Source organism: Rutidosis leptorrhynchoides, chromosome 1, assembly GCF_046630445.1.
Source record: "Rutidosis leptorrhynchoides isolate AG116_Rl617_1_P2 chromosome 1, CSIRO_AGI_Rlap_v1, whole genome shotgun sequence".
Taxonomy (NCBI): Eukaryota; Viridiplantae; Streptophyta; class Magnoliopsida; order Asterales; family Asteraceae; genus Rutidosis; species Rutidosis leptorrhynchoides.
This window is the reverse complement of record NC_092333.1, coordinates 154966053-155038141: the sequence shown is the minus strand read 5'-3', so window position 1 is coordinate 155038141 and position 72089 is coordinate 154966053. Positions and strand designations below refer to the sequence as shown.

At 35.5% G+C, this 72089-nt stretch overlaps 4 protein-coding genes across 5 annotated transcripts; 1 reads left to right on the top strand and 3 right to left on the bottom strand.

Moving 5' to 3' along the window:
- The first annotated feature begins 28816 nt into the window (after positions 1-28816).
- On the top strand, positions 28817-31251 carry LOC139866390 (small ribosomal subunit protein uS7). Of its 2 annotated transcripts, none has more exons than XM_071854621.1 (5): positions 28817-28843; positions 28958-29045; positions 29708-29979; positions 30519-30722; positions 30833-31251. In XM_071854621.1, the coding sequence occupies exons 2-5, from the start codon at positions 28959-28961 to the stop codon at positions 30885-30887; spliced, it is 618 nt and encodes a 205-aa protein (XP_071710722.1). In that variant the 5' UTR covers positions 28817-28843; position 28958; the 3' UTR covers positions 30888-31251. The 2 variants fall into 2 exon arrangements, with proteins under 2 accessions (XP_071710722.1, XP_071710732.1); XM_071854631.1 differs by having other exon boundaries at positions 28822-28864.
- Positions 31252-32069: 818 nt separating this feature from the next.
- On the bottom strand, positions 32070-37011 carry LOC139890425 (pentatricopeptide repeat-containing protein At3g13880). Its single transcript, XM_071873307.1, has 5 exons — positions 37003-37011; positions 36909-36911; positions 36720-36788; positions 33639-35311; positions 32070-33140 (listed from the first exon to the last, which is right to left on the bottom strand). The coding sequence occupies exons 1-5, from the start codon at positions 37009-37011 to the stop codon at positions 32417-32419; spliced, it is 2478 nt and encodes an 825-aa protein (XP_071729408.1). The 3' UTR covers positions 32070-32416.
- A 31069-nt stretch (positions 37012-68080) lies between these two features.
- LOC139890421 (uncharacterized) lies at positions 68081-68890 on the bottom strand. Its single transcript, XM_071873304.1, has one exon. The coding sequence runs from the start codon at positions 68888-68890 to the stop codon at positions 68081-68083; it is 810 nt and encodes a 269-aa protein (XP_071729405.1).
- A 20-nt stretch (positions 68891-68910) lies between these two features.
- LOC139890413 (uncharacterized) lies at positions 68911-70439 on the bottom strand. The gene is made up of 2 exons (XM_071873299.1): positions 69519-70439; positions 68911-69294 (listed from the first exon to the last, which is right to left on the bottom strand). The coding sequence occupies exons 1-2, from the start codon at positions 70437-70439 to the stop codon at positions 68911-68913; spliced, it is 1305 nt and encodes a 434-aa protein (XP_071729400.1).
- Positions 70440-72089: the final 1650 nt, after the last annotated feature.

Sequence of the window (72089 nt, the reverse complement as noted above, 5' to 3'; positions counted from 1 at the left end):
AAGCTCGACCGTTGGTTTGAAAACCGAAAAGATTCGCCGGCTAAAAATCCGCGACACGTAGAAACGTATAACTTAAAATATGAATTCAAATATTCAAATAACACATAATAATTAATATATATATCATTACAAAAATAATAATATAGTTCATAGAAATGACGTGGCACGAATAACAGTTAACGGTCGTTAAATAATTAACGGAAAAAGATAACAAAAAAAGTAGGGTCGTGACACTATGGTTTCATAATGAACTGAAATTTATGAAACTAAACATAAAAAGTATAAGTTTATAGTCCGAAATACAGGTTACAAGTCATTTTTTAAAGAGGTAGTCATTTCCGTCGAAAGAATGACATCTTGATGACCATTTTGAAAAACATACTTCCACTTTGTGTTTAACCATGATTTTTGGATATAGTATCATGTTCATATGTAATATCATTTTTCTAGAAAACAAACTTCCAATTCAAAGATTAAGATAGTTTTTATTTTTCTAACCCAAAACAGCCCCCGGTTTCACTACGACGGCGTATGTCCGGTTTTACGGTGTTATTCGTGTTTCCAGGTTTTAAATCATTAAGTTAGCATATCATATAGATATAGAACATGTTATAAATCCATCTATAAGTTTGTTTTTAGCTCATTAGTCATACAAGTTGTTAAATAATGGTTCCACATATTTTTGACTCTAAGATGGCTGCTAAGAATGAATGATTAAAGGTGTATATACCAATAGTAAATACATCTAGAAGCTGTGTATTGTACGGGTACGAATAAGGGTACATACGAGTAGAATTGTTGATGAAAATGAATGAGAATGTAATTGTGAGCGTTTTTGCTAAGTAGAAGTACTTTGATATGTGTCTTGAAGTCTTTCAAAAGTGTACTAATACAAATTAATACACTACATGTATATATATTTTAACTGAGTCATTAAGTCACCGTTAGTCGTTACATGTAAGTGTTGTTTTGAAACCTTTAAGTTAACGATCTTGTTAAATGTAATTAATCCATTGTTATAATACTTAAATAAGATGTTAAATTGTTATTTTATCATAATAACATGGTGTATAAATATATCTTAAGATCATATATATATATATATATATATATATATATATATATATATATATATATATATATATATATATATATATATGTGTGTGTGTGTGTGTGTTAAAATACTATCACAACGATAATCGTTACATATATGTCTCGTTTCGAAATCCTTAAGTTAGTAGTCTTGTTTTTACATATGTAGTTCATTGTTAACACATTTAATGATTTACTTAATTATCATTTTATCATGTTAAATATAGTGTAATAATATCTTAATATGATACATATGTATTTAGTAAGACGTTGTTATAACGATAATCGTTATATATATCATTTTCGAGTTTCTTAAATCAATAATCTCATTTGTTTGTATATAACTCATTGTTAACATATTTATGGAGATACTTACTTATCATAATCTCATGTTAACCACATATATATATATATATATATATATATATATATATATATATATATATATATATCCATTTATATAACATCATGTAGTTTTTACAAGTTTTTAACGTTCGTGAATCGCCAGTCAACTTGGGTGGTCAATTGTCTATATGAAACTCATTTCAAATAATCAAGTCTTAACAAGTTTGATTGCTTATCATGTTGGAAACATTTAATCATGTAAATATCAATCTCATTTAATATATATTAACATGGAAAAGTTCGGGTCACTACAGTACCTACCCGTTAAATAAATTTCGTCCCGAAATTTTAAGCTGTTGAAGGTGTTGACGAATCTTCTGGAAATAGATGCGGGTATTTCTTCTTCATCTGATCTTCACGTTCCCAGGTGAACTCGGGTCCTCTACAAGCATTCCATCGCACCTTAACGATTGGTATTTTATTTTGCTTAAGTCTTTTAACCTCACGATCCATTATTTCGACGGGTTCTTCGATGAATTGAAGTTTTTCATTGATTTGAATTTCATCTAACAGAATAGTGAAATCTTCTTTAGCAAAAAATTTCTTCAAATTCGAGATGTGGAAAGTGTTATGTACAGCCGCGAGTTGTTGTGGTAACTCAAGGTGGTAAGCTACCTATCCGACACGATCAATAATCTTGAATGGTCCAATGTACCTTGGATTTAGTTTTCCCCGTTTACCAAATCGAACAACGCCTTTCCAAGGTGAAACCTTAAGCATGACCATCTCTCCAACTTCAAATTCTATGTCTTTTCTTTTAATGTCCGCGTAACTCTTTTGTCGACTTTGGGCGGTTTTCAACCGTTGTTGAATTTGAATGATCTTCTCGGTAGTTTCTTGAATTATCTCGCGACTCATAATCTGTCTATCCCCTACTTCACTCCAACAAATTGGAGACCTGCACTTTATACCATAGAGTGCTTCAAACGGCGCCATCTCAATACTCGAATGGTTGTTGTAGGAAAACTCTGCTAATGGTAGATGTTGATCTCAACTGTTTCCAAAATCAATAACACATGCTCGTAGCATGTCTTCAAGCGTTTGTATCGTCCTTTCACTATGCCCATCAGTTTGTGGATGATAGGCAGTACTCATGTCTAGACGAGTCCCTAATGCTTGTTGTAAAGTCTGCCAGAATCTTGAAACAAATCTGCCATCCTTATCAGAGATAATAGAGACTGGTATTCCATGTCTGGAGACAACTTCCTTCAAGTATAGTCGTGCTAACTTCTCCATGTTATCATCTTCTCTCATTGGAAGAAAGTGTGCTGACTTGGTGAGACGATCGACTATTACCCAAATAGTATCATAACCACTTGCAGTCCTTGGCAATTTAGTAATGAAATCCATGGTAATGTTTTCCCATTTCCATTCCGGGATTTCAGATTGCTGAAGTAGACCTGATGGTTTCTGATGTTCAGCTTTGACCTTAGAACACATCAAACATTCTCCTACGTATTTAGCAATATCGGCTTTCATATCCGGCCACCAAAAGTGTATCTTGAGATCTTTGTACATCTTTCCCGCTCTGGGATGTATTGAATATCTGGTTTTATGTGCTTCCTTAAGTACCTTTTCTCTCACATCTCCAAACCTTGGTACCCAAATTCTTTCAGCTCTATATCGAGTTCTGTCTTCCCGAATATTAAGGTGTTTCTCCGACCCTTTGGGTATTTCATTTTTCAAATTCCCTTCTTTTACAACTCCCTGTTGCGCCTCCTTTATTTGAGTAGTAAGGTTAGTACGAATAATTATATTCATAGCTTTTACCCGTATAGGTTCTCTGTCATTTCTACTCAAAGCGTCAGCTACCACATTCGCCTTCCCCGGGTGGTAATGAATCTCGAAATCGTAATCATTCAATAACTCAATCCATCTACGCTGCCTCATGTTCAGTTGTTTCTGATTAAATATGTATTGAAGACTTTTGTGGTCGGTATATACAATACTTTTGACCCCATATAAATATTGGCTCCAAGTCTTTAATGCAAAAACAACCGTGCCTAATTCTAAATCATGCGTCGTATAATTCTGCTCGTGAATCTTCAATTGTCTAGACGCATAAACAATTACCTTCGTTCGTTACATTAATACACAACCGAGACCTTGCTTTGAGGCGTCACAATATATCACAAAATCATCATTCCCTTCAGGCAATGATAATATAGGTGCCGTAGTTAACTTTTTCTTCAACAATTGAAACGCTTTCTCTTGCTCATCCTTCCATTCAAATTTCTTTCCTTTATGCGTTAATGCAGTCAAGGGTTTTGCTATTTTGGAAAAATCTTGGATGAACCTTCTGTAGTAACCAGCCAGTCCTAAAAATTGGCGTATATGCTTCGGAGTTTTCGGGGTTTCCCACTTTTCATCGGTTTCAATTTTTGCCGGATCTACTTGAATACCTTCTTTGTTCACTATGTGACCGAGGAATTTAACTTCTTCCAACCAAAATGCTCACTTTAAAAATTTTGCGTACAATTATTCCTTCTTCAATAATTCTAGCACTTTTCTCAAATGTTCTTCGTGCTCTTGATCATTCTTTGAGTAAATGAGTATGTCATCGATGAAAACAATGACAAACTTGTCAAGATATGGCCCACAGACTCGGTTCATGAGGTCCATAAACATAGCTGGTGTGTTAGTCAATCCAAACGGCATAACCATAAACTCGTAATGACTGTAACGCATTCTGAAAGCAGTCTTTGGAATATCATCCTCCTTCACCCGCATTTGATGATACCTGGAACATAAATCGATCTTCGAATAAACCGATGAGCCTTGTAGTTGATCAAATAAGTCATCGATTCTCGGTAGTGGATAACGGTTCTTGATGGTAAGTTTGTTCAACTCTCGGTAGTCGATACACAATCTGAATGTACCATCTTTCTTTTTGACAAACAAAACAGGAGCTCCCCACGGTGATGTGCTTGGTTTAATGAAACCATGTTCTAAAAGTTCTTGTAGTTGGCTTTGGAGTTCCTTCATTTCACTGGGTGCGAGTCTGTATGGAGCACGAGTAATTGGTGCAGCTCCTGGTACAAGGTCTATTTGAAATTCAACGGATCGGTGTGGAGGTAGTCCCGGTAATTCTTTCGGAAATACATCGGGAAATTCTTTTGCGATGGAAACATCATTGATGTTCTTTTCTTCGGAATTGAATTTCTCGACGTGTGCTAGAACAGCATAGCAACCTTTTCTTATTAGCTTTTGCTCCTTCAAATTACTAATAATATTTAGCTTCGTGTTGCTCTTTTCTCTGTACACCATTAAGAGTTTTCCTTCTTCTCGTACAATGCAAATTGTATTTTTGTAACATACGATCTCTGCTCTCTCCTTTTTCAACCAGTTCATGCCAATTATCACATCAAAACTCCCTAACTCTACTGGTATCAAATCAATCTTAAACATTTCGCTAACCAGTTTAATTTCTCGATTCTGGCATATTTTATCTGCCGAAATTAATTTACCGTTTGCTAATTCGAGTAAAAGTTTATTATTCATAGGCGTCAATGGACCACTTAATTTAGCACAAAAATCTCTACTCATATAGCTTCTATCCGCACCCGAATCAAATAAAACATAAACAGGTTTTTCATCGATAAGAAACGTACCCGTAACAAGCTCCAGGTCTTCCTGCGCTTCTTCCGCATTCATGTTAAAAACTCTCCCACGACTTTGCCCATTATTATTTCTCTGGTTTGGGCACGTAGTTTTGTAGTGGCCCTTCTTCCCGCATCCGAAACAAATAATGTGGGCAGTATTTGTTCTTTTAGTCACTGGTCCGAAAGCTTCACACTTCGTTGCAGCATGACCCTTCCTATTACATTTGGTACATAATACTTCACAAAATTTACCCGGATGATATCCTTCACACCTATAGCATGGAATTTTCTGATTGTTGTTGTCATTGTTGTTATTGAGATTGCTATTGGGATTGATGTGGTTGTTATTGTTGTTGGGACGGTTGTTGTAGTTGTTGTTGGGACGTTTGTTGTAATTATTGTTGGGATTTCAATTGTTGTTGTTGCAATTGATGTTGCGGTTATTGGGATAGTTGTTGCGATTGTGGTTGTGGTTGTTGTTGTTGTTGTATTGGTGACCCTTGTCACTGGTTTCTTCCCACTTTCTCTTGACTTGTTTCATGTTGGCTTCTTCGGCTGCTTGCTCTTTAATTCTTCCCTCAATTTAATTTATGAGTTTATGAGCCATTCAACTTGCCTTTTGTATGGAGACGGGCTCGTGTGAACTCACATCTTCTTGAATTCTTTCTGGTAACCCTTTCACAAACGCGTCGATCTTCTCTTCTTCATCTTCGAACGCTCTTGGACACAATAGGCACAACTTTGTGAATCTTCGTTCGTACGTAGTAATGTCGAAACCTTGTGTTCGTAATCCTCTAAGCTCTACCTTGAGCTTATTGACCTCGTTTCTGGGACGGTATTGCTCGTTCATCAAGTGCTTGAATGCTGACCACGGTAGTGCGTAAGCAACATCTTGTCCCACTTGTTCTAGATAGGTATTCCACCATGTTAATGCAGTACATGTGAAGGTATGCATGGCGTACTTCACCTTATCTTTTTCAGTACATTTACTTATGGCAAACACAGATTCGGCCTTCTCGGTCCACCGTTTCAATCCGATTGGTCCTTCGGTTCCATCAAATTTCAAAGGTTTGCAGGGAGTAAATTCTTTGTAGGAGCATCCTACACGATTTCTTGTAGCGTTAGTTGCATTGCTGGATTCAGAGTTATTATTGTTGTTTTGAATTACAGCCTGTACTGCGGCTATGTTGGCAGCAAGAAAAACACGGAAGTCTTCCTCGCTCATGTTCAAGTTCTGACGAGTAGTCGGTGTCATTTCCTTCAAAAATAGCCAAAAGAATTAAGTTAATCATATAGAATATTAAGAGTAGTCAATAGTATTTCGTAGCATAATATGAACTTATATATAAAAGCTTTTTCTTCATATTAGCGTTTTATAAGTTTTAATTCGGGTAGTACCTACCCGTTAAGTTCATACTTAGTAGCTAACATACAATTCAACTACTACAATTCTATATGAAAAACTGATTACAATAATATTTCGCGTTCAAACTATTATACAATATTTTTCAAACTTACAATACCGCTATTATACATATAGCATGAAATATAGCACACAATAACTTTGATACAAGGTAGTTGTGAAGACAGTTCTAGTTAATACGCAAGTCGTTCAACAAAGGCAATAAAGATACGTAATTCATAAGTCCAGAAACAAGTCATGGATTCGGGTTTTACTAGTATTATTTCCCATCCTTGGTCTTGTGGAAAATAACCATTGTGACCGTTAGCTAGGCAGCATGTTGTAATGTCGTCAAAAGGACGAGGGTTTCGTAATGCCCAACAGCCCCGTAACAATCTAAAAAACTTGTTTCTCACCCCAACTACCGAATCCGTCACTTGTGGGAAGGTTTTATTTAAAAGTTGCAACCCGATGTTCTTTTTCTCAATTTGGTGAGAGGCGAACATCACTAACCCATAAACATAACATGCTTCTTTATGTTGCATGTTTGAAGCTCTTTCTAAAGCACGAAGTCCTATGTTGGGATATGTGGAGTCAAAATACGCTCTCAACCCGTAGCGTAAAATTGCATTTGGGTTCCCCGCATTTAATGCTTTAAAGAAAACACGGCGTAACTTAAAGTCTCCCCAATGTGATATACCCCATCTTTTAAAGGAAAGCCTTTTATAAACTAAGGCATGCCTGGAACGTCTTTCAAATGTTCGACAAACTAATTTCGCCATAAATAATTGTGCTGACTAATTCTGACCGACTTTAGACAAGATTTCATCAATCATGTCCCCGGGTAGGTCTTCTAAAATATTCGGTTGTCTATCCTTTACGTCAATTGTGTGTTTTTTTTATACTGTAAAATAGACGAGGATTAGATTCGTAAAAGATAATTAACAAACAATACAAGCAATTTTTACATATAACATGAAAATACAAGCACACTACAATACATATATTACACAACATGATTACAACTCTTTATTCCGACTCACTCGTTTCTTCCTCTTCAACTTGGTTCGTTTCGCTAATTTCCTAGGAATATATGGTGCTTCCCTAATACGAGCCGTTCTTTTCTCAAATGGTCTAGAAAAACCTGGTGGCTTAGATGTTCCCGGGTTATAGTGAAAGTTTAAGAAATACGGGTGCTTACGGTACACCCTATCAGGGTACTTCATGTTAACATAAATTTCATCGGTTTTGGGCTCGGGTTTTTCTATTTTGATGCCTTTTCCCTTATTGTTTTCTTTTGCTTTTTCAAATTTGGTCGGGATAATTTCTATAACATCATCGGAATCCTCATCGAGATCCGATTCATCAGAAAATTGGTAATCTTCCCAATATTTTGCTTCCTCGGTGGAAACACCATTGATCATTATTAATTTTGGTCCATTGGTTGAGAGTTTTCTTTTATTTATCTGTTTTTCAGTGGTTTTTAATATTTCCTCCTCCGAAACCTCTTCTTCTTCCAGTTCCTCTTCTTCCGGTTCTTCTTCTTCCGGTTCCTCTTCTTCCGGTTCCTCTTCGGGAACTTGTGAATCTTCCCAATATATATTCGACTCTTCATTATTATTAGGTGAGTCGATGGGATTTGTACTAGAGGTAGACATCTATCACACAATATCAAACACGTTAAGAGATTAATATATCACATAATATTTACATGTTAATAATATATAGCTTCCAACAAAAAGTGTTAAGCAATCGTTTTTCAAGTAAATACGGTCGAAGTCCAGACTCACTAATGCATCCTAACGAACTCGATAAGACACACTAATGCAAATTTCTGGTTCTCTAAGACCAACGCTCGGATACCAACTGAAATGTCCCGTTCATATCGATTATAAACGTTCCATATTAATTAATTTCGTTGCGAGGTTTTTGACCTCTATATGAGACATTTTTCAAAGACTGCATTCGATTTTAAAACAAACCATAACCTTTATTTTATCGATAAAGGTTTAAAAATATTACGACGATTATCAAATAATGATAATCTAAAATATAGCGTTTTCACACGATTATTACATAATGGTTTACAATAATATTACACATCAATTTAAATCCTCGAATGCAGTTTTTAAACAATATTATACAAGTATGCTGACTCCAACTCTTATCCATAAATTAACATGCAACAGCGGAAGCTCTTAATAATCACCTAAGAATAAACATGCTTTAAACGTCAACAAAAATTTTGGTGAGTTATAGGTTTAACATATATATTTATCAAATCGTAATAATAGACCACAAGATTTTCATTTTCTTTTCTCAATAACATGCAATCTGCATAAAAATCATTCATATGATGAACACCTGGTAACCGACCTTAACAGGATGCATATAGAATATCCCCATCATTCCGGGACTCTTATCGGACATGATAAATCGAAGTACTAAAGCATCCGTAACTCGAATGAGGCTTGTTGGACCCAATAGATCTATCTTTAGGATTCGCGTCAATTGGTGGCAATTATAATAAACACCAATTCTTAGGCTACCAAGCTAAAAAGTGGAACTATAACTCACTTTCACATATTTTCACTTCGTCGGAAAATAAGACTTGGCCACGGGTCGATTCACGAACCTATAACAAATATGTACATATATATCAAAGTATGATTTAAATATATTCACAACATTTTTTATTACGTTTTTATGATTTAAGTTTGTTAAGTTAGCAGTCCTCGTTAGTAACCTACAACTAGTTGTCCACAGTTAGATGTACTGAAATAAATCAATATATATTATCTCGAATCAATCCACGACCCAGTGTATACAAGTATCAGGCTAGATCACAACTCAAAGTATATATATTATTTTTGGAATCAACCTCAACCCTGTATAGCTAACTCAAACATTACTGCATATAGAGTGTCTATGGTTGTTCCGAAATATATATATAGATGGGTCGATACGATATGTCAAAACATTGCATACGTGTCTATGGTATCCCAAGATTACATAATATGTATAATACAATATAAATTAGTTAAGATATGTTTAGTCTAGATTTGTTACAAAATTTTCGTAGCTAAAACTAGCAAATTTATCCAATTTTGTTTTACCCGTCATTTCTTCGTTTCAAATCCATTTTGAGTGATTCAAGTTGCTATAGTTTCATAATGAACTAAAATTTATGAAACTAAACAGAAAAAGTATAAGTTTATAGTCGGAAATATAGGTTACAAGTCATTTTTTAAAGAGGTAGTCATTTTCGTCGAAAGAACGACATCTTGATGACCATTTTGAAAAACATACTTCCACTTTGTGTTTAACCATGATTTTTGAATATAGTATTATGTTCATATGTAATATCATTTTTCCAGAAAACAAACTTCCAATTCAAAGATTAAGATAGTTTTTATTTTTCTAACCCAAAACAGCCCCCGGTTTCACTACGACGACGTATGTCCGGTTTTACGGTGTTCTTCGTGTTTCCAGGTTTTAAATCATTAAGTTAGCATATCATATATATATATATAGAACATGTGTTTAGTTGATTTTAAAAGTCAAGTTAGAAGGATTAACTTTGTTTGCGAACAAGTTTAGAATTAACTAAACTATGTTCTAGTGATTACAAGTTTAAATCTTCGAATAAGATAGCTTTATATGTATGAATCGAATGATGTTATGAACATCATTACTACCTCAAGTTTTGTGGATAAACCTACTGCAAAAGAGAAAAATAGATCTAGCTTCAAAGGATCCTTGGATGGCTTGAAAGTTCTTGAAGTAGAATCATGACACGAAAACAAGTTCAAGTAAGATTTCCACTCGAAATAAGATTGTTATAGTTATAGAAATTGAATCAAAGTTTGAGTATGAGTATTACCTTGAATTAGAAAGATATCTTACTATAAATAATAAAGATTTCTTGAGATTGGATGATCACTTGAAATGGATTTGCAAGATTGGAAGTAAGCTAGCAAGTTTGAAAGATTTCTTGAAGTGTTCTTGAATGGTTGTTTTTATGATGATTAAAGCTTGTAATTGAAGCTAAAAGATGGTGAAAATGCTTGGATATGATCAAGTATGATGTTAGGAGTATTTTGAGAGAGAATTTGGAGTGTAAGTATGAGAAAATGGAATGAAAAAATGGGGTGAAATCATAAAAACGGGATTACTTGTTATAAAGAAAAAAAAGATCCTTAAGTTTGTTTTTAGCTCATTAGTCATACAAGTTGTTAAATAATGGTTCCACATGTTTTTGACTCTAAGATGGCTACTAAGAATGAATGATTAAAGGTGTATATACCAATAGTAAATACATCTAGAAGCTGTGTATTGTACGAGTACGAATACGGGTACATACGAGTAGAATTGTTGATGAAAATGAATGAGAATGTAATTGTGAGCATTTTTGCTAAGTAGAAGTACTTTGATATGTGTCTTGAAGTCTTTCAAAAGTATACTAATACATATTAATACACTACATGTATATATATTTTAACTGAGTCGTTAAGTCACCGTTAGTCGTTACATGTAAGTGTTGTTTTGAAACCTTTAAGTTAACGATCTTGTTAAATGTAATTAATCCATTGTTATAATACTTAAATGAGATGTTAAATTGTTATGTTATCATAATAACATGGTGTATAAATATATCTTAACATCATATATATATGTTAAAATACTATTACAACGATAATCGTTACATATATGTCTCGTTTCGAAATCCTTAAGTTAGTAGTCTTGTTTTTACATATGTAGTTCATTGTTAACACACTTAATGATTTACTTAATTATCATTTTATCATGTTAAATATAGTGTAACAATATCTTAATATGGTACATATGTATTTAGTAAGACGTTGTTATAACGATAATCGTTATATATATCATTTTCGAGTTTCTTAAATCAATAATCTCATTTGTTTGTATATAACTCATTGTTAACATATTTATGGAGATACTTACTTATCATAATCTCATGTTAACCATATATATATATATATATATATATATATATATATATATATATATATATATATATATATATATATATATATATATATATATATATATATATATATATATATATCCACTTATATAACATCATGTAGTTTTTACAAGTTTTTAACGTTCGTGAATCGCCGGTCAACTTGGGTGGTCAATTGTCTATATGAAACTCATTTCAAATAATCAAGTCTTAACAAGTTTGATTGCTTATCATGTTGGAAACATTTAATCATGTAAATATCAATCTCATTTAATATAGATTAACATGGAAAAGTTCGGGTCACTACATGTACAACATCAACGCACTAAATGTTAGGATGTTAGGACCCAACAATATGAGTAATTAAAGAAAATTACTCAACTCACAAAAGATAAACAAATGAACAATGCAAAAAATTAAATCGACACAAGCAAAATAACGTGGTTATATGCAATCGTTGTAGTTGCTTTAGTCCACGGCCAACTAGAAAAATTTATTGATAATTTTCGTGCTCAATGGTACAGGTTACATTAGGGATATATTTAGAGCATAAAATAAACAAGGGAATACGTGATTCAACTTGCTGGACAAGTTGTAACCTCGCATTTGGTGAGAAATGTCACCAAACGTGACCAACATGCTACTTCAGATCCAAAACCTTCGCCCTTAATCCTCACGTGGTGACAATGCTTTCACGTTTGAACCAAGGATTATATGTTTCACCAATCTCACGTATGGCATCATAAATGTCACCAATGGTGACAATATGTCACCAAATGTGACCTTGCTGACCCCACCCTTTATTCCTTGTTTAATTTCTTCTTCATTTACTCCAACAATCTCCCACTTGAAGGAGACATTAAACAAACCCAATCTTCGTCAACCCGTCAAACAAACAATCTAACCAAGAACGTTAAACCACCATCAGACTCCATTTGGGACACACACACTCAACGCATACCTCGGATGAGTAGACTTTCGATACAAGGTCTCAACACTACTTGTTAGAATCGAAATATCAACCCTCTAATTCTCTATTCGGTGTCTTCCCCCATCAATTCATGAGAAGACCAGTTGAGGCAATGCAAAACCTCAACTTGTCCGTCGTAACCACCTTAGTAAGCATATTCGCGGGATTCTTCGAACCAAGGACTTTCTTCAATATTAAAGTACCATCTTTTATATTGTAACATCCCGTGATTTTCCGTTTAATTTATTTTAACACCGTCTTTTTTTTTTATATATAATATCTTTCGTTATTCAAATTTGTATCTTTCGTTAACTAACGTTCATAATATTCTCGTTATCTAATTATAAAGTCATCCGTTACTCGAACGTTTTTAAAATATTCGTTGGGTTAATTCCCGCACCCGCTTTGAAACTCGAGGGACCGAGATTGCCAAATGGGCAAACTAGTTGACTAGGTCAACTAGTCAACCCACTTACCACATCCATTCATTTCATCTCCACCTCCCACCTTCATCCTCCTCTTTCTCTCTACTTCCCATTTTTGAACTCAAAACCCTCAAACATAAAATCATCATCTAAATCCGATTGGAGAAGCAAACATCAAAACAAATTACATTTTCGTGATCCTCTCTTCATCCTCTACATTTTGATACCAATATCATCAAGTTTGGGTAACATTTCTAAAACTCTAGATTTCTTTAAATTCGTGTTCTTGACTTATAAAGTTGTTAATTAGTGTCTATGGCTCATCGTGATGTCGTGTATGTAATTTGTATGCTCGATTCGTTGTTTTTGGTGTAACTAGTTCATTATGAAAATTTGCTTGCTAAATCTTTGACTTTGAATGATCAAATGTTGTTAGATTGTTAAAGTGCATGTTTTAAAAGTGTTACTAGTATCATTAGCTTCGTTTTGATGTATAGGTTGATTAAGGAAACTCCAAGAACATGATTAGTGATTTTGTGAACTTGGATTAGGGTTTGATAAGCTTTAGATGAACTTTTGATGCACCAAATGCTATGAAATATTGTAGATAAGAATTTTGTTGCAATGTGTGTATGATTACCTTCGAAACGGCATATCATACATGTAAATTGGTTGCCCGAATCATAAAATGCGTTTTAGAACTTGAAACTTTGATTATGAACGTTTAATGCGGTTTTTGGTTGTTGTTAGTGATGAATTGCTTGATGAAATGTGCTTAGTTGTTTTCCTTGTCAAATTACCTTTCTAATGATATAGGTTATGCGTTTTAAGTGTTTTCGGTGCATGAAATGTGTTATATTGTATTTTGGTTCGTGACTTGAACCATTTTTTTCTGCAAACTGCATGATTCCCAGGTATTGCGCGCCGCACATTTACCCGCGCGCCGCGCAGAATCAGAGATCCCAGATGTTTGCCTTCTTGGTTGAGTTCTGACCAGAAATTGCACTTGGGTGCGCGCCGCGCAACCCAGTGCGCGCCGCGCAAAAGCCCCAGGCCACTCTCTTTTGTTTTTAAATGTCACAAAAATGTTTCCGCTTAACTAAAACTCCGTTTAACATGAAACTTGACTATTAGGCTCTTATATGACTTCTCGTCTTGGGAAAATTGTCGGATACCCGACCCGACCCCGTTGACTTTGACTTTGACCAAGTTTGACTTTTAGTCAAACTTAACCAAACGATTATACAATCGTTCTAACATACTTAACTACTTGTATCGTGCATGAAACTTGACAAATTGATTCACATGCTGTATTAATCGAGTCGTAACGAGCCATAGGACTAATTGAACATCTTTGACCGTTTGTGCTTACCGATATTGATATAACCTATATGTTTAGGTCAAGACTAGCTTTGTCTTTGCACGCGTTTACTTGTTGAAGTACTTTATTAACTCTCGCGCTCAAGGTGAGATCATAGTCCCACCTTTTCAACAACTTTTATACTTTTAAATCGTGGGCTGAGAAAACATATACTTTGTTACATCTTGTACTACTTACTTTTATGTTTTGAACACAAGTGTGAAAACAAACATTCCACGTGCGAGTTAGAACAAAAAATGCCTCAATTCGATTATCATTAGTTACACTTGCAGGGTGTAAGCGAGAACTTATATTGTGTGGCCATACGGGTTTAACAAACCCTCATTCGGACGGTTCGCTACCGTTATGCGGATGAAATATATTTTTGTGTTTTAGTGTGGGTTCTAGCACTGTGTGATGGGGTAACGTTGGTTAAGTTTTGATAATTGAGTGCTCGCGTATAACAACACTTTTGGAATGCAAATGATTTGGATAATCTACGTTATGGAAATACAAAATCTTGTGGTTCAAAAACAACGTTTAATACTTACTAAACCTATGATTTCACCAACGTTTTCGTTGACAGATTTCTATGTTTTTCTCAGGTCTTGCACGATATGTGATACATGCTTCCGCTCATTATTTGATACTTGCATTGGATGTCGAGTATACATGCTTTTCATGGAGCGTCTTATGACTTTACTTTAAACCGTGTCGCCTAGATTTCCTTTGTACTTATAACCTTGTAACTTAACTTTTGGTTGAACAATTCTTGTAAACTTTGGGAACAATCTTTATTTTGAAATGAAGGCGACATATTTTGGTCAAACTTTGTCTTAAAGACTTATGACCATGCAATGGGACCTACGTAGACGACGCCGTCACTTGATGATTTGTCGGGGTCGCTACAAGTGGTATCAGAGCCTTGGTTGTAGGGATTTAGAGTTCATTTGTGTCCACCCCGAGTCATAGGGTACATAGGTGAATCTAGACTACAACCGGCATATAGACTGAAGTAGGAATTACTTGACTATTTGTGCATCTATACTCGAACTCTTCTATCATATCTAACTCGTATTCGATCTTGATCTTACGTTGATAAATTTTGTTGACGCGCCACCTTGACTTTATGAGGTAATGTTAAATGCACATGAGAATCAGGGTAATATAATTTCCGGGATTATATTACGGTGATTCATATGGACATTCCGACATTATGACATAAAGAATTTAAGGCGAGTCAAGGAAAATTTTCTCTACATCATCATTCCCTATCATGATTAGTATTATTTAGAATACTAATCAACGATATTCTTGTGTCTTGAAGGAACAATGCCTCCCCGTCGCGGGCCACGTAATGAAACTTCCGAACAAGCTTTTCAACGCATGATAGCCACCGCCATAGGTGCGGCTATGGCTAGTATCTCCTCCGACATCAATAACAACCACAACCACAACAACCATGGAGCCGGTAATTCAAACGAGGGTTGCTCCTACAAAACTTTCATGGGGTGCAAACGTCACACCTTCGATGGGACCGGAGGACCGGTTGTGGTCACCCGATGGTTTGAGCAAACAGAAGCCGTTTTTAGCATAAGCGGTTGTCGGGACCAAGACAAAGTCAAATATTCCACCCACACTTTTGCCGGTATCGCCCTCACATGGTGGAATACGTATGTGCTGTCGGTGGGTATCGATGAAGCTCACACTCTCTCATGGGCCGACTTAAAGAAAAAGATGATCACCGAATACTTCCCGCGCGAAGAGACCCGTAAGCTCGAACACGAACTAAGAACTTTAAAATCGGTCGGGAATGACCTAAAGGCATATAATCAACGATTTTCTGAGCTATCCTTGATGTGCCCAAACCTCGTGACCCCCGAACCTCTAAGGGTTGAACTTTACATGGATGGTCTTTCCCAAGAGCATCAAACAAGGAGTAATGTCATCCAAACCCAGTAATCACCAAGAGGCCCTGAATATGGCCCGTCAATTGATCGAAACGGTAGACGAGATTGAAGTGCCGGCACCTAAAGCCGAGGATGAGTCGGGTGACAACAAAAGAAAATGGGAAGCCCCCCAATCGAGTAACTACAACAACAACTTTGCCAAGGAACCTCTCACCCCCGTCGGCAAGAAAAGTTATGCCGGGACACGACCTTTTTGCAACAAATGCCACAAGCATCATTTTGGTGAATGTGGCAAGCTAATTTTCCATCAGTGCCAAGGTAGTGGTCATATTGCCAAGTATTGTGGAAGTACCGCCCCCGTCACTCAAAAGGGGCCCGACGCACCAAAGCCGAGTATTTGCTACAAATGTGGCCAATCGGGTCATTTTAGGAATGAATGCCCAAAGAATAAAGCAAAAACCAACGCGCGCCGTTGAACTTACAACATCGACACCTAGGATGCCCGAGACGACGATGGACTAGTCACGGGTACGTTTCTTCACAACAAACCGTATACTTCATACTTGTTCGATTCGATTACCGCTAGACGTTTTACAACCAAGACTTTGACTTGTACTCATTACCTTCCATCTTTTCCCCTAGATACTATTTAGGCGATTTAAGCGATCAACGGAAAAATATTGTGTGCCTATAAATATTATCGGAGGATATACGTTAAGAAATTGAACTCGACACCAATAGAACTAAGGAACTCAAAACCTATTCATTAAGGAGAAATTGTTGCCCTACATTTATGTATAGATTATTGTGAACTAAGAAATTTTCGGTTGGAAACCGATACCCTCTCCCTCGCATCCATGACCTCATGATTATTTGCACGAATCCCGTATGTTCCAAATCGACCTCCGTTCCGGTTATCATCAATTGGGGGTTAAGTGAGACGATGTCTCCTAAGCCACTTTCCGAACTCGCAACGTTAGTTGTAAATCTCTCTTAGTACCGTTTGATTTATTTAGGGCTCGCCCGTATCCATAAACCTCTTGAACCGCGTATGCAAATTCATATAGACTAATTTGTTATCGTATTTATAGATGACATCTTAACTTATTCAAGTAAAGAAGGAAAACGAACAACATCACCATCTTAAGCTCGAACTTTTGAGAAAAGAGCAACTCTATACCAAATTCTCCGATTGAGAATTTCTGTTGAACGAAGTCCAATTTTCTAGACCATGATGTTAATGGTCAAGGCATTACAATCAATCTCGAAATCAAGCCACATGTAATCAGGAAACTCTCCCAACTCAGACTTATATTCGTAAAAATATTAGATCTCACCGGTTGTTACCGAAGATTCATTTCTGACTTTTCTCGTGTGTTATCGCCAAGAAAAAGCCGTGCGTCTGCGGGCAAAGCGGACAATATTGTGGTCATGTTAAGCTGGGGTGTTACAGAATGGTATCACGCGGTGTCACACGACTTTTAAACTCGTTAACTCACTAAGGAAAACTCTAAACCTCTCCGTGTTCGAACCTTGAGCATGATTCTTCACACCAACATTTCTGGTTAAAATCGTATAGCAACAGATGGAACTCGAACATGGAAATATTTCTATTTGAACGCCGAAATGCATACTCTCTCGACTCAAAAATCAACATAACTAAAATTCGTTATTTTACACGAAGAATTCGAATACTAAATTGTGGATCCGATCAATCTTCTCGTCATCACGTACCACACTACATACCTCTGTTATTTCACCATCACCGTCTGATATTACTGGAATTTAAGATAGCACACAATCCAACGATACTTCACTCTTCTTTGACTTAACGCCCTTGTGTTTCTGATAATCGGTCAACTATTATTCAACCCCGAACTATACAACTACGTGTACTACCTCGTTTCTCTTTCAGACTTCAACTTTTGACAACTAGAGGCACGTTATGGCAACCTCGAGATGTAAACTCATCCTATTCTAAGTCCTCATTTCACTACTATCTTTACCGTTCGCATTTCCGTTTAAAGAAACTCCTTGTAACATTTCTCCATGGATAGAGAAACTCCTCATATTACATAAGTATTCGCCACGAGGGTGAATAGTCCTAACGAACATTTTTCGAACCTTAACTAACTTGTTCAAACGTATCTTAAGAGATTCTATTCCAACACGGTGTATCTTTGTCAATTATTCCGTATTGAAATACTCGTTTCACTTCTAGTTTTACAAGGAACCTTGGGAACCCGCTTAGACATGAGTACCGCGTACCACCCACAAACAGACGAATCGAACAAGCGAACGATTTACGTCTTCGAAAGACATGTTTCAAACTTGCATGGTCGCTTTTAGTAGATCCCTCTTACAACAGTAGTTACCACTCGTGTGTTCACACGCACTTTCCGAAACCCTATATGACCGCTAATGTCATACCCCTATTCGTTGGACCAAAGCATGTGGCAAACAAAACACCGAATCTTAACTCATCCAAGAAACAACAATTGAGATAATCCAAGTCCGAGAAGGGCTCGAGACGACCCGTAGTCGCCCAAAAGAGTCATACCAAACTTAGATGAAAACCTCACAAATCCCAGTGTGTAACCGCGTAATATTGAGAAACCGCACCTTGGAAAGGTGTAATCCATTTTGGGAAATCGAGAAAGGCTATATCCGCAATATCGAACCTTTTGAAACCTTGGGGCGTATTGGAACCGCTTCCTATCGTTTAGAACTTCCGACTCAATTAAGTTTCCGTTTACCCTACATTTCGTGTAACAAACTTAGAAACGTGTCCTGCGGAACAGGAACGTGCAATCCTTCTAGATGCACCAACTATTGATGACAAACTCCTCCTCATAGAAAAAACTGGCTGAACTTGTGGATCGTAAAACCAAGCCCTAATACAACGTAACACCCCGACTATCCGGATTCGTGGAATGTCCAAGAAAGTACCTTCAATCATTCGTAGAGTTACTACACTAAGTCTCGAGTAAGAGACATCGACTATTACTTCCAACTAAATTTCGGGACGAAATTTCTTTTGAGGTGTGGATAATGTAACATCCTGTGATTTTCCGTTTAATTTATTTTAACACCGTCTTTTTTTTTATATATAATATCTTTCGTTATTCAAATTTGTATCTTTCGTTAACTAACGTTCATAATATTCTCGTTATCTAATTATAAAGTCATCCGTTACTCGAACGTTTTTAAAATATTCGTTGGGTTAATTCCCGCACCCGCTTTGAAACTCGAGGGACCGAGATTGCCAAATGGGCAAACTAGTTGACTAGGTCAACTAGTCAACCCACTTACCACATCCATTCATTTCATCTCCACCTCCCACCTTCATCCTCCTCTTTCTCTCTACTTCCCATTTTTGAACTCAAAACCCTCAAACATAAAATCATCATCTAAATCCGATTGGAGAAGCAAACATCAAAACAAATTACATTTTCGTGATCCTCTCTTCATCCTCTACATTTTGATACCAATATCATCAAGTTTGGGTAACATTTCTAAAACTCTAGATTTCTTTAAATTCGTGTTCTTGACTTATAAAGTTGTTAATTAGTGTCTATGGCTCATCGTGATGTCGTGTATGTAATTTGTATGCTCGATTCGTTGTTTTTGGTGTAACTAGTTCATTATGAAAATTTGCTTGCTAAATCTTTGATTTTGAATGATCAAATGTTGTTAGATTGTTAAAGTGCATGTTCTAAAAGTGTTACTAGTATCATTAGCTTCGTTTTGATGTATAGGTTGATTAAGGAAACTCCAAGAACATGATTAGTGATTTTGTGAACTTGGATTAGGGTTTGATAAGCTTTAGATGAACTTTTGATGCACCAAATGCTATGAAATATTGTAGATAAGAATTTTGTTGCAATGTGTGTATGATTACCTTCGAAACGGCATATCATACATGTAAATTGGTTGCCCGAATCATAAAATGCGTTTTAGAACTTGAAACTTTGATTATGAACGTTTAATGCGGTTTTTGGTTGTTGTTAGTGATGAATTGCTTGATGAAATGTGCTTAGTTGTTTTCCTTGTCAAATTACCTTTCTAATGATATAGGTTATGCGTTTTAAGTGTTTTCGGTGCATGAAATGTGTTATATTGTATTTTGGTTCGTGACTTGAACCATTTTTTTCTGCAAACTGCATGATTCCCAGGTATTGCGCACCGCACATTTACCCGCGCGCCGCGCAGAATCAGAGATCCCAGATGTTTGCCTTCTTGGTTGAGTTCTGACCAGAAATTGCACTTGGGTGCGCGCCGCGCAATTTTAAATGTCACAAAAATGTTTCCGCTTAACTAAAACTCCGTTTAACATGAAACTTGACTATTAGGCTCTTATATGACTTCTCGTCTTGGGAAAATTGTCGGATACCCGACCCGACCCTGTTGACTTTGACTTTGACCAAGTTTGACTTTTAGTCAAACTTAACCAAACGATTATACAATCGTTCTAACATACTTAACTACTTGTATCGTGCATGAAACTTGACAAATTGATTCACATGCTGTATTAATCGAGTCGTAACGAGCCATAGGACTAATTGAACATCTTTGACCGTTTGTGCTTACCGATATTGATATAACCTATATGTTTAGGTCAAGACTAGCTTTGTCTTTGCACGCGTTTACTTGTTGAAGTACTTTATTAACTCTCGCGCTCAAGGTGAGATCATAGTCCCACCTTTTCAACAACTTTTATACTTTTAAATCGTGGGCTGAGAAAACATATACTTTGTTACATCTTGTACTACTTACTTTTATGTTTTGAACACAAGTGTGAAAACAAACATTCCACGTGCGAGTTAGAACAAAAAATGCCTCAATTCGATTATCATTAGTTACACTTGCAGGGTGTAAGCGAGAACTTATATTGTGTGGCCATACGGGTTTAACAAACCCTCATTCGGACGGTTCGCTACCGTTATGCGGATGAAATATATTTTTGTGTTTTAGTGTGGGTTCTAGCACTGTGTGATGGGGTAACGTTGGTTAAGTTTTGATAATTGAGTGCTCGCGTATAACAACACTTTTGGAATGCAAATGATTTGGATAATCTACGTTATGGAAATACAAAATCTTGTGGTTCAAAAACAACGTTTAATACTTACTAAACCTATGATTTCACCAACGTTTTCGTTGACAGATTTCTATGTTTTTCTCAGGTCTTGCACGATATGTGATACATGCTTCCGCTCATTATTTGATACTTGCATTGGATGTCGAGTATACATGCTTTTCATGGAGCGTCTTATGACTTTACTTTAAACCGTGTCGCCTAGATTTCCTTTGTACTTATAACCTTGTAACTTAACTTTTGGTTGAACAATTCTTGTAAACTTTGGGAACAATCTTTATTTTGAAATGAAGGCGACATATTTTGGTCAAACTTTGTCTTAAAGACTTATGACCATGCAATGGGACCTACGTAGACGACGCCGTCACTTGACGATTTGTCGGGGTCGCTACATATATGTTGCCGAATAAAATGATATCTCAACTTTATGTGTTTCGTACGACTATGGAACACCTGATTCTTCCCAAGATTAACCACACTTTGATATCACAATACAAGACGCAATAGTCTTGTCTTTTACCCAACTCACTCAAGAAGTCCTTTAACCACACAAGCTCTTTAGTAGCTTCCGCAATATCCATGTATTCGCCCTCCGTTGTAGATAAAGCAACACTTCTTTGTAGTCGAGATATCCAACTAATCGTCGTCTTCCATAATGTGAACACGTAACCCGTAGTGCTTTTCCCCAAATTGAGACGACCCGTCCTAATCCATAAGAACGAATACAATAACATATGGTTACATTGTGAGGTATTTGACCTCTATATGATACATTTTGCAAACATTGCATTCGTTTTGAAAAGATAAACTTTCATTTCATCGTAAGTTAACAGGCATGCATACCATTTCATAATATCCAAACTAGAAATGACCTAATCTGTCATTTATTTTATAATAATCTTTATTGAACTCAATGACTTGAATGCAACACCTTTTAAAATATTCCAGGAATGACTCCAAGTAATATCTTTAAAATGAGCAAATGCACAGCGGAAGATTTCTTTCATACTTGAGAATAAACATGCTTTAAAGTGTCAACCAAAAGGTTGGTGAGTTCATTACTTTATCGTAATCAATCATTTCCATAATTTTAATAGACCACAAGATTTCTATTTTCATTTTTCATAAAGATCATCTCAAATCAGGCATTTCGCACAAACTGCATAGAGATAAAAATCATTCATATGGTGAACACCTGTTAATCGACATTAACAAAATGCGTCTAGAATATCCCCATCATTTCGTGACTCTCATCGGACATGATAAAGTCGAAGTACTAAAGCATCCGTAACCCGGATGGGGTTTGTTAGGCCCAATAGATCTATCTTTAGGATTCACGTCAATTAGGGTTTCTGTTCCCTAATTCTTAGATTACCAGACTAAAAAGGGTGATATTCGATTCGATAATCTAACCATAGAATGTAGTTTCGATTACTTGTATCTATTTCTTAAAACATTTATAAAAGCAGCGCATGTATTCTCAGTCTCAAAAATATATATTGTAAAAGCATTTAAAAAGGGAGCAAATGAAACTCACAATACAATATTTTGTAGTAAAAATATTCATACGACGATACTGAACAATGCAGGGTTGGCCTCGAATTCACGAACCTATATCAGTAATATATTTATATTAACACATATAATGGTAATCAAATAATTACATCTATTAATTATATAATATTTATATATTTAGTGTTGTAGTTTATATAGAATTTGTATTACATTTTGTCTATATATTATATCTTAAATTATATACTATATATATGTTTATGTGGTATATATATATATATATATATATATATATATATATATATATATATATATATATATATATATATATATATATATATAATATGTTATATATTTATTTATTTGTTAAAATGATAGTTTGATAATAAGGATTTACTAATAATAATAATAATAATAACTTTATTAATAATGATAATACTAAAAATGATCTTGTTAAAAATGATACTTATGTTAATAATAATAATAATAATAATAATAATAATACTACTAATAATAAAAAGGATACTAATAATAATATTAATGAAAATAATAATAATTTGTATTGTTTTAAAAATCATAATAATAATAATAATCGTAATCATAATAATAATCATAATACCTATATTAGTAATAATAATATTAATAATACTCCTAATACTTAATGATAATACTTAGTGGTAACAATAATGATAATAATATTTACCTATGTTAATGATGGTAACAATAATAATTAACTTATCACTAATAACAATAATAATAATAATAATAATAATAATAATAATAATAATAATAATAATAATAATAATAATAATAATAATAATAATAATAATAATAATAAGAGACTAACAATAACTACCTCACTAGAAAAGCTCCAAAAAGAATAACTGTCCATGCCCGGGCTCGAACCCGAGACCTCTTGGTTAACCCAAACACCACTAACCACTACTCCATTGTTTCTTTTCTGTTATTATTAAGATCTTAATATCTTTTAGTTTTTCTGTTTTGAATCATCATCATCTAATCATGCTACGTATCAACATTATCACACATAAAATCACGATCATAATCATAATATAACTCGTTCATTTTATTATTATCAAATCATCATCATCATACTCGATACACTAATATTCTATCATCATCATCTCCTTTGTTGATAATAGCAAGCACGACTGCAGTAATAGCAGCTGTTACATACAGCAATCAGGTGGTTCACGATGGTACTTCACGATGGTTTTAATAAAAAAAAGAAGTTGAGTGGCGACAACAATTGTCCCAACATAACATGCGGTTTATAGCAGTCATCTTAGTCCAATTTACAGTCCACTCATAACCCAATAACCCAACTTAATTGTGTAGCCCGAGTTTAATGGCCCAAGTCTAAAGAACATATCATATCGTCTTAGTGTCCAGATTAAATCTGTCGACAAGCAATAAAGGTGGGGTTCTCCTTTTAAAAGAATGTCGGCCACAATTGTAAAAGAAAGGAAAACAGGAATTTCATCAGCATTCAACTTCCCTTTCTATTTGAACGACCCCATCATTTTTTTTATATATACATTCATGACCCAAACAACAACCACACTCTTTTCTTGTTTTAATGCGTCGAATAAAAAGAAAGGAAACTGCAAAAGGTTGCAGCAGGTACACGGTTTCATGGTTGTTCTAACACGAGCTACAGATACAAAGAAATAGGGAGTAATATCAGCCTTCAATGGTTGCTTGATCAGCGAATGTAAACAGAAACGACGGCAGCAGTAGCAGGTGTGCGGTTGGGTTGTTTGTGATAGTTCACGAAACAAGAAAGAAGAAGAGGGATAGGTGGTTTACTATGGTGGTTTTAAGTGAGTGTAGGTTTGATCACGACTGGGAAACAGAAACAGTAACTCAACGTGAAGGGTGGTTTCAATCAAGAGAGAGAGGAATATAGAGAAATTGAGAGAAGGAGGTGATTATAGAGGTGTTGGTCGGCAGTTTATGGTGAGTTGAAGTGGTAGTCGTGAGTGGTGGATGATGAGAATTATCGAGCAACAAAACCATGTTGGTGTATTAAGTTGTGATCGTGATCGTGCAAAATGGTTTGGGTTTTGGTTGCAACTCGAATAGGAACCGGAGTACACATAAGTATTAGTTTGATGGTGGTTGTGATGAGTTCAAGAAGAAAGTGGTGTGTGGTAATCGTTTGATGAGTGTCGCGGCATAAGGTTGTGTTGGCGGATGGTGATGCTTCGGTGGAGAGAAATAAAAAGAAGAATGGATTTTTCATGGGTGTTCTTATATATCCATATGTTTATGTATATATAACATATAAAGGTTAAGGAAATGATATCAGTTACATATAATATGTCTCTTGGCTCAATTGTAAATTCAACAGAAAAGTGATGAGATTGAGCAAAATTTACGGAGTAATAATACATATATGGATGGATAGAGTTGGTTAGTTGCTTTGGTGAGACGGATAACAAAAAAAAGAAAACAATGATGGTGTGTTTAATTGTCATCTAGTAATCAAAAGTAAAAACTAAATCACGGGTACTAATTTAGAATATAAATATATATAATATATTTATAAATATCAAGATTGTGAATCAATCAACAATCACAGTACAACAATCAAACAATACACTAAATTCAACTTTTAAATAGTAAGTTAATAGGTATCTAAAAGGAACGTGTGATAAAATTAGCCATCGTCTTTTACGGACTGAATTTCGTTCTCCGTCTTTAATTAGTGGCGGATGGAAGTCTTCAGAAAAATTCTAAATTTTTAGAGTAAATATATTTAATTATTTCGATCAATATTGTGTAAAATTAATCATAAAAAGTTGACCTTTTTATTAGCACTCAATCCCATATAAAAAGTACAGAGTACTGAAATTTAACTTAAGATATTTAAATATATTCTTAGGGTGCGTTTGATAAAACTGAATGATTTAGCGCTGAATGGTTCAGAATCTGAATTATTCAAAACCTCTGAATAAAGTTTGTTCTGAATGAAAATAAGCTGTTTGATAATCATTTAGATTGAACGATGTAAACTGAGTAATATTACCTTATCAAAGTTTATAATGAATAAAATATTCAATATACTTGTTAGTTAAGTGTTCAAGATAGGATTTGAGGAGAAAATTACATAAAATTTAGGCTCTTAATAGTTAAGAGAGTGTTTCGTCTCTGAACCATTCAGCACTGAATTCTGAACCATTCAGCAGCATATGTCATTCAGATGTTAGAAACAAACGCACTGAATGCTGAATGGTTCAGCATTCAGCACTGAACCATTCCATTCAGAGGCAAACAAACGCACCCTTAGTAACTCTAAAATTTATATAACTTAATTACACACCAACGTTTATTACTAAATTTCCATAATTTCATATTTTAACTTGTTTACTATCAATCAAATGACAAACTAATGCTACTATCGTTTACTAAATAAATTCGAAATCATATATATATATATATATATATATATATATATATATATATATATATATATATATATAACATACATTTTATATATATATAGATTTATTTTAATAATAAATTTTATTATTGCTTATATTATTTTTCATATTTATTTCTTACAATTAGGTCGTATATTATTTCTAATTACAATTTAATATATTATATATATATATTTATCTATTTAAATATATATGTATCTATTTACAAATAATTGTTCGTGAATCGTCGAAAACAGTCTAAGGTTAAATGAATCCATGTAAACAGTTCAACAAATTTTGAGACTCAACCTAACAGACTATGCTTATCATGTTGAAATCATATAAAGGTTAAGTTTAAATTTGGTCGGAAATTTTTGGGTCGTCACACAAATCATCACATCCTCCCAAACTAGCATCCGCATAACCCCTAAGTATGACATTATTTTTAGTAAAACACAATCCCATATTAGAAGTACCTTTCAAGTAACGAAGCAACCATTTGACTAGGGGTGGGCATAATATCCGTATCCGAATCCGCAATCCGGGTTATCCGAAAAACCGATCCGAAAATATCAGAAAATTCGGATATCCGAATTTTTGGATATCCGAAAGTCGGATATCCGGATTTTCGGATTCGGATATCGGAGAGATTTTTCAAAATTTTCGGATATTCGGATTATCCGATATCCGAAACGAAATACACTTATTATTAACATATTTTTATTTATAGTTATGTGGCTCAGGTTATGGCTTATAGTTATAGGCCTTAGGTATTTTAACTTTTAAGAGTAAAAAGAACAAAGATAGAGATAGAAAGTAGAAACAATCAATCGATACAATATACAAAATCTTAGATCTAAAATTAAACTGCACAGTAATCTTCATCTTGTTCATCTCAAAATTCTAGCGGTTCACGATATTTCCTCAGGCCTGATCTAATCTTCATCTTGGCATAAAATGATTGAAGATCAACAACGTTGTTATGTTGTTGTTAAAACGATGTGTTAATCGCGTTTTGAACTTTGTTATGTTTGTGTTACGATGATGTGTGAATCGTGTTTTGAACTTTATTATGTTTGTTACGATGATGTGTTAATCGTGTTTTGAACTTTTGCAACACGAAATTTTGAATGTTGAACTTAGATTTATATGACTTGTTACGTGTTTTGTGTTTCTCATTTGTACATGTTTCATTTATTATATATAGTTTGGATAGCGGAAAATCCGATATCCGAGTCCGAAAATTCGGATATCTGAAATTCGGATACCCGGAATTTCGGATTCGGATTTCGGATGGCCGAATTCACTATCCAAAATTTCGGATATCCGAAACTTCGGATATCCGGTTATGCCCACCCCTACATTTGACCGCTTCTCAATGCTCTTTTCCCGATTTATACATATAACGGCTTACTACTCCCACCGCATGGGCAATATCTGGTCTCGTACAAACCATGGGATACATAATACTACTCACGGCCGATGCACACGTATATATGTTTTTTTGTACACAATGGTATGAGCTAAATGTATGTATGTTTTTTGTATATGTTCCAACTCGATAGTTTATTGGCCTCATGTTTTGAAAATTATATTAAGATAGAAACATACATTTGTAACAAACTTACATTCGATCACATATGTAGGAAACATTTATTTATCACGAACACACAAAATAAGGTACATAAGATTGTGATTTTCATGGCAGACTTAGTCAGGAGTTCGACTCAAATGAGGTGCTACATTGCACATAAGGTTGCCCCTTACCCTTAAATTCCACCTAAAGGTGCCTTAGAATTGGGTCGGGTTTTCTCCTGCGCAGTAGTTGGGGGCGAGTTATGCAACTGCGGGAGATTAACGCGTGAGTGGTTTAGTCTCCCTTGGGTGATCCCAAACTGCTGTTTAAAAAAACACATTTCCCTTCAAATTGGACTTCGGTTTTCTTACTTGTTTGATATATCATAGTGTGATGTGCAAACCGATATGTTATGATCACGTTCCTTGCAACTACTACAGTGTTTTCTAGATGTCGAATTTTCTTATCCTTTAGATACGTGCATTACCACGTCATCTTCCAGATTTTCTTCCAACAAGCACGAAGGTAGAATATTTTGAATATTACTTAGATTTGCCTGTCCAGATGGATGGTCGACATGGTGAATACACTCTACGTATGCAAATTGATAAGCTTATGTTGTGAGCACGCTATTTCAACCTTTGAGATGTTAGTGGTCACACTGAGAATATTTCACAATATGATTATGTTCGGACTTGTGTGGACACGGTACATGGTGTCATAACATATTTTCTCGGTCATCGACAGATCATTGAGTCGAGCAAATTTACGAAACGTATGCGGGTTCGGACTTTTTCAAACCTAGTTAATGGGTACGTTAAGTCCAAATACTCGGTAAAGTTTCAAGAAAAACAGGTCACGACGAGTCCACACAACCGTGGGTCAATTTTCTTTTAACATTAACATTCTCTTAATGGAAGCCCACAGGCAGATAAAATGGTCCAGGAAAGGCCCAACATAAAGCCCAACAGAGAGCTAACAAGAATGGTGGTATAAACCTAATTAGGGTTTTGAATTGTCATCAACGTCTCAGGTGAACAAAAAATACAACAATCAGCGTCAGTTATCCCTCATTTTTTGTAATCAAATATACCAGTTTTATTTTTATGATACATTTTATTATTAATTTTTTTTAAAAAATTGATAAAATTTGTTTTGTTCGTTCTTGTTAGAATGGAAGCCCTACCACCACTTGCAGAAGATGGAAAGTCTCGCTCTGAGGTGTTGTTGTTCAATCGCTGGTCCTATGATGACGTCCAGGTAACAACTAATTCGTGAACATTAATTTTTTTTTTTTTTTTACAATTTTACTGCGTATTTCTGCTACAGCTATGTTAAGTTGAATGTGGAATTAGTGTCGTTGTACGTATACATATGTGTATGTATACTTATTTTAAGAATGTCGGTTTTTTTGTTTGCTGGTTGAAGTGTTGTTTCTAAACGTTTTCTTCTGTATAGGTTGAATATTGTAACAAATTACCAAAATGGCTTGCAGTTATATTTTAATTTATTCTTCTATGATACTGTCATTTTCTTCGTTTTGTAATTCATAGTTGGCAATAATTTGCATTGACTTGAATTATTATATGAAGCCACTGGTATTTTATGGCAGTTAGCTGTATAGATTCAGGTTTTGATTATTGGTCATTGTTGTCTATTTATAAGCAAGGGCAGAGCTTCTTTGGTGCAGGGAGGGGCCCTTGCCCCCCAAAAAAGAAAAAGAAAAAAAAAAACATTTCTATGCTGCTGGTAGTAGTAGTATTTATCTAATCTAATAGTTTAGCTTCATCTGTGTTCATTACTCTATTTCAATTGTTTAGGTATCTTGAAACGTTCTATGATAGTAATACAAATAAATATATATATATACATGGATGCTTTTTTTTTGTATTAAATCATATTTTTTTTGTTTTTATGTAAAGGTTCCCGATCTGTCTGTGGAGGATTACATTACTGCAACTGCTTCAAAGCACCCAATCTACATGCCTCACACTGCTGGTAGGTATCAAGCTAGGCGATTCAGGAAGGCTCAATGCCCAATCGTTGAACGTTTGACCAACTCTCTTATGATGCATGGGAGGAATAATGGTAAGAAGCTTATGGCTGTTCGCATCGTCAAGCATGCGATGGAGATCATCCACCTTTTAACTGACGCTAACCCCATTCAAATTATCGTCGATGCTGTCATTAACAGGTACTTTTAGACACCTATGCTTTCTTTTTAATTGGTACTAATACTATACTATTATATGTTCCTTATGTGTTTTGTATATTTTTGATTGATGGTGTTATCTATGGAGTATAATTTATAGAAAAATTACGCGGATAGTCCCTGTGGTTTTTTCAATCTTACGGATTTAGTCTTTAAACTTTTTCTTTGCACGTGTAGTTTCTGTGGTTTGCATTTTTTGTGTGGACAGTCCCTAGACCTGACGGTCGTTAATTTTTTTCATTGTATCATTACATGTGCACATCATGTTAGGGCTTTTAAGTCATTTCAGTTTTTCCATCTGTATTAGACATCAAATGACTAAAAAGTCCTCATGTTATTTGTATATGTATTGATTAACAAAAAAGTTAACGACCCTCGGGTCTAAGAACTGTCCACGCAAAATTTGCAAACGACAAGGACTATTCGTGTAAACAAAGTTTAGGGATTATATCCGCAAATTCAAACAAACCACGGGAGTATCCGTGTAACTTTGACATAATTTAATCTTTAACTATTTGTAGTGGACCAAGAGAAGATGCCACTCGAATTGGTTCTGCTGGTGTGGTTAGGAGACAGGCTGTTGATATTTCTCCGTTACGGCGTGTTAACCAGGCAATTTATCTGCTCACGACTGGTGCACGTGAGAGTGCATTTAGGAATGTGAAGACCATTGCTGAATGCCTTGCCGATGAGCTTATTAATGCTGCCAAAGGATCATCAAACAGGTAATTATGCATTCATTCTATATGTGATGAAGATATTGTTCATTTTATGTTTTCGATTTAGGTTATGTTTCTTCGATTCTTAGTTGACGATCAGTTGTGTGTATTTGCAGTTACGCTATTAAGAAGAAGGATGAGATTGAGAGGGTTGCCAAGGCGAATCGTTGAAGAACATATAATGTTAGCGTATTTGATTTTGGTTGCAATCTTTTGCTATTTGATGGAGAACGTTTAGTTATCAACACTATTGGCTCATATGTGGTGGATTATGAGTTACATAGTGTGTGATTTCTATTTTGTATGCATTTATTTGGCTTTCCTTTAATTATCTATAGAGCATTTGTTCTGACCTTATAATTTCCAATAATAGTTCTCTGTCAGTAAGTTTTTTAGGAGTGAGGGGGAGGATTATGTATAAGCCAAATATTTAAGATTCAAAAGAGTTTATTTTAACATACATATTGGTGGCAACTAACTTGGATGCTAGAAGCATCCCATCTGCAAATTGTTATACATAGGCATCGTTTGTTTTTTGGTCAGACCTTATTATGTCTTATGTATGTGTTTTTTTTCGTTTAGACCTTATTATGTTCTATGTATGCACGCTTGTACTGCAGGCTTTTTGTTTTTCTGAAGACATAGGATAAAATAATGTGATATTTTGTTTGCAATCTTGCAGACTTAGAAATGTGCTTATAAGTGTGGCACATAGAATCAAATTGTTTTGTAGACATAAAAACATAAAAACAGACTTAAATATTCAACATACAGAGACCACATCTTCTTTATTCTTTACGGACATGGTCCGCAGACATAAACATATTAAAAAACAAATAGCATTATGGTATCTGCAACATTGAGCAATTGGATCTTCAATTTGTTGCATATGAAATTTACATAAATCGACTGATTTACATAAACCATTGTTTCAAATTCCATATTCAAGGCACTAAACCTCCCAACACCGACCTGAACACCGGCTGGTCCAATATGTATGTTTACGTTCGGCTGGTCCAGTATGTATGCTTTCGGTCTTCCTGGATCAATGTGAGCTTAAATACATCAAGTGATGTTAATATAGAGTTCATGTTTAATTTTTTTGGGGTATGCAATTCATGCCATACTTGTATGGTTCACTATGAAATCGTAGATGCTTAGTCAACAAAATGTGTGGCAACAATTTAATCCTTTAAATGAAAGTAATAAAATTCAATACAAACATTAAACATATAATGTACTGTATACTGTAACACATACTGTATAACAGACTTGCACTTAAAAACGAATGAAGTTACAAGCACCAATCTAGTTTTGTCAGATTTGGCCAAAATGTAAAAATTCATAACCAACTCTGAAAAACTAACACTTCTCATCTAAAACATAGATGAATGATATAATTATCCATTTTACACAATTTACCTGATAAGTTCAGTAAAACGGTTTTGTTGATGACACACTGAACCGCAGTCATGTCACTACGTGGACCCCTCACATTTTGCGTTTCACTGCCATTTGAAGCTCTACTTTCATCCTGTAGCGTTGTGACGCTAATCATGCTTCCATTGCTTCATAAACAAGTCTGCTAACTTCTCAATATTTCTTCTTTACAAAAGAAGGGCACTTATGAAAAGAAGTCTACATCGAAAACTAAATTCGCCAGGTCCCAAATGTGGTCCATGATGACACGTGTCAACATACTACCAATAATCCCCACAAGAACATATTCCATCTCTAAACCTATGAAAACGAATCGGGTCTCTTAAAACTATCTCTCGTTTTTCAACTTTCGATATCAATTTCATCACTAAATGACAATCTTCACAAACTCTCAAATTCTTCATCACCCTAACAGGAGCCGATTCAGGCAAACTAATCAACCCTAAACTCACCGCTAACTTTTCACTATGATGATTCACCGTTGAACCAATCCTTTTTTTCTCAACATAACCTAATTTCTTGATTTCCCGCATCATATCGTCCAACTTGGCGTATATTCTTTCGCTACAAGGGTGAGATTTATCGCCAACCAAAAACGAATGAACTCTATTTCCAACCTCAATCCAACTTAAACCAGGTTCTTTTTTAATCCTTCTGTCAGTCATCAAGTCTCGTATTTCGTTCGCTTGTGTTTCCATTTTAGCATCGTTGTAGATATTGTAAAGAAGTACGTAAGATGAAGACGCGTTAGGTTCGAGATCGATCAATCTTTCCGCTACACGTTTCCCTATCTCCATGTTCTTGTGAATTCTACAAGAACTTAGTAATGATCGCCACAATACAGGAGCATGACTATAACCCGAGTCCGTTATAAAAGTTTCGGCATCGGATAGCCTACCAGCACGCCCAAATAGGTCTACGATACACGCACAGTGCTTTTCGCTAGGTGCAATACCGTAGTTCCTTTGCATAGTTTCATAATATCTGTGGATGTATTGAAAGTTAGCGGTTTTTATCCCAACAAAACACATGACGAACTGCAGGTGGCAATTTCAACCCATTTGCATACAACTTGGTTAATATGGGTTGTGTTTTTACACCAACAAATCATTTAATAGGGTAAAATGGATTGTATGACTTGAAAGTTACCTTAAGTCTATTATCACGCATACAACATCCCGAATCATTATATGACGAAAATGGGTCAGCTACTTTAGGATTTAAATATTTACTTTTTAATTTTTAAACCTTGATAAATAAATGGTCTTTGTATTGTAAGTGCACATCTTGTACGCCCCAATATCCAACCCTTATTAAGTTCAAACTTTTATATTAATGCAAGAGCTAATGGCATACAGTGCTAACCGTTTCTTTGTCCAGCATGTTTTAACCCATATTAAATAAAGAACCGTTATGCAACCCATTTGATCCACCCATATCGCCACCTATATAATCAAGTCACATACGAAACCAAATGGTTACCTGAGTCCTTCCTCAACAAGACCACCATGACTGCATGCAGTAAGAACTCCAAGAAATGCCACATCATTCGGTGCAATTCCATTATCAATCATCAAGTCAAAGATGATCAAAGCTTCGTTTGCACAACCATGATGTGCAGTACTACATATCATAACACTCCATGTTACTACATCCGACTTATCAGCTATTTCAAAGATCCAATTCGCAGAATCTATATCACCCGACTTTGCGTACATGTAAATCAAAGAATTTAATACCACACTCGACTTTATTATTCCAGTCTTAATCGAATAACCCTGAATCTGCTCACCACATCGAACACCACCCAAATTACCACAAGAACTTAACACTGTTGAAACCGTAAACTCATCTGGTTTTAACCCTGTACTAAGTAGTTCACAAAAGAGAACCAATGCCCTCTCGTATTCACCATTTTGAGCGTAACCCACGATCATCGACGTCCATATCACTATATCTAGTTTACTACTCGAATTAAAAATAGTTAACGCGTCCTTCATCGAACCCCAAAACGTGTAAAACTCAACAAGTGCGCTTCCAATGTACTCATCGAACTGAAAATCATTCTTGCAAACACGCGCATGAATTTGTTTCCCGTATTCCAAATCTTTACAAACGATACATGCTTTAATCATCGTCGAAAATGTAAACTCTGAAGGCCTTAGCCCACACCTTTGCATCTCGTTAAAAAGAGTTAACGATCTCTTAACAAACTCATCTTTCACATTTTCCCCACGAAGCATCCCAGCAATCATTGCATTATACATAACCACATTCTTATAATCAAGAAGACTAAAAATCAACATCGCATCGTTTAAATCCCCGACTTTAGCGTACATATCAAGTAACGCAGTTGCAACAATGACATCAAGATCCCATCCGAGTTTAACCGAACATGAATGCAACGACTTTCCTAATACTAAAGACCACCCAAAATTCATACAACACGCGTTAAGAACACTCCCCAACACATAACTACTAAATCTAGTTCCACTTTGATGCATTTTTACAAAAACATGTAACATTTCGTTATATAAACCAGCTTTAACGTAACCGGAAATCATCGTGTTCCAAGAAACGTCATCAAAATGTGGATAACATTGATCAAACACGAGTCGTGCTTGATCAACTCTTCCACATTTTGAATACATAGCGATAACTTGATTACTCATAAATGTATCTAAACCAACACCACTCGATATAATCAACCCATGTAAAACTTTCCCCAACTTTAAATCATCAGTTTGTGCACATATACTCAACATACTCGCATACGTAAACTTACTAACTTCGAAATTGGAAATTCGAGCTTCGCAAAACACTTCTTTTGCATTAATGTATCGACCCAAACGAGTGTACCCAGAAATCAGTGAATTCCAAGAAACAATATTTCGTTGAGGCATTTCGTCGAACAGTTGGAGGGCTAAGTCTGGTTCATTACATTTTAAGTACATGTTTAAAAGGGTGTTTTGTAAAAACAAGGTTGGGTTGTAACCCGTTTTTACCATGTGTGACTGAACAAGCTTCGCGTGTACCGAACAACCTGATTGTATGGATGATTGAACCAGTTTTGTGTAAACAACATCATCTAAAAGGTTTGAAAAAGATTGAACATTTGTGGGTTTTAGTTGGCGAAACATGTGAACAATCAAAATCTAAAAAATATTAGATAAACGGTAAATATATCACACATAAAACTTATCAACCAGGTTTTATATTTATGCTTTAAAAAGTAAGCAACCCACTATTCGTTACTGTATTTGTTATTTTCGAAAACAATATCGGATGCAGATAATACAACATGGCCAATAGACCTGATTTATTGATTGTTCATATGAACATAGTTTAGAACCAGAGATGAGAGACCAAATACATCCAAAAACCTAACTGTTACAATCTGTTTGTATCGTATTTAAACTACTAAAGACTTCCAATCAATTAGTACATAATTATGTTAGCTCAATAAATTGGAAAAGAGTGGAGAAGAAAGGGGATGAGAGTGTTTTACTATCCTTCCCAATTCGTCCAAATATGGGAGGAGAGTTTTGGTGACAAAATCTAAAAGTACTATCCTTCATAATCATATTCTCTCCTCTCATTTCCGCCGAAATTTAAAACTCGAGAATCGCTGTTATTTTTTAATCTATCAGTCTCCTCTCATTTCCATTCTAAATAAATCTCGAGAATAAACTCTTAGGAATTTAAGGAACTTGATAACCCAAAGTGGGCACTCACCGCCAAAGTTGCAAAAGACGTGAAACGGGATCGAGACGATCGGATCTTAAAAATGTCAAGACGGGGTCGAGACGGAGGTGATCAAAATTGACTTTTAAATATATAAGTATATAAATCTATATATGTATAGATATTTTAAAGTCAAAAACTTTAGTTCATAAATTTAATCGTTGTCACCGTTAATTCAATAAAAAAATTCACACTAAAATACGCCAAATTGACTGATTTTACCGACTTTTTGAGTTTTCTTAATTTTGATCGACTTTAACCCAATTTTTTTCAACTTTGACCCGATTTTTGACTGTTGATTGTCATATTAGACGGTTTTCTTCAAGACAGAACGGGCTAGTCACCAAACCGTCACAACGGGCGTCGCAACGGTTCGAGACGGAGTGTTTTGCAACAGTGCTCACCGCACAACAAACAAATAATAGCAATAATACGCAAAGATAATAAGTGAAAGAAACGTAAAGAACACATGAATTTTAATGTGGTTATATCCATTATTTCTATAGATTTAAACCACTGTCAGAGTTTTCTTATTAAATTCATAGGTGTAGGTTTTCAATTTGTAGTGTACAAAATAAGAAAACAAATTCGCAACTTGCGAGACACAAAAAATGCCCCGTTTGACAACTTCCACCTTGCCATTCGCGACATCTGGCGTCCCAACTCTCGAACGCATTTCTCGCGTTTTGTATTCGAAGCTCGCTGCTGAACCAAACCCCCTCGCGATCCGCGATCCCACCTGCTCGATCTTTTCTTCTTCGTTTCTCGCATTTTGTTCAACTGTATTCACTCAACAAATTTGTTGGGGAAGCGTATAACAAACTTGATCGTAACTGCTTTTCCCGCCGAACCAACTGCCTGCACGTTTGAATTAAGTCGGCACATGATCTGCATATGACGTTCATAACAAAAAAACAAATAAATATATAGATAATAGTTGTATGGTGAAGTCAGAGAAAACTTGCTATGTACAATATAGTTGAAGGTCATTTTTGTATTTTATTAGACCATCTGAGGAAAAAAAAAGAAAAAAAAGAAAAAGAAGAATAAACTGATGATGGATTAACTAGAGCTGATACTAAAGCATATATTATCCATAAACATGAGCCATTAAGCCAGGTGAAAATATAATACCCAAGTTCGACAATTACATGTCAAAAGTTCTTTAATAGTATTACACTGAAGCATACAAGGTTAGTGAAACAGAACAAGGACCAGAAATATCAACTTGTTATAAGCAACACGAGTAAGAGGCTCAGCTTCTTCTCTAATCTATCCTCTCAACCAAGTGTTGCGATAGGATGAGTTATCGCGCAGAGAAGCATCATGTGGTTTATACTCCATAACATACCCATGCGGAAGCTTCAAGTGCCGCTTTATTTTATCTCTTAAAGCCATCACCGCCTGGTTAAACAAAAAGAAATTCAATCCGGTTTGAGTAACATGTAGGATTAAAAAAACTTATCCTAAATTGAATTGTTAAGAATATTTAACAAAGACCTAGATATTACAATGTTGATCTTACTTTTATAATACAACATTTTTGAAGTTTGTACGACTGTATGCCCATGTGCAATTGTGGAACCGCTAACGAACATCCCTTTCCATGGTGGCGCGGACACACCATGAGGATGACGTGACTTCAGAGAAATTCGTCACTCTCCGTAACAACGGAGACATCATTAGCGCCTTTGGAGCCATTTGCCGAATTAGCTCCACCTGGACAATTAACCCTTACATGCCCAGTCTTCCCGCACTTCCAGCATGTTAGATTCTTTCTAGAGTTTCTCTTCTGCCTATCCGAACACAACAGTACCGTAGCTTCTGATGACGAGACTCCGTTACCTTCCAATCTTTTCTCCTCGGATAGGAGCTTGCTAGTAACATCTTCAAACTTCAACATTTCTTTCCCGTACATTAGAATAGGTTTCATGTGCTCATAGGACGATGATAAAGATAATATCGACCTCAAAGCTTTATCTTCATCATCCGTTTTAACTCCAATAGCCTCCAGTTCCGAAACAATACCGTTAAGAATACTTAGATGATCTGAAATCTTTGAACCCCCATCCATATGCAGAGTATGAAATTGTTCTTTAAAACACAACCGATTTGAGATGCCCTTGCCCTGGTACAACTGCTCTAGTTTAACCCAAAGCTCATTTGCCGTTTGATAACCCGTGCATATTTGCAAGCATGTTCTTTGCAAGACACAAACGAATCGCACTTGCTGCCCTCAAATCCATATCGTCCCATTCTTCTTCATCGAACTTACTGCTAGAATCACTGCCGGGAACAAAGGTGGGTTTACCTTTCAATGCCTTGTGTAACCCGGACTGAATCAACACATCCTTGACTTGAACCTGCCATAAGCCAAAATTGATCCTCCCATCAAATTTCTCTACATCAAACCTCATTGGATTGAACTTCAACATCGTATCCGTATCCTATAAACAACACTTTCTCTGATTTTGCTCACATTCGACTGGCTGACAGATGTAGTGGAGTGGCGCACAGGATCCGTTAAATTGAAAAATCCAACACCCGGTCCACTACAAATTCTAGACACCACTTACTCCGAATCAGAAAAAATATTGTCTAACCAGATACCCTATACGATCAATATAACTCGTTTCTGATGTGGACGATCCACTCCCGTGGCAACCACAGAGCATACTCCGACTCCTATAACCGAGACCCCCGTCAAACCTGACGCTTTGATACCAGTTGTTGGGAAATTACGGTCTCACTAATTCCCACCACCCAGCCCAACAATAATAGTAAAGAAATAAGAACAATACACAACACAAGATTTAACGTGGAAACTCCAAAACATGAGAAAAACCACCGGCCCCCAAAGAGAGAAATACACTATATCACAAATTGTTACAATGATATAGACGACTCTCTTAAGCCAACTACACTCTCCAAAATATTTAACTAATACAACTCTCAAACAAGGGTAAGAAAGAAAGAAATAATCAAATGCTTAAAGTGTATTGATTGGTGCAAGTTGGAATGATGCCCATGACCTCCTTTTATAACCAAGTCACCCACCTCCAACTTCTTCCTCCCACCGATGTGGGATAACATCCTTCACAAAGTAACCATATCAATTTTTCTATCAAAAACAAAACCAACAATTCACACATATTCTTACAACAAACACTTAGAGCGCTCGTATCGATTGGTCTTCAGCTCCGTCGTTGAGGCAGCCGTTGAAGGGCGCCGATACTAGCAAGGCCGCGGTTGGCCGCCCTCCAACCACCCGCCCTCCAATTTGCTTAACAATGACAATTCAAATCGCGAGCAACAGATACAAAATTTAATTTATTAACGGCTATATCATATAAATATTATTTATTTTATTTTATTTTTATTTCTAATTCTATACAACTCTACAACTCCACATTCATCGTTTCCTCCGAGACAACCTTATCGAACATATTTGGAGTTTACCACCAAATGCACGTATTAGACATAACCCACAAGTAGGACCTTCGGCAATTCCCGAGCATGTCAATGACAATGATGAAGCAGGACCTTCGGGAACTAATAACCAGGACGAAGAGGATGACGAAGAGGAGGACGAAGACGAAGACGATGAGTAGTTTGATTTTGTAATGTTTTGGTTTATTTTTAGGACTTTGTAATCTTTTTTATTTTATTTTAGGAATTTGTAATGTTTTTTATTTTATTTTTGGAATATGTAATGTTTTTTTATTTTTAGGAATTTGTAATGTTTTTTTTTTATTTTTAGGAATTTGTAATGTCTTTTTATTTTTATTATTGGAATTTGTAATTTTTTTTATTTTTTATTTTTGGGAATTTGTAATGTTTTTATTTTTACTTTTAGAAATTTATTATATTTTTTATTAATAAAATTTTAATTTTTAGGATTTTAAATGTTATATATAAGTTAATAAAATAAAAGTTTAATATAAAAAATAGAGGTGGAATCAAGTGATGGTACGTCATGGATGTTAGCAGTTAGTGATGGGAAGAAGGTGATGATGTGACGCTGATGTGGCAGTCAGTGATCCCATGACTGACCGTCATGGTTAAGAGTGGTCTTATCGTTTATACAAAATTTGTAACAACCCTTTTCTACGAATCACTATAAAACCACATAAATTGCCACTCATGTAAAAAAATATGGCGTAATGGCCCTTTTTTAGTTATATTACATTTTATTGAGTTTGTGGAGGAATAAGATGAGTTTATAGAATTAAAATGGGCATCTCTCTTCTCTCTTATATATTACAACAAAAGTAATATTAACAAAGCAAACTTAATAAAAGATGACATGTTAAAATTATAACCCTTAGAACTAACTCGACAGAATTACAACACTAGCTCATACTTAAGTCCCTCGAAAATGGGGGTTATAAATTAGTATATATGATAATATCTAGTTTAAGTGGGTAAATATGAGTTTTTAAAGCTTAATAAGGGTATATATGATAAAAACCCTTAAGACCATCTCCATCCCGGCGTCAAAACGGTACCGTCAGTCTAGTTGGCATAAACTGACAAAAACTGACAGTCGTTAACGCGGCGACAGTTTTCGTCAGTATTGGGCGTTAGTTGGAATAGTAACGAAAAAAAAGGTCAGTTAGGGGTGTCAGTTTTTGATTGAGCCACGTTTTTCCTATTTTTTTATTATTTAATTTCAATTATAAATACCACATTTATTATTCATTTTTACACAACAAAAACATCAACTTTCTCTCAATATTTATACATTTTACTCTAAAAAATTATGGCATCATATTTACTAGCTCCCGATTCCGATTCGGAGGATATTCGTGTTGTCCAACTTATTCACGAATTGGACGAAGAGTCCGAAGTCGAGTCTGTTTCTCGTATTCCAAGAGTTCGCGAATACATTCTGAGAGATCGTGAGTCAGCAGCTCAACGATCGTGGAACGATTACTTTGCCGACACACCAGTATTTCTGGCTAAGAAATTCAAAAGGCGTTTTCGTATCCGCATAAAATTATTTATCCGTATAGCGCAAGGTATAGTGACCCGAACTTTTCCATGTTTATATATATTAAATGAAATTGTTATTTACATGATTAAGTGTTTCCAACATGTTAAGCAATCAAACTTGTTAAGACTTGATTAATTTAAATAGGTTTCATATAGACAATTGACCACCCAAGTTGACCGGTGATTCACGAACGTTAAAACTTGTAAAAACTGTATGATGACATATATATGATTATATATATATAGTTAACATGATATTATGATAAGTAAGTATCTCATTAGGCATTTTAACAATGAGTTATATACAAAAAATTGAGTTTATTGAATTAAGAAACTCGAAACGATATATATAACGATTATCGTTATAACAACGTCTTACTAAATACATATGAATCATATTAAGATATTGATACACTATGTTTAATCATGATAAATGATAAGTAAACATGTCATTAAGTGTATTAACAATGAACTACATATGTAAAAACAAGACTACTAACTTAATGATTTCGAAACAAGACATATATGTAACGATTATCGTTGTAACAACATTTAATTGTATATATATCATACTAAGATATATTAATATATCATAATATCATGATAATATAATAATTTAACATCTCTTTAGATATAATAAATAATGGGTTAACAATGAAATGTCCCGTTCATATTGATTATAAACGTTCCATATTAATTGATTTCATTGCGAGGTTTTGACCTCTATATGAGACGCTTTTCAAAGACTGCATTCATTTTTAAAACAACTATAACCTTTATTTTATCAATAAAGGTTTTAAAAACATTACGTAGATTATCAAATAATGATAATCTAAAATATACTGTTTACACATGACCATTACATATTGGTTTACAATAGAAATATATTACATCGACATATGTTTCTTGAATGCAGTTTTTACATAATATCATACAAACATGGACTCCAAATCTTGTCCTTATTTTAGTATGCAACAGCGGAAGCTCTTAGTATTCACCTGAGAATAAACATGCTTTAAACGTCAACAAAAATGTTGGTGAGTTATAGATTTAACCTATATATATCAAATCGTAACAATAGACCACAAGATTTCATATTTCAATACACATCCCATACATAGAGATAAAAAATCATTCATATGGTGAACACTTGGTAACCGACAACAACAAGATGCATATATAAGAATATCCCCATCATTCCAGGACACCCTTCGGATATGATATAAATTTCGAAGTACTAAAGCATCCGGTACTTTGGATGGGGTTTGTTAGGCCCAATAGATCTATCTTTAGGATTCGTGTCAATTAGGGTGTCTGTTTCCTAATTCTTAGATTACCAGACTTAATAAAAAGGGGCATATTCGATTTCGATAATTCAACCATAGATTGTAGTTTCACGTACTTGTGTCTATTTTGTAAATCATTTATAAAACCTGCATGTATTCTCATCCCAAAAATATTAGATTTTAAAAGTGGGACTATAACTCACTTTCACAGATATTTTCTTCCTCGGAAATAAGACTTGGCCACGGATCGATTCACGAACCTATACAAATATGTACATATATATCAAAGTATGATCAAAATATAATTACAACCATTTTTATTATGTTTTAAAGATTTGAGTGTATTAAGTCAGCTGTCCTCGTTAATAACCTACAACTAGTTGTCCACAGTTAGATGTACAGAAATAAATCGATATATATTATTTTGAATCAATCCACGACCCAGTGTATATACGTCTCATGCTAGATCACAACTCAAAGTATATATATTTTTGGAATCAACCTCAACCCTGTATAGCTAACTCCAACATTACTGCATATAGAGTGTCTATGGTTGTTCCAAATAATATATATACATGGGTCGATATGATATGTCAAAACATTTTCATACGTGTCTATGGTATCCCAAGATTACATAATATATTAGAATACATGTATAATACAATATAAGTTAGCTAGGATATGATTTGTATAGATTTGTTAAACATTTCCCGTAGCTAAAAAGATCAAAAATATCCAATCTTGTTTTACCCATAACTTCTTCATTTTAAATCCGTTTTGAGTGAATCAAATTGCTATGGTTTCATATTGAACTCTAACCCTGTATAGCTAACTCCATATTGAATCAAATTGCTATGAGTGAATCATATTGAATCAAATTGCTATGGTTTCATATATTTTTGGAATCAACCTCAACCCTGTATAGCTAACTCCAACATTACTGCATAAAAAGTATAGGTTTATAGTCAGAAATTTAAGTTACATGTCAATTACTAAAGAGGTAGTCATTTCCGTCGAAAGAACGACATCTTGATGACCATTTTGAAAAACATACTTTCACTTTGAGTTTAACCAAGATTTTTGGATATAGTTTCATGTTCATATGAAAACTCATTTTCCCAGAAGACCAACTTTTAAATCAAAGTTTATCATAGTTTTTAATTATCCGAACCAAAACAGCCCCCAGTTTCACTACGACGGCGTATATCCGATTTTATGGTGTTCATCGTGTTTCCAGGTTTTAAATCATTAAGTTAGCATATCATATAGATATAGAACATGTGTTTAGTTGATTTTAAAAGTCAAGTTAGAAGGATTAACTTTTGTTTGCGAAAAAATTTAGAATTAACTAAACTATGTTCTAGTGATTACAAGTTTAAACCTTCGAATAAGATAGCTTTATATGTATGAATCGAACGATGTTATGAACATCATTACTACCTCAAGTTTTCTGGATAAAACTACTGGAAATGAGAAAAATGGATCTAGCTTCAAAGGATCCTTGGATGGCTTGAAAGTTCTTGAAGCAGAATCATGACACGAAAACAGTTCAAGTAAGATTTTCACTCGAAATAAGATTGTTATAGTTGTAGAAATTGAATCAAAGTTTGAATATGAATATTACCTTGAATTAGAAAGATAACCTACTGTAAATAACAAAGGTTCATTGGTCTTAGATGATTACTTGGAATGGATTAGAAAGCTTGGAAGTAGACTTGCAAACTTGAAAGTATTCTTGATTTTTATAAAACTATACCTATGAAATTTATGAAGAACACTTAGAACTTGAAGTTGGAACTTGAGAGAGATCAATTAGATGAAGAAAATTGAAGAATGAAAGTGTTTGTAGGTGTTTTTGGTAATTGGTATATGGATTAGATATAAAGGATATGTAATTTTGTTTTCATGTAAATAAGTCATGAATGATTACTAATATTTTTGTAATTTTATGAGATATTTCATGTTAGTTGCCAAATGATGGTTCCCACATGTGTTAGGTGACTCACATGGGCTACTAAGAGCTGATCATTGGAGTGTATATACCAATAGTACATACATCTAAAAGCTGTGTATTGTACGAGTACGAATACAGGTGCATACGAGTGGAATTGTTGATGAAACTGAACGAGGATGTAATTGTAAGCATTTTTGTTAAGTAGAAGTACTTTTATATGTGTCTTCAAGTCTTTCAAAAGTGTAAGAATACATATCAAAACACAACATGTATATACATTCTAATGGAGTCGTTAAGTTTTCGTTAGTCGTTACATGTAAGTGTTGTTTTGAAACTTTTAAGTTAACGATCTCAATTAATGTTGTTAACCCAATGATAATGCCATTTTCATACATATATTTTGGGCGTTATCTTGTTCCATTTGTTGGTATTTTGAAGACTTTGATTAAGATATCGAGTTATATGAGTTTAAAATGAAGAAAGTGTCAAGATATGGTTCGTTGGCTCATTATTGTTGATTTTATTGAAGATATAGCCAAAACGAAGTTAGAGTTGAAGATAAACGTGCCTCGGGTGAAAAAAATCAGTTTCCATCGCTTCAGGATACAGTTTATCGCGTTTTGGTCATCATGATACGTGATGAAGTGCATCAGAACACGACATGGAAAAACGGGCATTCTGACCAATCTGTCACGTTTCAAGTAGCTTTGTCGCGTCCTGGTCATCGCGTATCGCGATGTTGTTGTCGCGGATCGCGACCAGAGTCGGTTCCAGTTGTTTTCCCTGCTTCTATAAATAGACGAATTTTTCCCCAATTTAGGGTATGCAGTTTTTATTCCGAACTTTAGCCTACAGCAACTTTAGTTACGAATTTCTTTGTCTTTCTTCATTATTTTACAAGGGTTTAAGCTACAATATCATTCTTGGTTAGTTTAATCTTTATATTAACTTTTATTACTTTTATTAATTTGTTCTTCATTCAATTCAATGATTATGTTTAATTGTTCTTCTTATTTATTTGTTATTTGCTTTACCATGAGTAGCTAAATATTTAGTATTCACTTAGATGCATGAACCTAGGTGATGGATTGCGATCTTTTGGTTAACAATAATTAATTAAAATTACACAAGTTTATGTCTAGCTAAGATCCACCGTTAATAAAGCTTATTGATTGTTAGATCACGGAAGTTATTGATTAACTAACCACAGTTAAATTGATTAATAGCTTTTACTAGATTATTGAACGTGAATAATTTAGGAATACGTGAGATTTTATGAGGGACACTGATAATAAAATTAATCGTATAGCGGTTGAGCTTGAAATTAGTTGCAATAATTGTGAGGTTGTAAGGGACACCAAACCAACCTAAGTTAGATTATAATCTTGAGTAATATCATTGTGAATTGGTTAGTAACTCTAGGTTAACGACAGTTATACTTCGGTTGCTAGTCTTAAACTGTAGGAATCGACAGATAAATACAGTGTCACATCATTGTAATTGTTTAATTAATGGGTTTAAACGAGCAATCCTAGCCTAGGGAATTGAATCTAAGTGGATACGTTTGCTTCTTATTGAGTTAAGTTTAATTTACTTTTGCGTTTAATCAGTTTTACAACAAAACTCCCCTTTTTAAATCTTAGAATAATTAATAGTTCAAGTTTTCAATTACCTGCTCTCCGTGGAACGAATTGGTCAAATACTTGTTTAATTACTACACGAACTGGTTATAGTTGCCTGTATTGTGTGATAATCGATAGGTATTTAGCTAATAATTTAGAGTACGAAATTACACATCAAATTTTTGGCGCCGCTGTCGGGGAGCGGTGTAATTATTGGAAATTTGATTAAGCTTTTGATTATTCGATCCTTTTGTGAGAAGCAATTCTTGCAAAAGTTCCTTTTCTGTTATTTTTGTTTGATTTTACGCGCGGTTTTGTTGTGGTGTGATCGCAGATTAGGTACAAATAACTCTGGAACCGTCTAGAGTTTACTACACACGCAGCAAAGCTAAAGAAGAACAGGAAATCGCCGAGGATTTCGCTGAGTTACCTTTTTATATTCCGGATTTTGAGTATATTAAGAAAGAATTTAACATGGCTGAAGGAGCAGCAGGACAGACTATGGAAGCATTGATGAAAGCCACAAGGGCTGGTAACGGACACCCCATCAGGCAACCACCAGTCACTACAGATTTTGAAGTCAAGGGATAGATTCTTAATATGATAACTCACCAATGCCAATTCAGAGGTACACCGAAGGAGGATGCATTCGAGCATCTTCGTTCCTTTAAAAGCATTTACAACTTGTTCTAGATTGCAAATATCGCGGAGATAGTTATCTATTTGAGGGTTTTTCCTTGGTCTTTGAAAGATGACGCCAAGGATTGGTTAGACTCATTGTCTGAAGGTGAAATTGATAGTTGGGCTACAATGGAAGATAAATTTTTGCAACGTTTCTTTCCAGCTGCAAAGGTCGCTCAACTGCAGAGCGAAATTAATCACTTTGTTCAGAAGCCACATGAGACACTTTATGATGCTTGGACACGGTTCGGAAAAATGTTACGTAATTGTCCTCAACACGGGTTGAACAACTTCAATAAGGTCCAAATTTTCTACAAGGGGGTTAATGTGCCGACGAGGAAAGAACTTGATATTGCTGTAGGTGGTTCTTTGATGAAAAAGACTCCGGATAACGCTTATGAAATCATCTCAGATACTGCCACGCATTCGTATGATTGGCATCAAGAATTAGATCTTTCTCGCTCTTCTTATGTTGCTAGTACCGAAACTAGTGACGAGCTTGCTGCAGTTAAGGCTCAACTTGCGACTTTTAAGAGACAGATGGAGTCAATGACTAAAGAGATGCATGCTATGAAAGTGGGTTGTGAATTATGCCAAGGACCACATCTTACCAAAGATTGTGATCAAGCATCAATGAAGGAACAGGCTAATTATCTGGGTTACATTAAGAAGGGTGATTTTACCCTTAGTGAATTTCCGGGTGGGAGACAGTTTTTCAATCAGGCGAATAACATGGGCGGTAACAATTATCAGAGTGTTAATCTGGTTTATCAGGGCAATCAGAAGGTATATCCGTACAGGCCGCCTGGGTTTAATAGCAGAAATCAGCAAGCGCCACCTAGGAATTTCCAGCAGCCTGTGCTACCAGTTCAGCAGCCAGAGAATAAGATGCCTCCTTTGGAGGAGTTGCTACGGGGTTTTATTATGAAAACGGACGAAAGTATCACTGCTTTGAGGCAAGATGGGGAATCTACAAAACAACAAGTTAGAAATCAGCAGGCTTCGATTCAGAACTTGGAACGGAATGTGGGGCGTATTGCTCAATCTTTATCGGAGAGACCACCGGGTGCTCTCCCAGCTAATACGAAATCTAATCCCAACAACAAGATGCCAGCTAGGAATGAGCACGTGAATGCTATAACCACTCGAAGTGGTTTGGTTATTAACAAGGAGACTCCGAAGTCTTCTCCGATTGTTTCTTCTAATGTTTTGCAGGTACCTATTAATGAGGAGCAAAAGGAGGAAGAGCCTGAGTTAGAAAAGTCGCTTGACGAAGAGAAAAAGGAAGATGATCCGCCGGAGATCATAACTAAATCATCGCCGTTGAAGGAATACAAAGCGCCAATTCCTTACCCGAAAGCGTTGAAAAAGGATAAGCTCGCGAGTCAATATCAGAAATTTGCAAACATGATTAAACAGATTAGTGTGAACATGCCTCTCGCGGAAGTGCTCCAAGAGATGCCTAACTATGGGAAGTTTCTCAAAGATCTTATCTCTAAGAAAGGTAAGTACCATGAGGTATCCGCCGCATTCCTCCATAAGGAATGTTCGGCCATCTTGCTCCAAAATTGGGCGACCCGGGTAGTTTTCTTATTCCTTGCGCTATGGGTAATTCGGAAGTGTACGATGCACTTTCCGACTTAGGTGCTAGTGTTAACCTTATGCCATATTCGTTATATCTTAAACTTGACTTAGGAGACTTGAAACCTACAAGAATGGGGATTCGCTTAGCGAACCACTCTTTTGATACCCCCATTGGAATAGCCGAGGACATATTGGTAAAGGTTGAGTCACTTGTATTCCCAGTTGATTTCGTGATCTTAGAGATGAGAGAGGACACTAAGGTGCCCATTATTCTAGGTCGACCATTCCTTAACACCGTGGATGCTATCATCCACGTTCAAAAAGAACAACTTAGCTTAGGTGTTGGGAATGAGAGGGTGATTTGTCACATTAATAAAGCCATGAGACACCCTATTTCAACCGATGATGAATGTTTTGCTATTGATGTTATTGACGATTGTGTTGAGCATGATTTGCAGGAATTGTTAAGTGTAGACACGTCGGATGTAATCATGATGGGTGAAGTCAACAGTGACTTCGACCCGGAAGTTGAGTTGGAGGAGTTGCTTAAAGAGGATGAGCTTAAAGCATCGGAATCATTTGAAACTATCCGGTTGAAAAATGAATTCCGTATCAAAACATCTCTCGAAGAACCGCCCACCTTGGAGCTTAAGGAGCTTCCACCTCACATGGAATATGCTTATCTTCAAGGTACGTCCCAATTGTCGATTATTATTTCTTCGACACTTACCAGCGACCAAAAGGGTCGGTTGGTTTCCGTTCTTAAATCCCACAAAAGGGCAATAGCTTGGAAAACCTCGGACATACCGGGCATCAATCTAGCCTTTTGTACTCATCGAATCCTAATGGAAGATGATTTTAAACCCGTGGTACAAAGGCAACGTCGTCTAAACCCGAATATGAAAGAGGTTGTTAAAAAAGAGGTGGTTAAATTGCTCGATGCCGGGTTAATTTATCCCATCTCGGACAGCCCGTGGGTAAGCCCTGTTTAAGTTGTGCCCAAAAAGGGAGGCACGACTGTTGTTCTCAATGAGAAGGACGAACTTGTCCCTACTCGTACCGTCACGGGATGGAGAGTTTGTATAGATTATCGTCGTTTGAACGACGCCATTAGGAAGGACCACTTCCCGCTTCCATTTATTGATCAAATGCTTGAACGTTTAGCGGGAAGGGAGTTCTATTGTTTCCTAGATGGATTCTCAGGCTACTTCCAAATCCCCATTGATCCGAAGGACCAAGATAAAACTACATTTACTTGTCCTTTCGGTACCTTTGCTTACCGGCGAATGCCATTCGGGCTATGCAATGCCCCGAGCACCTTCCAAAGGTGTATGGTCGCCATCTTTCATGACATGATCGAGGACTTCATAGAAGTTTTCATGGACGATTTTTCTGTCTTTGGAGATTCTTTCGATTCGTGTCTTGCTAATCTTGAAAAAGTGCTCAAAAGGTGCGAGGAATCAAACCTTGTTCTTAACTGGGAAAAATGCCACTTCATGGTGAAGGAAGGCATTGTCTTAGGGCACAAAATCTCTCATGCAGGTATTGAGGTTGATAAGGCCAAAATTGATGTTATTTCAGGCCTTCCCAAACCTACAAACGTTAAAGCCATTCGTAGTTTTCTTGGTCATGCGGGATTCTATAGACGGTTCATTAAGGACTTTTCTAAGATTGCCCGACCATTGACCAAACTCCTTGAGAAGGACGTTCCTTTTGACTTTAATATCGAATGCGAGAACGCTTTCAACTTCTTAAAAGAGAAGCTCACACACACTCCTATCATGGTATCCCCCGATTGGTCTCAACCTTTCGAGCTTATGTGTGATGCTAGTGATTTCGCGCTAGGCGCGGTTTTAGGTCAACGCCACGTTAATCACTTTAAACCTATTTATTACGCGAGTAAGACACTTACGGGGGCTCAATTAAATTATACCACCACGGAAAAGGAGCTCCTTACGGTCGTCTTTGCGTTTGATAAATTTAGGTCATATTTGGTGTTGTCTAAAACGGTCGTTTACACCGATCATTCGGCCCTTAATTACTTGTTCTCTAAACAAGATGCTAAGCCTAGACTCATTCGTTGGATTCTTCTTCTCCAAGAATTTGACATTGAGATCAAGGATAAAAAGGGTGCCGAAAATTTAGCCACGGATCATTTATCTCGTCTTGAAAATCCAAACCTAGAGGAACTCAATGAATCGGACATTCATGATACATTCCCCGATGAGTCCCTTATGGGTATCGAAATTGAATCCGAAACTCCTTGGTTCGCCGATATTGCTAATTATCTAGCCGCGGGCATTCTTTCCAAAGGTTTAACTTACCAACAAAAGAAGAAATTCTTTGCGGATATTAAATTTTACTTTTGGGATGCCCCACATCTTTTTTGAATTGGGGCGGATCAAGTGATTCGTCGTTGTGTTTATGGGAAGGAAGCTCAACAAATTCTAGAGCATTGTCACCAAGGACCCACATGTGGGCATCTTGGAGTTAATTATACGGCTAAGAAAATCTTCGATTCGGGATTCTATTGGCCTACCATTTTCAAAGATGCTAGTGCCTTTATCAAAACTTGTGATGCTTGCTAAAGGGCGGGAAACATCTCCAAAAGAGATGAGATGCCTCAAACGAGTATTCAAGTTTGTGAGATATTTGACATTTGGGGGTTAGACTTCATGGGACCCTTTCTCGCATCCAACAAATGCAAATACATCCTTGTGTCAGTTGACTACATGTCAAAGTGGGCGGAGGTCAAAGCTTTGCCTACTAATGACGCAAGAGTCGTTGTTGACTTCCTTAAAAATCTCTTTTCGTGTTTCGGGCTTCCAAAGGCCTTGATTAGTGATCGCGGTACGCACTTTGCAAATCAACTACTCGAGAAGGTGCTCAAGAAGTATGGAGTAACCCACCGTTTCTCCACGGCTTACCACCCTCAAACGAGTGGCCAAGTTGAGAATACTAACCGCGCACTAAAACGCATTCTTGAAAGAACGGTGAAAAACAATCCTAAGATTTGGAGCCGGAAGTTGAATGACGCGCTATGGGCATTTCGAACTACGTATAAAATGCCCATTGGTACTACACCATTCCGTCTCATTTATGGAAAAGTGTGTCATTTGCCAGTTGAAGTGGAGCATAAGGCGTATTGAGCACTTAAACAGTGTAATACGGACCTTAAGGAAGCGGGAGAACATCGGTTTTTGCAAATTCATGAACTTGAGGAATTACGAAACCATGCTTATGAGAATTTGCGCATTTATAAGGAGAAGACGAAGTTATGGCATGATGCGCGTTTGAAGATGAGAAAAGAATTTGAACCGGGCGATAAAGTTTTGTTATTTCAATCTAAGTTCAAATTCTCCGCCGGAAAGCTTAGGTCACGATGGTCCGGTCCATTCGTGGTAAAGAAAGCTTTTCCGGCCGGGCACGTGGAATTGTTAGATAACGAGGGTAGAAGCTTTAAGGTGAATGGTCATAGGTTAAAATTGTATCACGAGGCATTTGATAACACCGAGAGGGAGGACCTCACCCTCTACCCGAAAGACACATGAACGTGGCCATGAGTAGAGAAAACGACTCGTTAAAAAATCAATTCGTGTAGAGTTTTGTATTTTTGTTTTTATTTGTTAGGTAATTTCTGTGTATTTTTGCTTTAATTGGTAAACCATGAAAAATCCAAAAACAATATAAAACCTGGAAAAAAGGGGTCACAGAACGCGACAAACACCCCCAGAACGCGATGGATTGATCAGTCCGGACCCCAAAATTTGTCGCGTTTGAAACTGCTGTATTGCGTTGGAATACAACCTGTCACGAAACGCGACACACAGTCGCGAAACACAACCCGTACAGCAGGTCGGGCTATTTTAAGCCTTTTTCATCACCACCACTTAATTCTCTTTAACTCTCTCGATTTTTCTGCTCTCAATACACCATAACCCATCCATTAAACTCGTAATTTACTCACGAATATCCATTTAATCAACACTAACATCATGGCTAGGGTATGATTTAACCTCTTCTTGCTTGTTTTTCTTTCTTTCTCATGATTAATTTCGAATTTCATTAGGGTTTAAGTGAAAAACAAGTGTGGGGGTGTGTTTATGTGTTATTGTTCGGTTTTTATTGGAGATTATGTATGCTTAACATGTTATTACTTCGATTTTCATGCCCATTGTTCTATAATTTCATTCTTTGATTTCTAGGGTTCTTAGGTATGATTAATTGAGGGTTTTGGATTTGTGAGTTAAATTGATATGTTTTGAATGTTGTATGATTGTTAGTTGAGTATGATTACTATGAATTCATGTTTAAATTGTCTAGATTTTGATTTTGAATTCTAGGGTTCATGTGTAATTGGGGATTTTGACTTGGTTGACTGGGTTTGACTCAGTTTGACTTTTGGGATTGTGGTTATCATGTTTTGATGATATGTATGCTATGACTATATGTTTTGATTGTTGATTTATTTGGTTATAGTTACATATCTTGTTGAGAGGATGAAGTTATTGCATTGATGTATGTTGACTTGATTTGACGTCCAAGTTATGAAATTGCTTACATGGTTTTGTACTTATGAAAGTTGAGAAATTTGTTCTAAATGCATGATAGTTGTTTGAATTTTATATGATCTATGCTTTTGGCATGTTTTTAAGTGACCATTGACATTGTGTGCCTTAGGTATATTTTTGAAAGAATGCAGGTTATCACTAACGCTAACATGTCCTTTGGGATATCTCTGTTTGTTGTCAATGTGTTTGTTTTTCAGACAGGAGGACGTGGTAGTGCTAGAGATGCTTCAAGTTCCGGTACTGCAGCCGGTGCAGCTCAGGAGGTTCAACCGCAACCTCCAATTCCTCAAACAGAATTACATGTGAATTTACGGTTTAATGGTCGATCGGAGGTTATTAAGCAAAGAAAGGCGGATGTTTAAGAATAGATTCAGAAAGAATTTGAACCGCATCGGGTGGTTGATTGGAATGTTTTGCACTGAGGTGGTTTACATGCTACGGTTATGGAGTATTTGCAGTTGGAATGGCGTAGTTCTGTGTATAATGATTGGGTTGCTTTCTTTGGTATTCATGAAGTAGTTTACTGGGAGTTGGTTATTGAATTTTACGCTACATATGTGATGAACCTTTACCCTGAAAACGTTGATGATCCAACGTTTAAGACTTTTTGATTGGGTGGGGTTAACCGCTCTATGTCATTATTTCATTTGGCTACTTGTTTGGAAATTTATACCGATGAAGAACGCACACGAGTTAGTTTTCGAGATTATCTTTGGGGTGCTGAAAGGGTAATTGATATGATTGATCCTCGTGAATTTGATGCAGCTAGAGTTTGGGGGGAGATTGCTTCTGATTCTGAATGGAGCCCGAGTAACTGTACTTGTGTTAATATCATGGATCTCGCTCTTCGTGCAATTCAACAAATGGTTTCGCATACTATTACACATAGAAGAAGTGGGAACGAGAAGGTCTCTTTACCGGACCTTTGGTATGTGAACCAATTCCGAACCAAAACACCTACTTCGGTTGCTTATGGAGTGGCTTATTTTCCAAAACATCAGGGTAGTGGACTTCGTTCTGCAGGAACCCCGATTCGAGGTGGTCATTTTATCACGAGGATTGCATTGGTTTTTGAGATTGATAGATCGGATATGGAGCGAATTGTTACTGAGGCGGTTATGTTAGGAGAAAATGTTTTTCGAGGGGAAAGAGTAATATCTATTGAGCACGATCAGGTTATTCCGTATAGGGTTCGTCGTTGTCGTCCCCGAGATGCACAGGGGGCACAGGAGGAGGATGAAGAGATGGCCGAGGGTGGTCAGGATGCGGGTCAAGGTGTCGGGGGTCAACGTTTTACAAACCGGGATTTAATGGAACAGATGCGTAATATGCAGCTTTATAATGAGGAAACCCGAGCACGCTCGGAAAGTCAGATTGCATATGGTATTAGTGAGGTTACGTATCATCACGATTGGCATCGACACAACATGGAGCTTGTTTCTCCTAATACCATCTTTACTCCTTATGGCACTCGTATTCCATGGACTCCGGAGTCGACAGGTCCTTATCGGGTGTATGATCGCACAGCAGCTCAGGAAGTTTGGGAGGATATGGTCTGACGAAGAGGAGCAGGTTCTAGTTCTCAGCATGATGAAGGTAACCAGGGAGGTTAGTCAGGTGGTGGAGGTCCTTATGGTGGGCAGTATGATGGATCTTATGGAGGGTATAATCCTTGGTGATTGGATGAGGTGGTGATCGTGTGGTGACAAGAAAAAACAAAACTTTTTAATTTCGTTTATTAGTTTTTATTTTGGATGACTGTAATCTTAATTAGGATGATGGTAATTGTTAGTCTTACACTTAATACGTTGGATTTTAAATGGGGCGTTTCGGTACCGTGGTGGTACCACCCCATTAGTTATGGTTGTGGTATGTATGTTTTCGTTTCAGGTTCCACGGTGGTTGTGCTTTATTGTTTTTCAAAGTCTGGCATTAAGTTCAGCACCTTACTTGATTATGATGTTTTAGTGATCGAGTGGATGCCGATGTTCTTATGCTGGCAGTAAGTTCAGCGCCATCGTGCACCGTGTTTTTGCGATCTACGGATCTAAAAATCCGGGTTTTTCTTTTCCCTTTTTCACTATTTTGTCCTCTCAAATTTATTTTTGTTTATCTGATTTCATGTAAATGAGAGCATTACATGATCTTAAGTGTGGGGGGAGAGATAAATTCTCGCGAATTTTGAAATTTTTGCATGTTTTAATTGCCTAGTGGTCAAAATTTTTGGAATTTTTAAACTTTTTAAGGTTATAATTGAGATGTTTACCCTTGAGAGCACCCGCAGTGATTAGGGATTGACTTAGAATTTTTGGTTTTGGCCGGTGAGGTTTATTAGTTTTAAGCAAATTGTTGGTGGTTTGTTAATTATTAAGTACCTTTTTGACCATGAATTAGGAATTTTGAGTATATAAGTGCTTGAGGAAAGACAATTGATGAAAGGTGAAAAGTAAAAAGGGATAAATGTTGGATAAATTTGGTTAAAAATGTTAAAAATTTAATTTAATTTTATCTAGTTTAGTATTTGTTTCAAAAATGACAATGCAACTTATTTGTGACAAGAAATGAAGAATAACGGTATTTAGGGCTTTAGGGTAAAATGCGAGAAAAATGGTTTAATTAGAGATTAGGATATAAATGGCTTCATATTTTGTGTTTATGGCTTTTTGACTCTCTTAAAGAAGTGTTATACTCATAAGTGCTAGGTATGTAAGCTTGAAGAGGAAAAATCACAAATCTCTGACTCCAATGGACCCTTTAAGGGGTGGCTGTTGCTGACTATGGTGAGAATGGTATTGCTTTATGTCATGAGTTAAAGACTTCCTACAACAAATCATTCATCATCGATCACATCATTATCCATCCGCTACATCATACATTGCGGGTTCTACAAAGTTACAAATTGAAGACGAGGAAGACATTCAAGGAGAGTATTATGCTTGAAAAAAAAAACAGAAAAAAAGAAAAAAAATGCTTATGAGATCCGAGCTTAAGTAGTAGTTTCTAAGACTCGAACTGATAGATCCTTTGGGATGCTAGATCACCTAACCACCTAAGATCTTTTTCCGGTTTGGGATCGATTGGTTGAAGGTTCGCTACACGGGTCAAGGACGTTACTATCTCAAGGCAAGGTGATCATCTTTAGGTACTCGTCTCATACTTATGCAGCAGTGATCATCTTTGGCTCATGATGTGGGAAATACCTAGTAAGACTAGACCTTGGGAAGAGTTACCTTTGCGGGGTACGTTGGATAAGAGAGATGTGACCAATATGTGGATAGCTTACATATTTAGAAATTATAAGCATGAAATGGAATCAAGAGAGTTAAAAAGTTAAACGGGTTTCTCTACATAAACACAGGTATGAATCTATTTATAACTGGATCTTTGATTAAATTGTGAAGTATTGGTATTTGCAATAGTGCCTTAAATATTGTTAGTAGGCTATCTTGATGCGAATAAGGGTCATGATTACAGATACTAAACCTTATAACGTAAGATTGTTTTTATCATTTGTAATCATTTTACACCAATTGTATTTGAATGTTTATTGGTGATTAGTTATTGAGGTTGGAAAGTTAAGTCTTAAGGGTTGATTGATGCAAAGAAAAGAAGGATATTGAAAGCCTAGTAATGTGATTTTTAGGGGAAGCTAAGTGAAAAGAATTTAGGCTTTGAGATGAAAGGTTTGAGTTAAGAAGTAAAGTTGTGGAAATTTTTGAAGTTTGAGTTCTCAACCTAAATTGTCTTTACATCTCAATTCATGACCTAGAAAAAAATGTTTTATGAAAATTTGTTTGCGATAATGGCCACTTAGGATATTGTTTTTGAAATGTGTTTGAATGAAAATGGGGGGAAGAAGGGGGTGCGTTTGATGGTTTGTATGTTGTTTTATAAGTGACAGGAATGCGAGAAATTGTTTTGTGTGAAATAAGCTTATTCGTGAAAAGATGAAGAGTACGAGAGCTTGTGGAGGATTGACTTGCTTGAGGACAAGCAAGGTTCAAGTGTGGGGGATTTTGATAACGCCATTTTCATACATATATTTTGGGCGTTATCTTGTTCCATTTGTTGGTATTTTGAAGACTTTGATTAAGATATCGAGTTATTTGAGTTAAAAATGAAGAAAGTGTCAAGATATGGTTCGTTGGCTCATTATTGTTGATTTTATTGAAGATATAGCCAAAACGAAGTTAGAGTTGAAGATAAACGTGCCTCGGGTGAAAAAATCAGTTTCCATCGCTTCAGGATACAGTTTATCGCGTTTTGGTCATCATGATACGTGATGAAGTGCATCAGAACACGACATGGAAAAAAGGGCATTCTGACCAATCTGTCGCGTTTCAAGCAGCTTTGTCGCGTCCTGGTCATCGCGTATCGCGATGTTGTTGTCGCGGATCGCGATGGGATGTCGCGGATCACGACCAGAGTTGGTTCCAGTTGTTTTCCCTGCTTCTATAAATAGACGAATTTTACCCCAATTTAGGGTATGCAGTTTTTATTCCGAACTTTAGCCTACAGCAACTTTAGTTACGAATTTCTTTGTCTTTCTTCATTATTTTACAAGGGTTTAAGCTACAATATCATTCTTGGTTAGTTTAATCTTTATATTAACTTTTATTACTTTTATTAATTTGTTCTTCATTCAATTCAATGATTATGTTTAATTGTTCTTCTTATTTATTTGTTATTTGCTTTACCATGAGTAGCTAAATATTTAGTATTCACTTAGATGCATGAACCTAGGTGATGGATTGCGATCTTTTGGTTAACAACAATTAATTAAAATTACACAAGTTTATGTCTAGCTAAGATCCACCGTTAATAAAACTTATTGATTGTTAGATCACAGAAGTTATTGATTAACTAACGACAGTTAAATTGATTAATAGCTTTTACTAGATTATTGAACGTGAATAATTTAGGAATACGTGAGATTTTATGAGGGACACCGATAATAAAATTAATCGTATAGTGGTTGAGCTTGAAATTAGTTGCAATAATTGTGAGGTTGTAAGGGACACCAAACCAACCTAAGTTAGATTATAATCTTGAGTAATATCATTGTGAATTGGTTAGTAACTCTAGGTTAACGACAGTTATACTTAGGTTGCTAATCTTAAACTGTAGGAATCGACAGATAAATACAGTGTCACATCATTGTAATTGTTTAATTAACGGGTTTAAACGAGCAATCCTAGCCTAGGGAATTGAATCTAAGTGGATACGTTTGCTTCTTATTGAGTTAAGTTTAATTTACTTTGCTTTTAATCAGTTTTACAACAAAACTCCCCTTTTTAAATCTTAGAATAATTAATAGTTCAAGTTTTCAATTACCTGCTCTCTGTGGAACGAATTGGTCAAATACTTGTTTAATTACTACACGAACTGGTTATAGTTGCATGTATTGTGTGATAATCGATAGGTATTTAGCTAATAATTTAGAGTACGAAATTACACATCACCCAATGTTTATTATATCAAATGAGATGTTAAATTATTATATTATCATGATATTATGATGTATGAATATCTCTTAATATGATATATACATTAAAATATCGTTACAACGATAATCGTTACATATAAGTCTCGTTTCGTAATTCTTGAGTTAGTAGTCTTGTTTTTACATATGTAGTTCATTGTTAACACACTTAATGATATATTTAAATATCATTTTATCATGTTAAATATAGTGTATCAATATCTTAATATGATACATATATATTTAGTAGACGTTATCATAACGATAATCGTTATATATATCATTTCGAGTTTCTTAAATTAGTAATCTCATTTCTTATGTATATCACACATTGTTAATATACTTAGTGAGATACTTACTCATCATAATCTCATGTCAACCATATATATATGTCTATATATACCACAACATATAGTTTTTACAATTTTGTAACGTTCGTGAATCGCTGGTCAACTTGGGTGATCAATTGTCTATATGAAACTTATTTCATTTAATCAAGTCTTAACAAGTTTGATTGCTTAACACGTTGGAAACATTTAGTCATGTAAATATCAATCTCAATTAATATATATAAACATGGAAAAGTTCGGGTCACTACAGTACCTACCCGTTAAATAAATTTCGTCCCGAAATTTTTAAGCTGTTGAAGGTGTTGACGAATCTTCTGGAAATAGATGCGGGTATTTCTTCTTCATCTGATCTTCACGCTCCCAGGTGAACTCGGGTCCTCTACGAGCATTCCATCCAACCTTAACAATCGGTATCTTATTTTGCTTAAGTCTCTTAACCTCACGATCCATTATTTCGAAGGGTTCTTCAATGAATTGAAGTTTTTCATTGATTTGGATTTCGTCCAATGGAATAGTGAGATCTTCTTTAGCAAAACATTTCTTCAAATTCGAGACGTGGAAAGTGTTATGTACAGCCGCGAGTTGTTGAGGTAGCTCCAGTTGGTAAGCTACTGGTCCGACACGATCTATAATCTTGAATGGTCCAATGTACCTTGGATTTAGTTCCCCCCTTTTACCAAATCGAACAACACCTTTCCAAGGTGAAACCTTAAGCATGACCATTTCTCCAATTTCAAACTCTATATCTTTTCTTTTACTGTCCGCGTAGCTCTTTTGTCGACTCTGGGCGGTTTTCAATCGTTGTTGAATTTGGATGATTTTCTCGGTAGTTTCTTGTATTATCTCTGGACCCGTAATCTGTCTATCCCCCACTTCATTCCAAAAAATCGGAGACCTGCACTTTCTACCATAAAGTGCCTCAAACGGCGCCATCTCAATACTAGAATGATAACTGTTGTTGTAGGAAAATTCTGCTAACGGTAGGTGTCGATCCCTACTGTTTTCGAAATCAATAACACATGCTCGTAGCATGTCTTCAAGCGTTTGTATCGTCCTTTCGCTCTGCCCATCAGTTTGTGGATGATAGGCAGTACTCATGTCTAGACGAGTCCCCAATGCTTTTTGCAACGTCTGCCAGAACCTTAAAACAAATCTACCATCCCTATCTGAGATAATAGAGACGGGTATTCCATGTCTGGAGACAACCTCCTTCAAATACAATCGAGCCAACTTCTCCATTTTATCATCTTCTCTCATTGGCAGGAAGTGTGCTGTCTTGGTGAGATGATCAACTATTACCCAAATAGTATCATAACCACTTGCAGTCCTTGGCAATTTAGTAATGAAATCCATGGTAATGTTTTCCCATTTCCATTCCGAGATTTCAGGTTGTTGTAGTAGACCTGATAGTTTCTGATGTTCAGCTTTAACCTTAGAACACGTCAAACATTCTCCTACATATTTAGCAATATCGACTTTCATACCCGGCCACCAAAAGTGTTTCTTGAGATCTTTATACATCTTCCCCGCTCCGGGATGTATTGAATATCTGGTTTTATGTGCTTCCTTAAGTACCATTTCTCTCACATCTCCAAACCTTGGTACCCAAATTCTATCAGCCCTATATCGGGTTCCGTCTTCCCGAATATTAAGATGTTTCTCTGATCCTTTGGGTATCTCATTCTTCAACTTTCCTTCTTTTACAACCCCCTGTTGCGCCTCCTTTATTTGAGTAGTAAGGTTAGTACGAATAATTATATTCATAGATTTATCCGTATAGGTTCTCTGTCCTTTCTACTCAAAGCATCAGCTACCACATTCGCCTTTCCCGGGTGGTATCGAATCTCAAAATCATAATCATTCAACAGTTCAATCCACCTGCGTTGTCTCATATTCAGTTGCTTCTAATTAAATATATGTTGGAGACTTTTGTGGTCGGTATATATAATACTTTTGACCCCATATAAATAATGCCTCTAAGTCTTTAATGCAAAAACAACAGCACCCAATTCCAAATCGTGAGTCGTATAATTTTGCTCGTGAATCTTCAATTGTCTAGACGCATAAACAATCACCTTTGTTCGTTGCATTAATACACAACTGAGACCTTGCTTTGATGCGTCACAATAAATCACAAAATCATCATTCCCTTCAGGCAATGACAATATAGGTGCCGTAGTTAGCTTTTTCTTCAATAACTGAAACGCCTTCTCTTGTTCATTCTTCCATTCAAATTTCTTCCCTTTACGCGTTAATGCAGTCAAGGGTTTTGCTATTTTGGAGAAATCTTGGATGAATCTTCTGTAGTAACCAGCCAATCCTAAAAATTGACGTATATGCTTCGGAGTTTTTGGGGTTTCCCACTTTTCAACGGTTTCGATCTTTGCCGGGTTCACCTGGATACCTTCTTTGTTCACTATGTGACCGATGAATTGAACTTCTTCCAACCAAAATGCACACTTTGAAAACTTAGCTTACAGTTTTTCTTTCCTCAATACTTCTAGCACTTTTCTCAAATGTTCTTCGTGCTCTTGATCATTCTTTGAGTAAATAAGTATGTCATCGATGAAAACAATGACAAACTTGTCAAGATATGGCCCACACACTCGATTCATAAGGTCCATGAACACAGCTGGTGCGTTAGTCAATCCAAACGGCATAACCATAGACTCGTAATGACCATAACGCGTCCTAAAAGCAGTTTTTAGAATATCATCCTCCTTTACTCGCATTTGATGATATCCAGAACGTAAATCGATTTTCGAATAAACCGACGAGCCTTGTAGTTGATCAAATAAGTCGTCAATTCTCGGCAGTGGATAACGGTTTTTGATGGTAAGTTTATTCAACTCTCTGTAGTCAATACATAACCTAAATGTACCATCATTCTTCTTGACAAACAAAACAGGAGCTCCCCATGGTGATGTGCTTGGTCGAATGAAACCACGTTCTAATAGTTCTTGCAGTTGGCTTTGCAGTTCTTTCATCTCGCTGGGTGCGATTCTGTAAGGAGCACGAGCTATTGGTGCAGCTCCTGGTACAAGATCTATTTGAAATTCAACAGATCGATGTGGAGGTAGTCCCGGTAATTCTTTCGAAAATACAAAGGGAAATTCTTTTGCGACGGGAACATCATTGATGCTCTTTTCTTCAGTTTGTACTTTCTCGACGTGTGCTAGAACAGCATAGCAACCTTTTCTTATTAGTTTTTGTGCTTTCAAATTACTAATAAGATGTAGCTTCGTGTTGCCGTTTTCTCCATACACCATTAAGGGTTCTCCTTCTTCTCGTACAATGCGAATTGCATTTTTGTAACGTACGATCTCTGCTTTCATCTCCTTCAGCCAGTCCATGCCAACTATTACATCAAAACTCACTAACTCTACTGGTATCAAATCAATCTTAAATATTTCGCTACCCAGTTTAATTTCTCGATTCCGGCATATATAATCTGCTGAAATTAATTTACCATTTGCTAATTCGAGTAAAAATTTACTATCCAACGGCGTCAATGGACAACTTAATTTAGCACAAAAATCTCTACTCATATAGCTTCTATCCGCACCCGAATCAAATAAAATGTAAGCAGATTTATTGCCAATAAGAAACGTACCCGTAACAAGTTTCGGGTCTTCCTGTGCCTCTGCCGCATTAATATTGAAAACTCTTCTGCAGCCTTGTCCATTCGTGTTCTCCTGGTTCGGGCAATTTCTAATAATGTGGCCCGGTTTTCCACATTTATAACAAACTACATTGGCATAACTTGCTCCGACACTACTTGCTCCGCCATTAGTCGTTCTGACACCATTTGTTCCTTTCGTTCTGTTAACCCCTGGTTCGTAGACCTCACACTTCGTCGCGCTATGACCATTTCTTTTACACTTGTTGCAAAATTTAGTGCAGAACCCCGAGTGATACTTTTCACACCTTTGGCATAGCTGCTTCTGATTGTTGTTGTTATTGTTGTGGTTGTTATTGTTGTTGGGATGATTGTTGTAGTTGTTGTTGTTGTTGTGCCGTTTGTTGTAGTTGCGATTGATGTTGCAATTGTTGGGATAGTTGTTGTTGTATTGGTGACTCTTATCACCTTTTTCCTCCCACTTTCTTTTGACTAGCTTCACGTTGACCTCTTCGGCCGCCTGTTCTTTAATTCTTCCCTCAATCTGGTTCACTAGTTTATGAACCATTCTACATGCCTTTTGTATGGAGGCAGGCTCGTGTGAACTTATATCTTCTTGGATTCTCTCCGGTAACCCTTTCACAAACGCGTCGATCTTCTCTTCCTCATCTTCGAACGCTCTCGGACACAATAGGCACAATTCTATGAATCGTCTTTCGTACGAAGTAATATCGAATCCCTGTGTTCGTAACCCTCTAAGTTCTGACTTGAGCTTATTGACCTCGGTTCTGGGACGGTACTTCTCGTTTATCAAGTGCTTGAATGCTGACCACGATAGCGCGTAAGCAGCATCTTGTCCCACTTGCTCTAGATAGGTATTCCACCATGTTAACACAATACCTGTGAAGGTATGCGTAACGTACTTCACTTTGTCTCCTTCAGCACACTTACTTATGGAAAACACCGATTCAACTTTCTCGGTCCATCGTTTCAATCCGATTGGTCCTTCGATCTCATCAAATTCTGAAGGTTTGCAGGCAGTGAATTCCTTGTAGGAGCATCCTATACAATTTCTTACGCCGTTAGCTGTATTGCTAGATTCAGAGTTATTGTTGGTATGTAGCGTGGCCTGTACTGTGGCTATGTTTGAAGCAAGAAAGACACGAAATTCCTCTTCGCTCATATTCAAGTTGTGTCGAGTAGTCGGTGCCATTTTCTTCAATATAGTCAAATGAAACAAGTTAATCATACAGAATATTAAGAGTAGTCAATAGTATCTCGTAGCATAATATGAACTCATTTATAAAAGCTTTTTCTTCATATTAGCGTTTTATAAGTTTAAATTCGGGTACTACCTACCCGTTAAGTTCAAACTTAGTAGCTAATATACAATTCAACTACTACAATTCCATATGAAAAACTGATTATAATAATATATCACATACAAATATTCTTCAAACTTACAACTTCGCTATATTACATATAACATGAAATATAGTACACTATGATACAGGACAGTTTTGAAGATAAATCTAGTTAATACGCAAGTTGTTCAGCAAAAGAAATAAAGACACATAATTCATAAGTCCAGAAATAAGTCATGCATTCTGGTTTTACTAAGACGACTTCCCATCCTTGGTCTTGTGGAAAATAACTGTTATGACCATTGGCTAGGCAGCATGTTGTAATGTCGTCAAAAGGACGAGGGTTTCATAATGTCCAACAGCCCCGTAATAATCTAAAAACCTTGTTTCTCACCCCAACTACTGAATCCGTCACTTGTGGGAAAGTTTTATTTAAAAGCTGCAATCCGATGTTCTTTTTCTCACTTTGGTAAGAAGCGAACATCACTAACCCGTAAGCATAACATGCTTCTTTATGTTGCATGTTAGAAGCTCTTTCTAATTCACGAAATCCTATGTTGGGATATGTTGAGTCAAAATAGGTTCTTAACCCGTAGCGTAAAATTGCATTTGGGTTCCCCGCATTTAATGCTTTAAAGAAAACACGGCGTAACTTAAAGTCTCCCCAATGTGATATACCCCACCTATCAAAGGAAAGCCTTTTATAAACTAAGGCATTTCTGGAAAGTCTTTCAAATGTTTGATATGTTAATTTCGCCATAACTAAATGTGCTGATGAATTCTGACAGACTCTAGACAAGATTTCCTCAATCATATCCTCTGGTAGGTCTTCTAAAATATTCGGTTGTCTACCCTTAACGTCCATTTTTTTATACTGTAAAATAGACAAGGATTAGATTCGTAATAACAAATAATACAAGAAATTTTTACATAGAACATAAAAGTACAAGCACACTACAATACATTTATTACACAACATGCTCACACCCCTCTAATCTGAATCACTGGTTTCTTCTTCTTCGGACTTGGTTCTTTTTCCTAATCTTCTAGGGATATACGATGTTCCTCTAATACGAGTCGTCATTTTCCACATTGGTTTAGAAAAACCTGGTGGTTTAGAGGTTCCCGGGTTATTATCATGATATTGAAAATACGGGTGTTGACGGTACATATAAAGTTCATCGGGGTCGGAATTAGATTTCTCTATTTTGATGCCTTTCCCCTTATTATTTTCTTTTGCCTCAATAAATTGGGTCGGGGTAATTTCTATAACATCATCGGAATCCTCATCAGGATCCGATTCATCGGAAAATTGGTAATTTTCCCAATATTTTGCTTTCTTAGCGGAAACACCATTGACCATTATTAACTTTGGTCCATTGGTTGAGGATTTTCTTTTATTTGACCGGTTTTCCGTGGTTCCTACTATTCCCCCCTCCGGAACCTCTTCTTCTTCCGGTTCCTCTTCTTCTGGTTCCTCTTCTTCCGGTTCTTCGGGAACTTGTAAATCTTGCCAATATATATTCGACTCTTTGTTATTATTAGGTGAGTCAATGGGATTTGTGCTAGAGGTAGACATCTATCACACAATATCAAACATGTTAAGAGATTAATATATCACATAATATTTACATGTTAATAATATATAGTTTCCAACAAAAATGTTAAGCAATCATTTTTAAAGAAAACATGGTCGAAGTCCAGACTCACTAATGCATCCTAACAAACTCGATAAGACACACTAATGCAAATTTTCTGGTTCTCTAAGACCAACGCTCGGATACCAACTGAAATGTCCCGTTCATATTGATTATAAACGTTCCATATTAATTGATTTCGTTGCGAGGTTTTGACCTCTATATGAGACGTTTTTCAAAGACTGCATTAATTTTTAAAACAACCATAACCTTTATTTAATAAAGGTTTTAAAAGCATTACGTAGATTATCAAATAATGATAATCTAAAATATACTGTTTACACATGATCATTACATAATGGTTTACAATAAAAATATATTATATCGACATATGTTTCTTGAATGCAGTTTTTACACAATATCATACAAACATGGACTCCAAATCTTGTCCTTATTTTAGTATACAACAGCGGAAGCTCTTACTATTCACCTGAGAATAAACATGCTTTAAACGTCAACAAAAATATTGGTGAGTTATAGGTTTAACCTATATATATCAAAATGTAACAATAGACCACAAGATTTCATATTTCAATACACATTCCATACATAGAGATAAAAAATCATTCATATGGTGAACACATGGTAACCGACATTAACAAGATGCATATATAAGAATATCCCCATCATTCTGGGACACCCTTCGGATATGATATAAATTTCGAATTACTAAAGCATCCGGTACTTTGGATGGGATTTGTTAGGCCTAATAGATCTATCTTTAGGATTCGCGTCAATTAGGGTGTCTGTTCCCTAATTCTTAGATTACCAGACTTAATAAAAAGGGGCATATTCGATTTCGATAATTCAACCATAGAATGTAGTTTCACGTACTTGTGTCTATTTTGTAAATAATTTATAAAGCCTGCATGTATTCTCATCCCAAAAATATTAGATTTTAAAAGTGGGACTATAACTCACTTTCACAGATATTTCCTTCCTCGGAAATAAGACTTGGCCACGGATCGATTCACGAACCTATACAAATATGTACATATATATCAAAGTATGAACAAAATATAATTACAACCATTTTTATTATGTTTTAAAGATTTGAGTGTATTAAGTCAGTTGTCCTCGTTAATAACCTACAACTAGTTGTCCACAGTTAGATGTACAGAAATAAATCGATATATATTATCTTGAATCAATCCACGACCCAGTGTATACACGTCTCAGGCTAGATCACAACTCAAAGTATATATATTTTTGGAATCAACCTCAACCCTGTATAGCTAACTCCAACATTACTGCATATAGAGTGTCTATGGTTGTTCCAAATAATATATATACATGGGTCGATATGATATGTCAAAACATTTGCATACGTGTCTATGGTATCCCAAGATTACATAATATATTAGAATACATGTATAATACAATATAAGTTAGCTAGGATATGATTTGTATAGATTTGTTAAACATTTCCCGTAGCTAAAAAGATCAAAAATATCCAATCTTGTTTTACCCATAACTTCTTCATTTTAAATCCGTTTTGAGTGAATCAAATTGATATGGTTTCATATTGAACTCTAATTTAAGAATCCAAACATAAAAAGCATAGGTTTATAGTCAGAAATTTAAGTTACATGTCAATTACTAAAGAGGTAGTCATTTCCGTCGAAAGAACGACATCTTGATGACCATTTTGAAAAACATACTTTCACTTTGAGTTTAACCAAGATTTTTGGATATAGTTTCATGTTCATATGAAAAATCATTTTCCCAGAAGAACAACTTTTAAATCAAAGTTTATCATAGTTTTTAATTATCCAAACCAAAACAGCCCCCGGTTTCACTACGACGGCGTATATCCGATTTTATGGTGTTCATCGTGTTTTCAGGTTTTAAATCATTAAGTTAGCATATCATATAGATATAGAACATGTGTTTAGTTGATTTTAAAATTCAAGTTAGAAGGATTAACTTTTGTTTGCAAAAAAGTTTAGAATTAACTAAACTATGTTCTAGTGATTACAAGTTTAAACCTTCGAATAAGATAGCTTTATATGTATGAATCGAACGATGTTATGAACATCATTACTACCTCAAGTTTTCTGGATAAAACTACTGGAAATGAGAAAAATGGATCTAGCTTCAAAGGATCCTTGGATGGCTTGAAAGTTCTTGAAGCAGAATCATGACACGAAAACAGTTCAAGTAAGATTTTCACTCGAAATAAGATTGTTATAGTTGTAGAAATTGAATCAAAGTTTGAATATGAATATTACCTTGAATTAGAAAGATAACCTACTGTAAATAACAAAGGTTCATTGGTCTTAGATGATTACTTGGAATGGATTAGAAAGCTTGGAAGTAGACTTGTAAACTTGGAAGTATTCTTGATTTTTATGAAACTATACCTATGAAATTTATGAAGAACACTTAGAACTTGAAGTTGAAACTTGAGAGAAATCAATTAGATGAAGAAAATTGAAGAATGAAAGTGTTTGTAGGTGTTTTTGGTAATTGGTATATGGATTAGATATAAAGGATATGTAATTTTGTTTTCATGTAAATAAGTCATGAATGATTACTAATATTTTTGTAATTTTATGAGATATTTCATGTTAGTTGCCAAATGATGGTTCCCACATGTGTTAGGTGACTCACATGGGCTGCTAAGAACTGATCATTGGAGTGTATATACCAATAGTACCAGAGGCGGAGCCAGGATTTAGTGATAAGGGGGCTTACTCAATAATGGAGTAAATACAAAAAAAAAAAAAAAAGCAGTAACAAATCGTAACAAAATATGTTTTGAAAACAGTGTAAATAAACATAACCATTTCTAAATAAAAGTAACATATGATTCAAAGCTATACATAAATTTATCGAAAATAATCTGAAAAATAAAAAAAAATGCACGCGCTGACCATTTTTCTTGAGGTAACCTGTCAATAGTAGTTAAGTTGTTACCTTAGTTAAAATGCCAATAAAAGATATAGCAAAATGTGAGATTTAAAAAATTGTACCTAATGTGGTAGAAGTTGTACGCGTCTACGCTTGTTGACAGCAAAAGCATCAGTTATCTCATCCGAAGTAAATGAATAGGCAATTTCCCTTTCAATGTAAAGAATCAAACAACTTTTAAGATAATCATCACCTATGCTACAACGAAGTCTCGTTTTCATAATCTTCATTGCTGAAAAAGCTCTTTCACTTGTTACTGTTGAAACTGGAAGAGTTAATACAAGACGAATCAATCTATCAAGCATTGTATACACTTTTACTCTCCCAGTTTCTTGTAGGCCTCTACATAACTCTGCAATCGTTTGAACATTTTTTAACTGTGGATCATTAGGAAAATCTAGCTCATAATGTTGCAACTCAGATTTCAGCTGAATATTTTCTTGCTCTGTAAAGTCCAAAGGATAGAATTTCTTTCCTAAACTACAAATATCAGCTTTATTGAATGGATCTTTTGGGTTTAGAGCAACACTTAGTCGAAGAAGTTCCGTCACAGACTCATTAAATCTAGAGTTCAACTCTTGCAACTGACTATCAATAGCAGCAAAGAATACGTCAACTCGATAATGATGTTCAACAGTCACATTGTCTTTTTCCGAAAGAGACCGGATAATGTCTTTGTAAGATTGACTCATTTCGGGAACTTGGATGTTATTATTCTCACAAAAGGAAACAACTTTAACGAAAAGTGATTGCCATCCTTCATCTCTTAGATTTTGAATCAAACTCTTAGTAGTGGAAACCAAAGATAAAGCATTGACGATATCTTGAGATTTGCGTTGCAAAGCTTGATAAAGCTTATCGGTTTTCTTCATTATTTTTTTCATCAAACGCATCAAAAAACAAAATCAAATGATAATAAGTGTGTGAGAGCAAAAGAAGCATCACCTTTTTGAGAAGAAGTAGATCCGTTAATAGCAATGTCACGTAGTACTACAATGGCGGAACCATATAATCTCAACAAGCTACGTATTGATCGATAGTGTGAACTCCATCTTGTATCTCCGGGTCTTTGCAAACTTTGGATTTGATTTACGCCTTTACCAGTCTCAAGTTCTCCAGTTTCGGCCAACAGTGAAATTTCATAAATTTGAGCATCTTGTAATTGATCGTGACGCTTGGAAGAAGAATCAATGACATTAATTATAAAGTTCAAAATCTTAAAAAATTTATGCACCTCGACTACCTCTTTAGATGCTGCAACCAAAGCTAATTGCAACTGATGAGCAAAACAATGTATATAATACGCGTAAGGGCATTCTTTTAATATTAAAGCTTGTAATCCTTTCCATTCCCCGCGCATATTACTAGCCCCATCATAACCTTGACCTCGTATATCTTGAAAATCAAGTTTATGAAAAGAAAGAGATGACAAGATTTCATTTTTAATGTCAATGCGGTAGTATCTTTGACATGAACCAAGTCTAAAAATCTTTCTTTTACATGCCCATCTCGATCAACAAATCTCACAACAATTGCCATTTGCTCTTTCTTAGATTCATCACGTGACTCATCAATGATCAAACAAAATTTTGCATTCCCGATTTCATCTCGAATTGACTGTTGAACATTTCTAGCAAAAATATGCAAAATTTCTTTTTGCACATCAGGTAAAGTATATTGGGCATTTTGTGGAGCATTATCTAAAACAACATTCTCAACTTCCTTGTTGTAAGAAGAAATAAACTTTAGCAATTCTAAAAAGTTTCCCCGATTTATTGAACTAGGCCTCTCATCATGGCCCCTAAGAGCACAAGCTTGCATCGTGAGCCATTTTATTATCTCAACAGAAGTTTTGACTCGCAATCTATTGTCCTTAATCTCTTGCGCTGTTTGTTTTTCTATCACATTTTCTATATGACAAACCGGGTTTCTAAAATCCTCATAACATTTCACAGAAAAATTATGAGCAGAAGCCGGAGATGTACCTTCATGTTTAAAGAATGCACAATCTTTACCACAATTAATCTTTTTCCATTTATTGAACCCCTTTGTAGTAAATCTATCTGAACCAGCTCGTCCAATAGGTTTCTTATTAAATAGATAACATGGAAAACAATACGCAGCATCTTTTTCTAGAGAATATTCTAACCACCAAAATCTACCAAACCAAGCTGCTTGAAAGCTTCGATTACCCTTTGAACCACTAGCACTTAGAGGATAGTTCGATCTGTGAATTTGATAAGGTCCCAGTCTAATATATTCTCGTATAATCTCATCATGTTGGTTACTTGGATATTCTACTATTGAAGGTCGTAGCCCAGGATCCCTAATTAATGAATCTAACTTAAACTCTCTAGAGTTTGTTTTGTCATTCTTTTCAACATTAATTGGAGGAGACTCTTCCATATTATCATCATTCATTTGTGGTTGTGCTTCATTAACATCTTTCACAACATTATTTACTTTTTCTTGTGATTATTGATCATTGGCAGCACTAGTTGTTCGCGAGAAAAAATGAAGAATAGTTTTTTTTGGACTCATAATTAACCTAAAATCATATCAATAGCACAATAAAAATTGGGGCTAAATCTATTACAAGCACAATATAAAAATTCTTAATCGTTATACAACAATAATTAAAAAGAAAAGAATTTAGAACTTACAATTTACGAAGAAGTTGTTTGCAAGTTGCAAGATTAAAAATCGATTATCAATGGACGGCTACTGGCGAGTGGCTGGAACTACTTTTTTTTTATTTATTTTAAAATTAGCATGACTTATTTTAACTATCAACATAATACTTCCGACTTCTTTTTTAATTTAAGTATGTTGGGCACTTGGGCTTATGAGCCCATCTAATATAAGCAGATTTATTTTAAAAAATTAACATGGATTGAGGGTGGCAAATTGTTAAATGGGCTACAAAATATACTATATAGATCAAAGACTTGGGCCTATTGGGGGTGGCTCAATACCCCCTGCCCTCCTCTATCTCCACCATTGAATAGTATATATATCTAAAAGCTGTGTATTGTACGAGTACGAATACGGGTGCATACGAGTAGAATTGTTGATGAAACTGAACGAGGATGTAATTGTAAGCATTTTTGTTAAGTAGAAGTACTTTGATATGTGTCTTGATGTCTTTAAAAAGTGTAAGAATACATATCAAAACACAACATGTATATACATTCTAATGGAGTCGTTAAGTCTTCGTTAGTCGTTACATGTAAGTGTTGTTTTGAAACCTTTAAGTTAACGATCTCAATTAATGTTGTTAACCCAATGTTTATTATATCAAATGAGATGTTAAATTATTATATTATCATGATATTATGATGTATGAATATCTCTTAATATGATATATACATTAAAATACCGTTACAACGATAATCGTTACATATAAGTCTAGTTTCGTAATTCTTGAGTTAGTAGTCTTGTTTTTACATATGTAGTTCATTGTTAACACACTTAATGATATATTTAAATATCATTTTATCATGTTAAATATAGTGTATCAATATCTTAATATGATACATATATATTTAGTAGACGTTATCATAACGATAATCGTTATATATATTATTTCGAGTTTCTTAACTTAGTAATCTCATTTCTTATGTATATCACACATTGTTAATATACTTAGTGAGATACTTACTCATCATAATCTCATGTCAACCATATATATATGTCTATATATACCACAACATGTAGTTTTTACAATTTTGTAACGTTCGTGAATAGCCGGTCAACTTGGGTGATCAATTGTCTATATGAAACTTATTTCATTTAATCAAGTCTTAACAAGTTTGATTGCTTAATACGTTGGAAACATTTAGTCACGTAAATATCAATCTCAATTAATATATATAAACATAGAAAAGTTCGGGTCACTACAAACAACATTTAACAAGATCGTTAACCTAAAGGTTTCAAAACAACATTTACATGTAACGACTAACGATGACTTAACGACTCAGTTAAAATGTATATACATGTAGTGTTTTAATATGTATTCATACACTTTTGAAAGACTTCAAGACACTTATCAAAATACTTCTACTTAAC

Excerpts from the sequence above, each read along its gene's own strand:
- LOC139866390 (XM_071854621.1), top strand. The coding sequence starts at position 28,959 with ATGGAAGCCCTACCACCACTTGCAGAAGATGGAAAGTCTCGCTCTGAG. Across the intron at positions 29,980-30,518 it reads GTCGATGCTGTCATTAACAG|TGGACCAAGAGAAGATGCCA; the intron begins GTACTTTTAGAC and ends AACTATTTGTAG. Across the intron at positions 30,723-30,832 it reads GCCAAAGGATCATCAAACAG|TTACGCTATTAAGAAGAAGG; the intron begins GTAATTATGCAT and ends GTGTATTTGCAG.
- LOC139890425 (XM_071873307.1), bottom strand. Across the intron at positions 35,312-36,719 it reads AAGCAGTTACGATCAAGTTT|ATTTTGATTGTTCACATGTT; the intron begins GTTATACGCTTC and ends AATATTTTTTAG. Across the intron at positions 33,141-33,638 it reads CTTGTTGAGGAAGGACTCAG|ATATTATGAAACTATGCAAA; the intron begins GTAACCATTTGG and ends ATACATCCACAG.
- LOC139890421 (XM_071873304.1), bottom strand. The coding sequence starts at position 68,890 with ATGAAGAAAACCGATAAGCTTTATCAAGCTTTGCAACGCAAATCTCAA.
- LOC139890413 (XM_071873299.1), bottom strand. The coding sequence starts at position 70,439 with ATGAATGATGATAATATGGAAGAGTCTCCTCCAATTAATGTTGAAAAG. Across the intron at positions 69,295-69,518 it reads TTGTTGATCGAGATGGGCAT|TTGCAATTAGCTTTGGTTGC; the intron begins GTAAAAGAAAGA and ends TTTGCTCATCAG.